We start from the raw sequence: 71,828 nt of genomic DNA, 5'->3' as shown, positions 1-71,828 counted from the left end.
AACAAGCATTGCCTCTTGACACACTGAATACTAAGACGTGGGACTGTGTGGAGCACAGAGTCTGAGGACAATCTGAATGGCTTGCTTCAGTTTGTGTGATGCAAACACAGACACGCACATAAATGCATAATTGCCAACGCATGTCTCCCCAGAGCTTTATGATATGCCAGTTTACCAGGACTTTGCTTTGTAAATTGTAACTGGTGCGATGTTCCGGACTAGGAGGCAAGAGCTTGATGGCCTTACATTGACCTGATGGTCATAGCTACCTCTGGGGTGGGGCCAAGCTGGGGAGTGATGGGAAAAGAGGACTATAACTGTGATTGTTTTATTTGTTCCCAGAAGAAAATCTAGTTGGCGCCTCCTTGCTTCCCTCTAGTGCCCTTCGAGGGCCCACTTTCCTGCCATCCGTTTCGCACACATGTAAGAATGGTTCTGGACTGTTTCCTCAATCCCATTACTGAAGTCATAGCCCCAATATAGCTGAGTGTGACTGTAGCTAGAGACAAATCTTCTCAAAGAAATGATTACGTTTTAATGAGTCAGAATAGGCTCTTACCCAAGGTGACTGCAGTCCTCAGAAGAAATATGGTCACGAGAGACAGAAGGAGTGTGAGTATAGACAGGTGTCCCTGGGAAGAAGCAGTGGAAATGCCACTGGAAGCCAAGGGAAGAAACTTCAGACTGAAACAAATCCCCAAGAAACTGAAAGCTTTTACTCTGAGATCAGGAACAGGATGCCCTGATCTGGATACCCAGTATTCGATTCAGTGAAATACTAGAGTCTTTGCCAAAGTAGACAAGAAAAGGAAATAGCATAGATTTAAATTGAAAAGGAAGTCGTAATATTATCTTTGGGAACGATAAGATGACAAATATAGAAACTCTAATGACCACACATAAACATACAAACACACATGCACACAAACACACACACATGAAAACACACATACATGTACACACACAAACACACAAACACACACACACACACACTTTACTGGATTGCAGGAATTTGGCAAATAGAAAGATACCAAGTATTTTACCCCAATATACTGATGAGGAATAATCTGGAAAGGAAATTTTGGGAAAATTGCTGTTGACAATATCATTAACATAGAAGACACTTGGGAATTAGCTTAAGAAATGAAAGACATACTCGATGAAAACTACAAAACACAGCAGAAGGGAATCCAAGCTGTAGCAACAAGCCTGTGTGTGTGGACTGAGTCTTACCTGTTGTCTGTACTACTCCAAATGGCCCACACATTCAGTGCAGTTCCTAGCAAAACACCAATAACATCTTTCATCTGTAGAAAAACTCTTTCCAAAGTATATACGAGATACCAAGGGATCTACAAATAGAGAACAGAGGGACAAATCTAAAGGATTCAAACTTACAGATTTGAAACTGACCACAATACTACAGCAATCAAAATATTGATGTTTGCACAAAGTCATACAAGCCATGGTGTAGAGCAGAGAGCCTAACGACCCTTGCATATTTGGCCAGAGTCTTTTTGACCAAGTGCCCAAGGCCACTTAGTGAGGGAAATAACTATCTTTTCAGCAAATAGTATTGGAAAAACAGGAAGTAGCCATGCAGAAGAGCGAAACCACATCCTTAACTAACCCTACACACAAGCATTTCCTTTAATGCTGCTGGGATGTAGTTCAAAGGAAAAGCACCAGCCTAGCACATGCAAGGTTCTAAGTCAACCCCAACCCAACTGCAAAAGAAAAAAAAAACTTACTCAAAATGAATCAAAGATTTAAATTTGATACCCCAAACTGCAAACTCTTAGAAGAAAGTATAGGACAAAACATTCTTGACATTTGATGGGGGAGGGTATGACACCCAGAGAACGGGCAACTTCATGAAAATGGAAGTGCTTTGTGAAGACAGTATCAACAGAGTAAGAGCCAATCTATGTAATGGGGGAAACATTCCAAGCTCACATCCATAAGAGATTGCTATCCAGAGGATGCAGAGACTACTTGAAACCCACAACAAACAACCTGGTTAAAAGCAGTGAGGATGCAGTTGGTGGCGCAGTGCTTGCTTAGTGGACACAAAACCCTGGATGCAATCCAAACACCACATAAAGCCAGATGCAGCAGTGTACGCCTGTGCTCCTTGCATTGGGGAGGTGAGGGCAAGAGGCTCCAGAGTTCAATTCCATCCTCACCTTCTTAGTGAGATCCTGTCTCAGTAAAACAAAGAAGGGAAGGAGAGAGGGAGGGAGGGAGGGAGGGAGGGAGGGAGGGAGGGAGGGAGGGAGGGAGGGAGGGAATGGTATGGGCTGCAGATTGCTGTCTTCTTCAACACTGGTCTAACTTCACTCCTCACATGCAGTACTAAGGTTTGGAGCCTTTAAGAGATGACTAAGGCTCTGCCTTCATAAATGGACTAATGCATTCTTGCAATTAGATTAATGAATAAGTAGGTTATCTGAGAGTGAACCCACTATAAAAAAGCCAGTTTGGTTAGGTCGTTTGCCATGTAATGTCCTGTGTTAACTCAGGAATGCTAGCCAGAAGGCCACTGACCTTGGATTAAAACTATGAACCCAAATAAGCCTCTTTTCTTTATAATATATTCACATATTATCCACACGTTATTGGCAAAAAACAAAAAACAAAACAAAATCGAAGGTAAACTGCCCAGTACATCCCATGGCTCAAGCAAGTGAGCCAAATACCACCATAATAAAAACTAATTCCTGCCCTTATAAACACCTACATGGAAATATTCAAATAAAACACTTAAAAGTTGGATCTTGCAAGTCAGGTGGTGGTGGTGCACATCTTTAATCCCAGCACCCAGGAGGCAGAGGCAGTAGAACCTCAGAGTTCTGAGTTCAAGGCTAGTCTGGTCTACAGAGTGAGTTCCAGGGTAGCTAAGGCTATGCAGAGAAACTGTATCTCAAAAATAAATAAATAATAAATAAATAAATAAATAAACATTAAAAAAGGTTGAATCCTGCAAATTAAACACTTTATGGCTAAGGAATGCAAAGCTGGTTTAACACTAGAGAATAAAGCATTGCGGTCTCATTTTTCTTTCTGGCTGAATAAATTCTCCTTTGCACACAAACCACAGCTTTTAAATTTGTTCATCTGTTTATGGACATTTAGTCTGGTCCCATGTTTTAACTGCATGAATATTTCAGCTACAATCATGGATGTACAAGTATCTTTAGATTTCTCCCAGTGTACTCCAGGAATGCTACAGTGCATACACATACACATATGTGAGGTTTGCAGTTTTTAAAAAATATATTCTAACGATTAACCACTAACTTATGCTGTTGGCAAAGATCTCCGTTCTGTAGGACCATCTCCTTTGCTGTGAAGGAAACATGGAAAAGACTGGCAATCATTGTGCTAAGTGAAATAAGCCAGACTGAGAAAGAGAAATACTTAATACTACATGCTTTATCACATAGGCAAACTTTAGGTTCTCTCTCTCTCTCTCTCCCTCCCTCTCTCTCTCTCTCTCTCTCTCTCTCTCTCTCTCTCTCTGTGTGTGTGTGTGTGTCTGTGTGTGTCTGTGTGTGTGTATGTGTGTGTGTCTGTGCGAGTGCTCGTGGGTCATGAAACTAGAAAAGGGACCATGAGAGAGGAAGAAGAGATCTTAAAGGGGAAGAGGAAAAAAAGTAGAGTTGGTAAACATAAAAATCAAGGGGAGAGCATGCTCAAGAGAAGGGCAGCAGCAAGAGAGCGTCATGGTGGCAAGAGACTACCAAGGGCAGAGTGAGCCTGAGACCAGCCTGGGCACACAGTGAATTCTCGATCTGTGGGGAACTGTGTATTTGGTAAGGATCCTATGTTGAGCTTGGCTCATGTGTAAGCAACATGAATTATCCTCATCCTCATCAGTTAATCATGTCATACTTCCCAGTATCATGAATAGAAATGTGCTCATAATGTGTTCATAATACTGAAGTCAACACATGTGGACCTGTGTGCAGGGAGAGCATTCTGAGTGCTCTGGGTCAGACACCACAGGCAGCACTCTGCTTTCTTGACATAGCTCTCAAACTGAAATAAGTATTTTTTAATGGTCTATTCAGTGATTCCCCCTCCCCCTTCTCACCTCTGATGCTTTAAGTTGGTGGTTTTGATGGTTAAAATGCACCCAAACACAGTTCAGAAATGCTGCCAGGCAGCCCTAGGTGTAAGAAAGCTGTACTGTGCATTATGGGGAAAGATATCTGTGTTTATGACTTCATCATGAGCTGTTTGCCGGGAGTTCAGTCTTAATGGCTCAGTAAGCATCATGGTTGGCTTTAATATCAACTCAACGCATATTAGAATAGCCTGAGGAGGAAGCCTCACCTAAACCATTATCCTGATCGCCTTGATGAGTGTGGGAAGACGCACCCTCACTGTGGGTGGCTCCTCTTGGCAGTAGTCCAGGTAGAAAGGGTTTCAGAAGAGACTCTCTCACCTTTAGCTGGCTGCAGAGTTGATTTACCTCACTGCTGTGGCTGCTGCTGTAGTGGCAGGGAAATGTTAGTGATCCCCCGCCCCCAAAACAGACAGGAGCAGATCTGATGCAACTCACAGCAGGGTCTTTATTCTACTGGAGCTAGCTTGCCCCCCCCCGCCCCAACTCACAGCCTTCACACAGGATGGTTTTGGTGGTGGGGGAGCCCCAATATCTATGGGGCAAGGCTTTATAGTAAGCAGCAAGCAGGGAGTGCATGTGCAAGCATCTAATTGGAAAGCTACTGTGGCATTTAACATAATTGTTTGGTGCTAGGAGTTATATTATAAACAATTTCTACTCTCCTCTGCATTGGTGGTGATGGGCTTGTAACCTGGGGGTGCAGGTTTGTTGGGGAAATAACCTGGAGACACTGGTCTTGTTGGGGATTAGCCTAGAGACTGGAGCTAGGCTCGGGTTTTGTTGGGGGACAACTTGGAAACTAATTCTAGGTCCCAGCCTGTTTACCTGGATTCAAACTTAGGTCAGGTTCTCTAAAATGGAGTCTGAACTTAAAAGATTTAGCATCTCAGTGCAGGAGAGATGACTCAGTGGTTAGGAACACTGACTGCTCTTCCAGGGGTCCTGAGTTCAATTCCCAGCAACCACATGGTGGCTCACAACCATCTGTAAAGTGATCAGATGCCCTCTTCTGGTGTGTCTGAATACAGGTACAATGTACTTATATACATAAAATGAATAAATAATTCTTTCTTTAAAGAAAGCTTTGGCACCTCACTGCCCCTGACTCCTTCACCAAGGGCAGAACCATCATTTCCAAATTTCCACGGTGGACTAGGGAGCAGGGGCTCTCTAAAAACCTAGGATGTTGACACCAGATTGGGGCTACTGGGGTACCTTGCCTTGTGGGCTGAGTGGCTGCTGGTTGTCTGTTGCCCTCTCTGTGAGAGGACTGCTCGGACCGATGAGGCACCAGGTTCAAGGGCAGAGTAACCACTAGGTTCTCAGAGTCTCTGGTGTGACTTGGCTATCTTTGCTACCTTAAAGCTAGTTTAATAAATTCTGAAATATGAATACATGTACACACACATGCACACACACACACACACACACACACACCTCCTTGGTCCTGTTCCTCTAGAGAACCCTGACTAAAACAATAAGATACATTAAACAAATAGTGTCTAAACAGAAATGTATTTAAATGTATACATTTATCAGGTGATAAATGTGTGGCCATTAGGTTCAAAGGAACCAAATCCTATATTTACCCTCAAAGCAGCAGTTCAGTAGTCAGTCACTTCATAGGACCTAACTCTGTAACAGGAACAAAATATTTATTATCTGCTTTCTATTATCTATCTGTCATCTATCTATCAATCATCTATCACCTATCAATCATCTCTATCTATCTATCTATCTATCTATCTATCTATCTATCTATCTATCCATCCATCCATCTAAATCAAACATCATCTCCAAATAGAAAGTATGTAATACATTTGAAGGCACACTTTATTTTTAAGAGATATAAGAATGGTCTGTAGAGCTGGAGTCAGTTCAGTAAAGCATGAGAATCTGAGCTTGATCCCCAGAACCCACATTTAACAATCCAGAAGCAGACACAACAACACGTGCGTATACTCCTGGTGTTGGAGAGGCAAACAGAGGCAGATCCCTGGGGCTTGCTGATCAACCAGCTTTGCCTACTTGTCAACTTTCAAGCCAGTGATTCTGTCTCAAAGGAAACATCAATGTAACTTGACAAACAATACCGGGGCTTGTCCCCTGGTTTCCACACACATTAGCACATTATGCGCACATGTGCACACCAAATATAGATGCACATTTGTACATACATCGACAAATACATGTGCACATACATATGCATATACAAAAGGGCAATAACAGCATGAAAAATTATCTAACATTATCAGTCATTGAGAAATACATGTTAAAATCTCAATAGGATACCAGTATGCACATATGAAAAAGGATAATGCTAGAAAATGTTCACAACCCCAAGTGCTGGTGAGGACGTGGAGGAACTGGAATGCTCCTACATTCTTGGTGGGAACCATTTTTATGGTTTCCTATGAATCCAAAGATTCACTAGCATGTGACCCAGCCATTCAACAGCTAGGCACTTATCCAAGAATAAAGAAAATATCCTTCTTCAGACAAGAGATTTTTACACAATTATTAACAGCTTTCTTCAGAGTAGTCACAATTATCTAACTCCTGTCTGTTGAGGGATGAACAGATCATTTAAGACATATATGTGTATACACACACACACACACACACACACACACACACACACACATACACAATGGAATACTGGGGAACATAACAGAAACAGAGAGGAAAGAACTGGTGTTGGATTGACAGCTCAGTGGCTGTTCTTCCAGAGGACCTGGATTTGATTCCAAGCACCCAGATGGTGGCTTGCAACGGTCTGTAACTCAAGTCTCAGGGAAGCCAATGCTCTCTTCTGACAGGCACCGGGCACACATTTGGTACACAGGCATGCATGGAGGTAAAACACCACATACATAAAATTAAAAAAAAGAAAAATGTGAACTGTGGAAATCTCCAACTGTAGCATCCCATGAAGCATGATGAGAAAATTTCTTGTAAAATTTCAAGCGTTTCCTGCTAAAATGAAGAGTCCTTGGGGGCAGTAGACCCTTTACACTACTGTCAAGGGAACCAGAGCAGCTAAGCCTGCCTGGGGCCCAGACTGAGAAGGAGACACAGAGCATCCTTTAGTCTGTGTCACTCTTCTGCCTGTGTGAATTGTTCTGGGACAAATCTCTGGCTCTCGGCAGGGGTGTTTGCTAGGTGAGATTCAGGCTCAGTAAACCTGTCTCTTCATCTGTGCACTGAAGACAGCAGTATATATAGTGGGATTATCACTGGGTGACACCAGAGAAGACAGATAGCATCCCTCACTCCCACCTTATGGATAACGCTGTGGAAACCTCCCATTAACACATGAGGTGACCACACCCAGCTAAGGTCAAGAAGTGCCTGAGCTGACCAATGGCTAGCTTTCTCTGCTAATCCATAGCTCCTCTCCCCACACCATGTAGTCAAGAGAGGCCAGGACCCTTTCCTTTTGTTACAGAAAAAGCTGGGTCAGAATGTGGAAGGCAACTGCCTTCCCCCACTGAGAGCTGGCATGCTCAGCCTGTAAGCACCAGGGCCCAGAACCTTCTGCTCATACAGAGAAGTTGGGTAAAGGGCAGGGCAGGTCGTATCTCAGCATCAGGCTGAGGCTGGCATGGCTGAGCATGCTGTCCCAGGGCACATTCCTGTCATTACTTCTCCCAGGTGCGGCACTGGCCGAGACTGGAGGCCCCAACCCTAATTTTAGATGTGAGAAGTCTGTGAAAATATGCTGCCTGTCCACCTGCGTGCTCCCCACACACCAGTTCTTCCCTGCTCTGGGCAGGGGAATGAGTCACAGGAATGGCCCTTGAGTCAATTCACTTCCTCCTATGTCCACCACAACTGATCCTTAGACTTGGTAAATTCCTGGGTCCTTCCAGCCCTATTCAGCTCTACCGGGAGCAGCAAGCCACTACCCTGAGTGGCCAGAGAGTTTTGGTTGGAGAAGCCTCCTCTCCAGAGGGCTGTGTTGGTTTTGTCAGGTGGAACTATAGTAAATGCTGTTATTTCCTGGGGCAGGAGACCATACTTATAATCCAAATTCATGGCAGGATATCAAAAACATGGGTAACAAGGCAGATAATTGGTCACATGTCCAGCTAGAAACTTCAGGAAAATCCCAGACTTTTCCCTTCATATGTCGATCAAATATCTAGGGAGCATCCTTGAACTCAGGTCTTACCTGAATCAAGTGCTCAAATCCTCCTGATACCCCATGAGGCAGAATTTATATTTCAACTCTGTAGCCAGGGAACTGAGCTGAGACGGAAACCACACTCTTGGGCCAGCTCAAGGACTCATGTCCTTGGCCACACCCTTCCACTGGCTCCCCAAAATCTAGCTGTATCTACTCTACCTCTTGTCAGGCCTGCCTGGCATCCCTACCCTAGCCCAGTGGGCAGCCTACAGGATCTCAGTAGAGCCAAGCTTTAATTTTTCCTGAAAGAATTCAGACCCCTAGATGCTCCAGCAAGACCAAGAGAGGAATGGAGTCTCCCTTACCTGAGACTTACGCACTATTGGGTCTGGATTCCTGTTTACTCTGTGTTCCTCATGAGCCTCTTGGAGCCCTTGGTATTATTGAAATCTATCATAAGTGTGACACATCTGGGGACCCAGCTTCCAGAAGATTGGGATTCCTTTTGTTAAGACACTAGGCATGACAGACCCCTGACCGTACCCGAAAAGCCACACGTTGAAGGCTTGGTCACCAGGTTCTTGTGTTTGTGGAGGTAGTAGAAACTTCAGGAGGTGGAGCCAAGTGGAAAGAAGGCATTGAGGCTGTGTCCATGGTAAGGCTATTCTGCTATGTGCTCTGGCCATCATGTACTGTGCCACCACATCCCCAAAGAAATAGGACAAAGGACCATCATGCACTGAAGCCCTGGACGTGGTGAGCCAAGACAACCCTTTTTCCATATGGAGTTGGCTTTCTTGGGTGTTTTGTTACAGTAACAGAAACAAGGCAGACCAACATGGCTGCCAATGAGATCAGGCGAAGAAGTTAAAGGCTTCTAGCATCCTTGGCATCCCCCAAGCAGGAGTAGGTCTTCTTGTTGGGCATTTGTGCACAAATCAGACCTATCTGGAGTCCTCCAGTGAGCCTGGGACTGTGTAGATATCCAGTTACCTACCTAAGACAGAGGAGAGAGGTCCCAGCTGGGAGCTCTGGTGTCCTCCTCCCACACCCAGCTCTGATCCACCATCACTGCATGTGGTGGACACAGAACAAAGGCCACTGCACATGGTAGACACAGAACAAAGGCCACTAGATTGTACACTTTAAATCTGTTTTTTCAAATTGTGTTATTTTAAATGTTCTGGGCAGATGCCCACGTGTGCAGGGACACTTAGCCAGGCCAGAGGCGCTTTGTCTCTTTGAAAGGCCTTCATTGTGACCCCACAGTGGCCCCAATTGATTCTGGGAACAACAGGCCCTTGTGTAGCCCCAAAGGCATGCTTGCTCCAGCCCACGGCTGGCAGTGCGAACCCTTTACTGTCTCTTTAAGGCCCATGTGTAGGGAGGCCTTCAGTGCTCCGTTGGGACTGCTGTGCAAAGCCATGCTGACTCCTGAGGGGTGCCCACACAGCCTTTACAAGGCTCAGCTCCTATGAAGTGGTCTCTGACAGAATGGTCTCATTGGACCTACTGTGTGCAAAATGAGGTGTTAGAGGTTGGCTTCCAGGGGAAAAGGGCTATATACGAAGAAGCCTCTTTCATATACCCTCCCTTCGTGGGGGAAGATCACCAGAAAGAGAAACAAAAGCAGAGACGTTACAGGCAGGAGCACCTATGTCCACCTATATCCTGGGTGGATTTGGCACATGTTGCCTTTTGCTGTGGGCTCAGCCCTGGTGTCCACCCTCCCCAGTACTGGTCATTCCTAGTCACAAGCCCCACACAGTTGTCTCTGGGGCTGCCAAGGGCGAGAGGGAAGGGCCAGTACTAACTCACGGCCTCATTGTCAGATCCAAGTCATGCCAGAGGGTTCCACACAGCTGCCCCAAATACCCAACTGTATCCCAGAAGCCCCTGCCAATTTGAAATGTGGCCACCACAGGGAATCTGCTCTGTCATTGCATGAGATGCAGGATGACAGACTGCATGAAGATAAGTTGGCTAGAGCTGCCCAGAGCCGGACACTGCTCACTCATGCATTCATAGTTATAGGTCCTTTTGGCACCTGCCAAGCACCGAGTGTTCCTGTGAGCTCACGCGGACCCACATTTGGTGGGTACCCCAGTGGGCACTCTGGCTCCATGTGTTCTGCCAGCTGGCTGCTTCTTAATCCTTCCTTAGGGCCACGGGAGGAGATTTTGTTTATTCTTTGTGATAATAGACTGTCTTTAAAACTTACTTGTATTTATTTGAGGGAGTGTGTGTGCGTGTCCAGGCACACAGAGGTGGGAAATGGTTCTCTCCTTACACTTTGCTGATGCAGGGTTTCTTGCAGTATCTGCTGCTGCACTGTGAACTGCAGTCTTGCTGGTTCTCAATCTTCTGTCTCCTCCTCCTCCTCCTCCTGCTCCTCCCATCTTTCCATAGGTGTGCTGAGGTTACAGATATGGTCACTGAGATGACAGATGTAACCTCTGCTTTGGCTTTTTATTTTTCAAATCCACCTCCCTTGTCTTGTTTTTGGTTATATATAAATTTTAAAGATAGGAGCTTGTGGTGGTGTGTTTATGCTCAGCCCAGGGAGTGGCACTATTAGTAGGTGTGGTCCTGTTGGAGTAGGTGTATCACTGTGTGTGGGGGCTTTAAGACCCTCATCCTAGCTGCCTGGAAGCCAGTATTCTGCTAGCAGCCTTCAGATGAAGATGTTGACTCTCAGCTTCTTCTGCACCATGCCTGCCTGGATGCTGCCATGCTCCTGCCTTGATGATAGTAAACTAAACCTCTGAACCTGTAAGCCAGCTCCAATGAAATGTTGTCCTTATAAGAGTTGCCTTTGTCATGGTGTCTGTTCACAGCAGTAAAACCCTAACTAAGACAGAACTTGATACCAGGGTATTGCTGTGATAGGCCTGACCATGCTTTTGTTTGGAAGAATGTGGATTTGGGGATTTGGAAAGCTATGGAATATTTTAAGTGGAGCTTCATGAGCCATCCTAATAGGAATATATGAGACTTTGTTGCTGTGAGTGTTTTGAACTGTGCAGAACTGGCCCAAGAGGCCCAGAGGAGGAAATTTTCAGTATGCAGTGTTAGAGACTGTTTTTATGGTATTTTGTTGAAGAATGTTGCTACTGTCTGAAGAGTCTACCTGAGGTTAAGGTAAAGAGATTTATATTAATTGCATTGACAAAGGAAGTCTCAAAAAAGCCCAGCAGAGACTTTGTTCTCTGGTTAAGTCTCATGAAGAGCATTTTGAACAAGCATAGCCAACTTAGAAAGGAAAAAATTAAAATATATGGTTCAAGTATTACAGGGGCACCAGGAAGTGAACTGAAACTAAATTCTATGTTCTAGGAGATAACAGATTAAGGAACTTTGGGACAAGATCCTACCTAGCTAAGTTTAGATCCAGACATGGTGGTACACACTTTTAATCCCAGGAGACAGGCATGCAGATCTCTGAATTCAAGATCAATCTACAGAGGTCAATCCAAGACAGCCAAGCTTAGACAGTGAAGGAATTGGAAATCAGAAAGCTAGTGACAATGTAATAGTACAAGGGTGCCATGTTCCAGCTCCTGCAAGCAGCAGAATTCAGCAGCTTCAGCCATGTGGCTCTGGCTTTAGAGTCAAGAATAGAAGGGACTACTGGAACAATTAATGCTGGTTAGGTAGAGCTAAGAAATTAGCAGTGATTAAGAAGAGACCAGCATCACTGAGGTATAATCTTCTGGGAAGTGTTTTCTAAGAGCACAAAGAAGCTGTGTTCCAGAGATTGCCAACGTTGTACCTTGTGCTGCAGCTGAACTTGGTAATGTGTAAGAGTCACCCAGGTGATACTTGCTTTGAAGGCATGAAGAGTAGCTGCAGCTTGGCACTGTGAGAGGCCGTGGAAGGGCACTGGTGAAGGTGCAGCTTCAGTTACAGTTGATGGCCCAGGACTGAAGGGGTCATGCAAAGGAGTTGAGGCTTGGCACCATGAAGAGAGCCTGTGAGAGGCTATTGGTGAAGCCTAGTTGCATTGGAAGACCTCAGTCTATTGGAGATGCCAGTACCATGAACAGCAGCAGCAGTGGAGTAGATCAATCTGAACTTAGAGTGCTACAGAGGACAGAGCTGGAGAAGTGCTGTCAGCCCTTTGGAGGAGCCCAGAAGATCATGTGTGAATCCCAGACACTGAAACAAGAAGCTGTAACATTGAAGTTGCCTTGAGAACCCAAGAGGTTAGAGATGCCAGAGCCATTGGCTATCTGCTGAGGAAAGCTGCTAACAGGGAGTGGAACCAGCCCAAGAAAAAGAAGTAGTCAACAGAGATGAAAAAGGAGTTGGAGAACTGAAGGCCTCTTTGAAATCAGACATGGAGAGTTTGGAGTTTGCCCAGCTGGTTTTCTGTCTTGCTTTGGGGATTACAGTTATGTGATTGGATGAATCTCAGAAGAGACCTTGAACTTTGGACTTTTAACATTGTTGAGACTGCTATAGACTATGGGGACCTTTGAAGTTGGATTAAATGTATTTTGCATTATGTTATGTTTAGGAATGGCCCCCATAGACTGAATAAGCCTAGGGGGGCCAGGGAGTAGAATGTGATGGTTTGTATATGCTTGGCCCAGGGAGTGGCACTATTAGAGGGTGTGATCCTGTTTGAGATGGTGTATCACTGTGGGTGTGGGCTTTAAGACTTCCATCCTAGCTGTCTGGAAGCCAGTATTCTGTTAGCAGCCCTCAGATGATGTAAAACTCTCAGCTCCTCTTGCACCATGCCTACCTGGATGCTGCCATGCTCTTGCTTTGATGACAACAGACTGAACTTCTGAACCTATAAGCCAGCCTCAATGAAATGTTGTCCTTATAAGAGTTGCCTTGGTCATGGTGTCTGCTCACAGCAGTAAAACCCTAAGAGAGGCCTTAAGTATCCCAGGCTGGCCTTGCGCTCCCTATGCAGCCAAGGATGACTATAAATGTCCACTGTTCTTGCCTCTGTCTCTGAGTGCTAGGCTTACAGGAGTGTGACTCGATATGCTGTTTATGTGGTACTGATGAAGAGGACAAACTTGGGGCTTCCAGGATGCTAAGCAAGCACTCTACCAGCTTCATTACATCCCTAGCCCCATGGTTTCGACTTTCTGTCCTTCAAGAATACCCAGTTCTTCATCTCCTTTTGCACAGTGTCCTTTGGACTGGGCCAGCTTTTAGCTCTGTGGGCTGCTAAGGGAACCTAGGAGACATCCAATCTGTGACTGGGATGCTGTAGCAACTCAGAGCCACCAGCTTTTCTTGAGAAGATGATTGAGCCCTGTGCCCATCTGTGTCCTCTGCTTTGGGACCTACTAGTCATCTGGCATTGTCCCTAATGCCCAGCTTCACCCCAACTATAGGCCTCTGCTCACAGCCATCTTGTCCATGAGGCCTCACTGTCATAAGAATAGGTCTTTGTGCCCTTGGAGAGGAGTCAAGCTCAGGGCCCAGGACCAGAGTGGCTGGTCCAAGATCTCTGTGCCACCACCATGTGAATCTTGGGGTTCTGACTTGTGGAATAATATAGAGGCCATCAGTCACCTGTGGCTATGAGGAAGGTGGCAGGAGACAATATTTACATATGAAAGGTATTTTCAGGGGTGCCTGGTGCCAGGCAAGAGCTCCAAAGATGGCCAGCAAGACAGTATTACAGGTGGGAATAGGGGTGTGAGTAGGACTTGGCCTAAGCCCAAAACACCAATGTATTTTTCCAGAATAGACTTTCTATTAGCCAAGACCCCGGGACAAATGTGGTGTGCCATGGAATCAAGAAGCTTTGTTGGCTAGCTAGCTATCCTCCATCACTGAGAAGCAAATGGAGCCACACACAGCTGCTTGGCTGCTGCCTGTTCTGTGTAGCTAACTTCTGTTCGGTTCTTCCCAGTAGTTTCTCCCCCCAGCTGTTCTTCCTAGCTGTTCCTCTTAGGTATGGTAGATTCCCAGAAGGGCAGACCCCAGTAGGTATGGCTACTATCAGCCAGCCCCTTGTACCTGCAAACCTTGGGCCCTGGGAGGAGTGAAGGATAGGAAAAGGGCAGGTGGTGGTGGGGGTCTGGGGGAGGTGAAAATATGCTCATCCCATTAGAGTTCCAACAAGGCACCATGATTTAAATGGGAAACGAAATCATAAACTTCAGAAGTAGGTAGCATGTGAAGGCAGGAACTCTTAACTGGTCAAGGTGCTGAGAATAAGTGACTGGTGCCTGCTTAGGCCCAAACGGGACATCTATGTCAACATCCTCACCCCACCTCATCCCGCCACCCCAAGGCTGGGGAAACAGAAGAGAAGGTGGGAATGCTGTAAGAGGCAGAGGGTATGGAGGAGTGCTGTGACAGGCTGTCTTCTGGACTCTACAGCTATGGTTAAGACTGACATAAGAGCCAGCCAATGAGATCTGTCAACATTCTTTCAGGCAGCACCAACCGGACTGGATGTGTTCAAATGGGGTGGGGCCCTGAAGGTGGGCAAGGGATGTGCTGTGAATGGAAGGGAGAAGGTGGGGATGGATAGGATCAAGATACATTGTATGGGTGTATGGGATTGTCAAAGAATAAATAAAAGACTCAAAAAAGAAAAGAAAAGAAAAGAAAAGAAAAGAAGAGAAGAGAAGAGAAGAGAAAAGAAAAGAAAAGAAAAGAAAAGAAAAGAAAAGAAAAGAAAAGAAAAGAAAAGAAAAGAAAAGAAAAGGAAAGGAAAGAAAAGAAAAGAAGAGAAAAGAAGAGAAGAGAAAAGAAACTGGGAAGTTTAACAGACTCAGGACAGAAAGGACAAGAGTTGTCCGAACCATCCTCCGGGTCTTTAATCTGAGTTTTTTAGTTATAGCAATTTGCAGCAACAGCAGCATCATCATCATCATTAACAACAACAACAACAAAAGAGTGAGTCAAAGATTGTATGAAAGTTTCTTTTAATGATTAAAAATCTGAAACATTGAGAAACCTTGGGAAATTCCTCTTAGTCACCCTTCCTTGGCTCTTTTCTTCCTTCCTTCATCTCTCTCTTCTTCTTGTCTAAAAGTGATGCTCACTCGTGTTGAGCTGCTGGTTAGTGTAATGTTAGGGTTCAGCTTTGTTGAAAGTATAAGACTACCCCAGTCAGCACTCAGTTACAGATTTTGTTAAACATTATAATAAACTTCATATAATCTCTTAGTTTATATTTTAAATTTTAAAAATAACTCCCCCTAATCTTTTGCTTGTGTTTTAGTATGAAATTTTGGCCATGTTAAGTGGGCAAATGGTGGATTCAGGTACCAGTATGGCCGGGATAACCAAAGTCCTTCTGGATGTGCCAGTGAGACCCAATTTGGGGCTGAGGATGGGATGTGGTGGAAGAGTGCTTACTCAGCATGCATCCCGAGAACCAGCATTCCATCCTGAGAACCAAGGTAGAAAAATCCCCAAATCTAATTTAGTTGTAGGTCTCAATCTCCTACTTTGTTGGAGAATAAAACATCAGCTAGTGAAAGCTGACTGAGGCTAGAATACTGAATCTCCTGGTGGCTGGCAGGACATCCCGGCATCTGAGACTCCATCTCTAGGATGTCACCCAGTTCTTTAAAGTGTGGGGACAAAGTGAGATCTCCTGGCAGAATGTCTGACTTTGCAGATTCTCCATGTCCTTCCTAATTATACTTTCTTCTTTCAGGTCAGACATCCCTCACCTGGAATGTGGCAGCCAGAGATAGCCATTGCCTCTCCCTTTGCTCTAGAGTCAGGTCCCTTTCTCCCACAAGGAGTGGTCTGAGAATATGCCCAGACACATCAAGAGACTGCAGACACCCGGACTAGAGCATTTTAGATCAGCCTTAAGAATAGAAAGAATGCCCACACCTAGTTTCCTCAGAGCTTGAGAAGATTCTAATTCAGCAGACTTTTGTGCCTTGAAAGAAAAAGGCGGGAGCTCCACGGGATGCGTCTACAAGGGAGACGCTATCCTGGTGGACACTGTTGTGAGAGTGGCATCCTCAGTGAGTCACTTTGGGAAAGACTGGCCCAGCACACACATCTGAACTGTCCCTTGAGAATCAGGTTACATCAAAGGACTCCGCAGGAAGAAAGTTGAACAGGAAGGTGCCCCTGGTCCCCAAGAATGAAAGACATCCCTCCAGTTCCCCACCTGAAGCATGAGACACAAAAGTATTTAATGAAGCATTTCAAAGGAGCTCATCTTCCACCGTGAACGTCCGGAGACCTCTGTTGGGTGAATTTCAGTGCCTGTGACACCCAGACTATTCACAAAGACTAAGACATGCCAGGGGATGAGTGCTCAAAAGAGCCCTTAAAAAATTCCAAGAGGCAAACTCTTAGGACCTACTTCAAGGGTCAAGGGGAAATCGTCATCAAGGTTCCCAGTTCCTACCAACTGTCCCAGTCGAGGGCAAAAAGGTTCCCTGCCAAGACAACTCCTTCCTCCCTTAGCTAGAAGTTAAATACAGCAAGCCCTAAACCTCGACAGAAGGTAAACATAACACCCAAGAGACGCGAATATGGCTTCCTTTTGTTTTTGTGTTTGTTTTGTTTTCTTTTTGGCTTGTTTTCTTTTCTCCACCATCCAGTCTGTGTTCTAGGAAGTTAATGGGGAAGATGGGCTGACCAGTTAATTGCATCTGTATCTCAGCTCCCGATCTGCTGTCCTATGAAGACTTCCATCTGATTAAGGAATACACAGCATGGACCACGTAGATCAGAGTGACCACGTAGGCAAACACCTGGAACCAGAGGGAAAGTCATTAGTGTGAGGTCACGGGTATGTGCGTGTGCGTGTGCGTGTGTGTGCGTGTGTGTGTGTACATGGGGCTCCGAGGGCTGTCAATAACACATGGCACTAAGAGGACAGATTCAGGGTGTGTGTGGACCACCCAGATTCCCAGGTAGTCTAACCTTACTGTCTTACTGCCATGGTTCTGGTTTGCAAACTACCTTCCATATCACACTAGTGTCCTCTGACCTGACTGGGGACATCAAAGTCCCCTCCAATAGAAGCATCACAACTGGGTGTCAGGGACTATGGAAAACTTTCCTTTGTACACCAGTAAGACCATGACCATTATTTCTCAGCTGTGGTCCTAGAAGCTAGGCTATGATATTATGAATGTCAGGGCTTATTGCTTCTGGTTAAGTTCCCTGTCCTGTCTGCACATGATTTGTGTGTATGTGTGTGTGTGTGTGTGTGTGTGTGTGAGTGAGTGTTTTGTATAGAGGCCAGAGGAGGGCATTCACATGTTTTCCTTTATAAGATTATTGCTTTTTGCCTTTGAGGCAGGGTCTGTCTGTTAACCTGGAGCTTACCGTTTACATCCCACTGACAGCTATTGAGTGCTAGTGGTTCCCCTGTCTCTGCCCACTGACTGCTAGGGTTTTACAGCCTTTGAAGGATGTCCAGCTTGTTATGGGATCTGAACTCCGGTCCTCATGCTTATACAATAAGCTCTCTTAACCACGGAGACATCTTTCTGTCGCTCAGGCTCTTCCTCTTAATCCTAGATTCTTCGTTTCCCAGGCACAGGTGAGGTAACCAGGCTTCCCGGGAAGCAGAGAGAAGGCAGAGAACAGGGGACACCTCGCTTCTACAAACAGGAAGTGGTGCACAGAGAAGCTGCTGAGGCGGTGCAGCCGCTCACCTGTGACTTGCTGTGCTCACCTGGGCCCTGTGTGCCTCTCCATCACCCTACTCCGGGTGCCTGACCTTCCTAAAGGCTTCCTACTCCCAAATCCAACATTTGCACCTGGCTTTGTGACCTTCCTTGGGCAAGGGGTCAAGAGTTTCCAGCTCAGGCACAATGTTCAGGGTGGCCACGCTTCGGTAAGTCTTGGAAATGCTCATAAAAGCACCCACAGTGCTCAAGCATGGGCGAATGCCCCACCCCCACTGGCCAGAGGCGATGTGTAACCTGAGTTAGTTAGTGACAAATTTCTGAGAACTGAGAAACTCCTAACTACCCAAGTCACCTGTGTCCCTCAGGTGGGACTTCCAGGCCCAAGGAGAACCCTTGGCAGAAGCCCCTCAGGAAGTGAAGATTTAATTTGCAAATGAGATTAAGGTATCCCCCCCCCCCACCACCACCATGGATATTTAGAGTCCAGGACATGTTGAGACATTTTGACCTTTTGAAATCCTTTCCTGTGAACTTCTGCCATGATTGCCCACCACAGAGAAAAATCACCTTTTGTCAACTTCTGACAACCCCAGAGGGTTCCACTCACTGCCACCAAAGATCAGGGTGAAAAAGCTGGGCTTCAGAAACATCCCAATTAGGACCATAGAGGGGAACATGAGGCAGGCTGGCTGGTGTAGAGGAGGCTCCAAGCCCAGGTCAATTCTCCATGGACCAATCCAGAGGAGACTGAATGGAGGAAGTAGCTCTATTTTGAACCTGGCTCAAACGTCACTTTATTGGTTCTAGCCCAGTGCACCTAACAACTGAGAACCTCTGGGTTTTGACTCTAGCACACCTGACTTTGGCTGGGCATGTGCATGTCTATCCAAGCCCAAAAAGAGAACATAAGGACAGAATCGGCTCTGGAGTGGATGAGTAGGTGCTATGAAAGGTCTACAATGGAGGACTATAGTATATATATATGTGTGTGTGTGTGTGTATGTATATATATGTGTGTATATATATGTGTGTGTATATAAGTGTGTATATATATATATAGTATACTGTATACAGCAATGTAATAAATAATCTCCATCCAACCACATGGATGACTTACAAACATAAGGGAGGGGGGGCACAGGCATAAAAGAGTAAACCTTGCATAATTCCACTTCAAGTGACAGACAAAACTGAATTGAGTCTCTCTCTCTTTCTCTCTCTCTCTCTCTCTGTGTGTGTGTGTGTGTAGTAGTAGTAGTAGTAGTAGTAGTAGTAGTAGTAGTAGTAGTAGTAGTAGTGGTAGTTCTGGGGATTGAATCCAAGGCCTTGAACATTCCAGACAAATGCTCTACCACTGACATACTCCTCAAGGCCTATACCCTAGTTCTTTTAAAAAAAAAATAGTTTATTGAAAGTAAAGGTGAAATATCTGTGTTTCTATAGGTGTGTGTGTGTGTGTGTGAGTGCAGTGTCCATGGAAGCCAGAAGAGGCTGCTGGATCCCCTGGACCTGGGGTTACGGGCAGCTGTGACCCACCGGATGCCTGTGCTGGAAGTGGAGCTCTGTGAGAGCAATACTCTTTCTCAACTGCTGAGCCCCGTGTTCTCCAGCCCCGTGAATCTTACAGCTTAATTCCAGGAGGATTCATCTTCTGAAAAATCATCAATACACCTGCTTGAACCTGTGCACTTGACTGTGTTGTAGGATTCTTTTTGATAAAAACTTGAGATGTAATAGAGCCAGATAGTGTTCAACCTGTTCAGTGGGTGGGGATTTTAATTCAATCTACCTAGATTGTCCCATCATATCCAATCTACATCACACTGTTGTTCTGAAGACTTTTAGGGGAATTGTTGTCAAATGCTTGGATTTCTGTGAACTCAGAAGGCTTCTGGGTTAGGAAAGAGGGAGGTCTGAGGTGCTCCTCCAAGGGCAGATGAAACTATCTTTATAGATGGTGGCAGAGAGGAGGAGGTCACCAGCCTCAGGGAGGAAGGCACAAGCTAGATGCTGCCTGGCTGTGCTGCTCTTTGGAAATTCCATGTTGGAAAGTGTTCCATGACATAGGGCAACTGAAGAGGGTAGTGACAAGATCCTCAAGGTGGCCAGGCTCATGCAAGTTGCTTAAGGGGACATGCAGCTTCTCTAGGGTGGCATAGTGTCCCATAAGGATGATGCTTGGAGAGAATTTCTCCCCAGACTTTGCCTCTAGATCCAGCAAGAAGTATGTTTCCTAACATCCATCTCTGTGGACTGCACCCAACCTCTGCTCCACACTCTGGGCAAATGACACAAGTGCAGGCATCTTGGGATCTTTCAGCTCTTTCTCCTTTGAGGTTGGCATGATGCACAGCTCAATTTCTAGAAACTGGAGAAGCACCATTTCTAACATTTGTTCCTTGTTTTTGATGTGCCACCCACAATTATAAATAAGTTTTATAGTAATGATTCTGAGTTAAGTACATCAATACATTGCTCTAAGGGTACTGACCTCTCAGAAAAACACCTTTCTGAAATAACAGCCTCTTACTCCTTGTCATTTGGATCTAGTCCATTAGAAAGAAAACCCATCCTGTCCCCAGTGTCCCTTGTCTTGACTGGATGTCTCTGTGGACAATATTCAAGGAGGGTATGAGACCCAAGTGCCCAAACTCACTGCTTGAAACTGATACCAAAAGTCTGCATCAGTGGTCCAGACCCTGGCTTTGACACTTGCCTATCCTGGAAACAAATCCAGGCTGCCTCTCCATTTGTGACATGAGTGTAACAATTCCACTGCTCTTTCAGAAAGAACACTTGTTGGGTCCTTAGTGGCCATCACTCCTCAGATGTCCTACCATGCACAGCCAGTCTAGCCCTGAACCTTGGACCACGCATCCCTGAGAAGACATTCAGGGAAGTTATGGCTCATCTCTTCCCTTTAGAGCGGCTTCGTTGCTTCACAAATGAGGGGAAGGTTTGACTTCACTGGGCTGGGTGACCTTCCACTTGGAGCCTCTGCAGCAGGCAGTGAGAGCCACTTGCTCTGTGAAGCGGATGCGCGGGCTGCAGGGAACTTACCACTGCGGCGATGTTTTCATGGTAATGCTTGTAGGTAAAGCCATCAAACATTGAGATGGTGGCCAGGGCTTCCAGAACTGAGGCACTGAGGTAAAATAGGGCAGCCACACAGTGGTAGGCTGCATCCTGTGGGTGAAAAGGGTTGTGTCAGAGATGAAAAGGAAGAGATACCCCAACCCAGACATGGAAACAAAGCCCTGGAATTACCTGCTCCCATCTTTGTCCCTGGCCTTTGAATCATACCTATAACCCCTAAGTCTACCAGCTTAACGGAGGTTTGATGGCTGTCGGCTGAGTTTCCTTTCCCTGGGCAGATCCCACAGTGAGCCCTTTAGTGGACGAGGATGCTGTTTTCTCTGAGGTATTACAGAGGGAGAGTTGTTCTTTCTTATTAACTTGACAGGATTAGAAACGTCTCTCAGAGACACCTCCGGGTGTGTCTTTGAGGTTGTTTCTACAGAGGCTTAACTGAGGACCGATGACTCACCCCGAATGTGAACGGCCTGGGGTCCCAGAGTGAACAAGGAAGAGAAAGCTAGCTGAACACAAACATTCATCCTTCTGCTTTCTGATTACTGACTGATGAGATTAGTGCCTCACCTCTTCTGCAGCTAGCCCTTCCCCACCATAACTATACCCACCAACCATAAGCCGCACGAACCCATCTGTAAACTGCTCTTTAGTCAGGAATTTTTCCATAGCAACAAGAAACATAACAAATAATGGATTACGGGAAGAAATAAAAACTGGTTCTGGATCCCAAGATCAACTGCTCATGCTTACAGTCCTGACTTGGATGCAGGCTTTTTGTCCAGGGACAGAGAAGCCCAGGCCATTTCATCCAGGGACAGAGAAGCCCGAGCCATTTCTGTTGCTTCCACTTTGTCGTGTTGGTCTTATTTATTTACTTTGGCTCTCGGTATATTTCAAAGCAAAAGGGAACTGCGTCGACAATGTTCTGTGTGGTTGTAATTTGGAAGTGATTTCAAAAGTGCAAATAGAAAGGCCACCGAGAAGTATCAGCCTAGCCAAGTGACCTGACCCTCCTTAGTTAATATAAGCAAGTCCCCCTTGTATTTTTTGAGGCCTGTCTCCAGGGCCTCAAAGCAGAACTTACTACAAAAGAAAGAACACAGGCCATTTTGGCGCCCAAGTCTTCTGGAGAGCGTGCTTAGACGGTTGTCACCACCAAAGCCAGGCAGAAGACATGGTCTGGTCACTAGGGAGTCATTAGCTTAGGTCTAGCCTTCAGGACTCTGCTCCCCAAGACAATAGCCCTCCTGGATGGTGGGAGCACCTGAGAGCTGTCAGGTGTATGTGGGTTGGGGTACTGGTTCTGCTCGAAAAGGCTATAGCAGATAAGAAAGCCGAGCACCCATGAGATTCTGCAGTTAGTACACCAATCCTGCCTCTCTGCTCTGACCTCCTTAATTCGGGAAGCCCTTACTGCTATGAAGAAACTGAACTAAGGCCAGGCCAACTCCGCTTTGGATTGTGCTGAAAAATGTTTCCAGGGAAGCCACAATTCAGGCTTGGGAAAGTAGTCTTCTAGTGATGGGGTTCCAGCACTGCCCCCCTCCCCATATACAAATTCCCTGGGCCAGCACTCACCAGTGTGATCCAGGAAGTCTCACCGCCATGAGTACCAATTATGTACAAGATCATCAGGGTAGTGGTGGCCACAAAGCAGAACACAGACACAAACATCACCCAGCCCTGGGCCAGGGGCAAGGGTACCAGGGAGGAGGCAATCAGGATCCACACCAGGCCTCCAAAGACCTGCAGGGAGGAGACAGGGGGGGGTGGATATTGGAACAGGGCAAAGCCCAGGTCACCAAGGGGCTCAAACCCCAGCTCTGAGCCATAGCAGGAGCTCAGGGACTCTGGGGTTGCAGATACACAGAAAGCAGATACACAAAGAGGGTGGGCAGGAGCCTCAGCCAAACATCTCTTTTATCCTCCAAAGCCACAGGCTAGAACTCCAGGCTCACCCTCTGCCATTGCCTTTGTCTTACTTTGTCTCATTTCATAAGTATGATCTTCACTTGTTTTATCTGATAAACATTGTATCACACCTGGACATTGTATTAAAAGCCTCATAAACATTCACTCCGGCAACTCCAGCAACAGTGTTATGGGCGAGGGATGGACAGGTTTGTCAAATGGTATAAGGGAGGCATGTGAGACCACTGCAAGAACTTACAATATTTAGTATTAGCATTCGGATGCCTACCCTTTCTTCTGAGTGTCTGTTCTTCTCAGTTGCCCTGTTATTAAAATATTCCTTATATTATAAAGTTGTAAGCAGCCAGCTGGGGGTGACAATACATGCCAGTGCTAGAGAGGTAGAGGTAGGAGGAGGGCAAGTTCAGGGTTAAACAGTGAGTTCTAGGCCAGCCTAAGCTACATAGTGAGATCCTGTATCAAAATATCAAGGGCTGACCATGTTGATGGTGGTAGAAGTCAATTGCCTAGCCACTGAAAGACCCTGGGTTCAAGCCCCAGCAACAGAAAAACATTGTAGCAATTAGATTTTTTTTTAAGGTTATTGATGGGTAAACTTACTCGCTACACTATCTTGTTAGCATTTTTTCCCCTCAGACTCAGAGTCTTAGATGCTCAAGTGTAGGAAGTTCTCTGACTGTTGGTGTTGAAATTTTAGTGGAGGGGGTCACAGGTTGGTCTTGTGTTTGAGAGGAGCACACCTCAGGGATAGCCAAAAGAGATTCCCCAGGGCTGAAGAGTTCCCATTCTCAGAGGGAAACAAAAGAGCCCCCAGAAGGCAGCGGGATGGCCCAGCCACACGAGCCCCCTCGGGATGGTCTCCACTTCTCTCTGACCCTCTTCTGCTCAAGCCTCGTCTCTGTGTCCCATGCAGATAAGGCCCTGGCTGGGTCCTGTGGAGATGGCTCTGCAGAAGAAAGTCTGGAGAGCCGTGTGACCGAGCAGGCCACATCCTCCTGACCATCTGGGGCCAAGGGAAGGCAGAACTGCCAGCCTTGTGTTGAGGGTAGAATGGGACCTGCTTTTAGGATGCACTGGAGTACGGTATGGAGGAAAGTGATGGCCAGTCAAGTCTGTCCATCTGGTCCTTTAGTGTGGGATATTTCTCTCTTATGTGCCCTTGGTCTGGTCACATTATCCAGGGCCAACTTAAGTCAAGCTATTTATCTGCATGCATCAAGGGAATCCTTATGTCTCTGAAGCCCTTGGTCTCACAACATAAGAACATCTGGCAAGAGGTAAAAGAGGTAAAAGGCGCTTTCTCTGATGAAGTGAAGTCTGCCTTGGTCACAGAAGCTGTTTCCCTGGGCAGGGGATGCCAGAAGAATCCATCCACCCCATTTCCCAGCCAGCCATCTTCCATATAAGCATCCTCACAACCATGCTGGTTGAATGGCTGGACTAAACTAGAGTGACTTGTGAACAAAACCATCACAGGAGCAGCTTAGGTGGCCCATATGTGTGAGAACATTACTCTGAAGAAGCTATATGGCATTCTGTGGGCCCGAAGGGCTTATGGGTAACTGATAAGCTTGACCTTGAAAGACACTGAGTGCCACCGAAGAAGTCTCGTTCAGTCCAATCCACTCTCCCAACCCTTGCCAAAGGGCTGAGTGGATCAAGACATTCAGAACTCTCTCAGAGCACAGCCAGCGAAGGTGGACTGGGTGATGACTGTGTTTTCTGTTTACTGTGGCTATATCATTGCTTTTAGGACAAAGTGTAAAATGTGTATGTTAAGCTAGTGCGCATGGGCCCCTGCAAATGTCACACTTCGAAACGGCTTTCAGCTCCTGGTCTGCAGAAGTATGGCTTGTATTTTATGTCTCTTATCTCGCCCCTTTCAACTCTGTTCTCCGCTATGAGAACACACACAGGAATTGTGAGCGGAAGTCAAGGGTGGGGCAGCAAACAAGCCAGAGTGAAATAGCACAGGGTTTGCCACAGTCTTCCTAGATGCCAGCATGGAAAAGGTTCTGAATTTCTGGCCGATGCCTGGCTGATTCAGGCTGCTTGAGTCAGTGCTTTCTTAACTCGGCTGGAGACTACGCTGGCTTCCTCTCCACCACCAACCCCCTTTCACACACACACACACACATACACACACACACACGCACCCACACACGCACACAGAGAGACAGAGAGAGACACACAGAGAGAGACAGAGAGGAGAAAGAGATTCCTAGAGTCCAGTCAGAACCCTTGTACACAATTGTCCAGAGAACAAAGCCTATCTTGTACTTAGGTCCAGCCTCCAGCCCCTGACAGTCCTCAGGACCTGCCTCTGAGTGTGCCACATAGCAAACTGGCACTTTTAAAAATTAGGTGTCCCCTCCACCCGTTAACCAGTATAAACAGCAACAGGTTTCACAGTGAGGTACAGTTCTCTCTGTCTGCCTTCCTTCCTTTCTGTTCAGTTTTTGAGACAGGGTCTCTCACTCTAGCCCAGGCTAGCCTGGAACCATGTAACTTCAGTTGGTCTCTAACTCATGTCAATCATCCTGTCTCCACCCACACCCTGGAAGGTGGGATTCCGGACCTGAGCTATCATGCCCTACTCTCTTTATAACATTGTTAGTGAGATGCAACTCACATATGGTACAACTCGTGTGCTGATGATGTACACTTCAATGGCGTTAAATAGATTCGTACCTACAAACTAACCATCACCATAGTCACCTTTTGATAACTTCCATAAACTCAAAACTCAACAATCAGTAGCCACTTCTCATTATATTTAGCATAATGACTCCAAAGTGAATACTTCTCTTCCAGGGGGATCCCTGGGAAACAACTGTATCATCACCATCCCCACCAGTCCTGTGTGAAGTGTCAGAAAGCCACAGAGCCACTGGCTCCTAGGATGAGTTGGCTGTGGTGATGGTGTGCACCTGGGAATGTATCAGACATCACAAGGATTTACCTAACACCTAGGGACATTCTTCCATCGTTTCCTGTATGCATTACACCTCAGACTGGGACTGATAACTGAAGATATCATTGCCAGCTCTGACTTTTGCCCTCCTGTCTGACAACAGGTCTTCCCTATGCCCGCTACTACCTGGCTTAATAGGTGGGGAGCAGAGAGGGAACGCAGGATGGAGCAGACATGGGTGGGGGTGGGGAGGAATCTGTGCAGGTATCTATGTATCGTCGGAGGGAACATGGGGTAAGTGGCTGTAGTGGCTATTCTTGGTTGTCAACTTGACTATATTTGGAATGAACTACAATCCAGAATTGGAAGGCTCACCAGTGACCCTTATCTGGAGGCTTGGAGATCCTTATCTGGATCTTGGTATGGAGATCTTGAGACATAGTGGCTATGGATTCCAGAAGATTAAATCTCTGAGTTTAAGGAGATTTAATCTGGGCTACACCTTTCATCTGGGATTAAAGGTGTGGTGGAACACACCTTTAATCTGGGCTACACCTTCTGCTGGAGACAATATAAGGACACTGGAAGAAGGGAGTCTAGCTCTTGCTCCTTCGCCTGCTTGCCGTGTGAGACTGAGTAACTGCTAGATCCTTGAACTTCCATTCACAGCTGCGACTGAACCATTGTTGGGAATTGGGCTGCCGACTGTAAGTCATCAATAAATTCTTTTACTATATAGAGACTATCCATAAGTTCTGTGACTCTAGAGAACCCTGACTAATACAGAATTTGGTACCAGGAGTGGTTCTAGAGTAACAGAAGTACAAGGATGAATCTTTTAAAATACTGGAATTGGCTTGTTGAGCCACCAGCACTTTCAACTACTGAAACCTCTCCAGATTCTCTCCCTCCTGGGAGCTCAGAGAATTTTGAAGACCCATGGTTGAAACTATATTTCAAACTTAAAGAAGCTAATGCCCTTGATTTTCTTAATGAATTAGGTGATTCAGTGCACAAAGCTTTCTACAAGATGGGGAAAAAATCAGAAAATGATTTTACTGGCTGGCTGCTCTTAGTTTCTGGGGAAAAAATGATGAATGAAAGGAAGGAGTTGTGTGATAAAATCGAAAGGCTTCAGACACAAGTAAACGATCTAAAAGTTGCTAAGTGTGTCCTTGAAGAGAATCTTCTCTCTTGCAGCAATAGAGCTCAAGTTGCAGAAAATCAAACTGAAACCCTCATTATAAGGTTGGCTGAACTACAGCGAAAATTTAAGTCTCAGCCTCAGAATGTGTCGACAGTTAAAGTAAGGGCACTAATTGGCAAAGAATGGGATCCTATAACTTGGGACGGGGATGTGTGGGAAGACCATGTTGAAGCTGAGAATTTTGAATCTTCAGATTCTCAAGGGTTTGCCCCACCTGAGGAAGTAGTACCCTCAGCCCCACCCCTTGAAATAATGCCTTCCCCACATGAGGAAATTAATTTTGCAGAGTCTGATAAACCAGCAATGACTTTCACTACTGATGTTTCTCAAGGCCCACCAATAGTTTCTTCTAGACCTGTAACCAGACTCAAAGCAAAACAGGCTCCTAGAGGGGAGGTAGAAAGTGTAGTCCATGAGGAAATTCGCTACACTACTAAGGAGCTTAATGAGTTTGCTAATTCATTCAAACAGCAACCTGGTGAATATGTGTGGGAATGGATTTTAAGGGTGTGGGATAAGGGTGGAAGGAACATAAAACTAGAGCAGGCTGAGTTTATTGACATGGGCCCTCTGAGTAGAGATTCTAGGTTTAATACGGAAGCTCGCATGGTTAAAAAAGGTGTCAAAAGTTTGTTTGAATGGTTGGCTGAGGTGTTTATCAAAAGATGGCCTACTGGAAATGACTTGGAGATGCCTGATATTCCATGGCTTAGTGTTGATGAAGGGATTTTAAGACTTAGGGAAATTGCATTGCTAGAGTGGATATATTGTGTAAAGCCTAATTGTCCACAATGGGAAGGTCCAGAAGATATGCCCTTCACCAGCTCTATAAGACGCAAATTGGTGAGAGGGGCACCAGCACATTTGAAGGGTTTTGTTCTTTCCCTTTTCCTTGTGCCAGATCTTAGCATTGGAGATGCTTCTGCTCAATTAGATGAATTAAATTCACTGGGTTTAGTTGGATTCCGAGGTAACAAGGGCCAGGTGGCAGCATTGAATCGCCGGAGACAAGGTGATCCTAGTTATTATAATGGACAGCGTAGGCAAAAGAATGTTTATAATGACAGACCCAGTAACGGTCAGCACAGGAAAGGTGAAATTTATAATGGCATGACTCGCTTGGACCTTTGGTACTGGCTAGTCAATCATGGTGTTTCCAGGAATGAAATACATAAGAAGCCTACTGCATATTTGTTTGATTTGTATAAGCAAAAAAATTCTCAAACAAATGAAAGAAAGGCTACATTAGATCGTGGTAAACAGCAATCTCGGCCAGTGAATCAATTTCCAGACTTGAGCCAGTTTGCAGATCCGGAACCCCTTGAATGAAGGGGTGGCCAGGTTCCCCTGAGGAAGGATCCTGATAAGACACCCAAAGGTTTTGCTGTTACCCTTTCTCCAGTTCTTCCCCAGAGGGACCTACGGCCTTTTACAAGGGTAACTGTACACTGGGGAAAAGGAAATAATCAGACTTTTCGGGGTCTGCTGGATACTGGTTCTGAGTTGACACTGATCCCAGGAGATCCCAAGAAACATTGTGGCCCTCCAGTTAAAGTAGGGGCCTATGGAGGGCAGGTGATTAATGGAGTTTTGACTGATGTCCGACTCACAGTAGGTCCAGTAGGTCCCCGGACACATCCTGTGGTGATTTCCCCAGTTCCAGAATGTATAATTGGGATAGATATACTCAGAAACTGGCAGAATTCTCATATTGGTTCCCTGAACTGTAGAGTGAGGGCTATTATGGTTGGAAAGGCAAAATGGAAGCCTTTAGAGTTGCCTCTGCCAAAGAAAATAGTGAATCAAAAACAGTATCGTATTCCTGGAGGCATTGCAGAAATTACTGCCACTATCAAGGACTTGAAAGATGCAGGGGTGGTGGTTCCCACCACATCTCCATTTAACTCTCCTATCTGGCCAGTGCAGAAAACAGATGGATCATGGAGAATGACAGTTGATTATCGAAAACTAAATCAGGTAGTAACTCCAATTGCAGCTGCTGTACCAGATGTAGTTTCGTTACTTGAGCAAATTAACACATCTCCTGGCACCTGGTATGCGGCTATTGATCTGGCAAATGCCTTCTTCTCAGTACCTGTCCATAAGGACCACCAGAAGCAATTTGCTTTCAGTTGGCAAGGCCAACAGTATACCTTCACAGTTTTGCCTCAAGGATATATTAACTCTCCTGCCCTGTGTCATAATTTAGTTAGAAGGGATCTTGATCGTTTGGATATTCCACAAAATATCACATTGGTGCACTATATTGATGACATTATGCTGATTGGACCAAGTGAGCGGGAAGTAGCAACCACTTTGAACTCATTGGTAACACATATGCGTATCAGAGGATGGGAAATAAATCCAACCAAAATTCAAGGACCATCTACCTCAGTGAAATTCTTAGGAGTCCAGTGGTGTGGGGCATGCAGAGATATTCCTTCTAAGGTGAAAGATAAGTTATTGCACCTGGCCCCTCCTACAACCAAGAAAGAAGCACAACGTTTAGTGGGTCTATTTGGATTCTGGAGACAACACATCCCTCACTTGGGTGTGTTACTTAGGCCTATTTACCAAGTGACTCGGAAAGCTGCTAGCTTTGTGTGGGGCTTGGAACAGGAGAAGGCCCTTCAACAGGTCCAGGCTGCTGTGCAGGCTGCTCTACCACTTGGACCATATGACCCAGGAGACCCGATGGTACTTGAGGTGTCTGTGGCTGATAGAGATGCTGTTTGGAGCCTCTGGCAGGCCCCTGTAGGTGAATCACAGAAAAGACCTTTGGGATTTTGGAGCAAAGCTCTACCATCATCTGCAGACAACTATTCTCCCTTTGAAAAACAGCTCTTGGCCTGCTATTGGGCCTTAGTGGAAACTGAACGTTTGACAATAGGACACCAAGTTACTATGCGACCTGAATTACCCATTATGAGCTGGGTACTATCAGACCCTGCAAGTCATAAAGTGGGACGCGCACAGCAGCAGTCAATTATCAAATGGAAGTGGTATATACGTGATCGGGCCAGAGCAGGTCCTGAAGGCACAAGCAAGTTACATGAAGAAGTTGCTCAAATGCCTATGGTTTCTACTCCTGTTACAATGCCATCTGCTGCCAAGCATGTGCCTATAGCCTCATGGGGTGTTCCCTATGATCAACTGACCGAAGAGGAAAAGACTAGGGCCTGGTTTACTGATGGCTCTGCACGTTATGCAGGCACCACCCAGAAGTGGACAGCTGCAGCATTACAACCCCTTTCTGGGACAACTCTGAAAGACACAGGTGAAGGGAAATCTTCACAGTGGGCAGAACTTCGGGCAGTACACATGGTATTACAGTTTGTTTGCAAGAAGAAATGGCCAGATGTACGATTATTCACTGACTCATGGGCTGTAGCCAATGGATTGGCTGGATGGTCAGGGACTTGGAAAGATCACAATTGGAAAATTGGTGAAAAAGACATCTGGGGAAGAAGTATGTGGATAGATCTCTCCAAATGGGCAAAGGATGTGAAGATATTTGTGTCCCATGTAAATGCTCACCAAAAGGTGACTTCAGCCGAGGAGGAGTTCAATAATCAAGTGGATAAGATGACCCGTTCTGTGGACAGTCAGCCCCTCTCCCCAGCCATCCCTGTCATTGCTCAATGGGCACATGAACAAAGTGGCCATGGTGGTCGAGATGGAGGTTATGCTTGGGCTCAGCAACACGGGCTTCCACTCACCAAGGCTGACCTGGCTACAGCTGCTGCTGATTGCCAGATCTGCCAACAGCAGAAACCAACACTGAGCCCCAGATATGGCACCATTCCTCGAGGTGACCAGCCAGCAACCTGGTGGCAGGTTGACTACATTGGACCACTTCCTTCATGGAAAGGACAGCGTTTTGTTCTTACTGGAGTAGATACTTATTCTGGTTATGGATTTGCCTTTCCTGCACGTAATGCCTCTGCTAAAACCACCATTCATGGACTGACAGAATGCCTTATCTATCGTCATGGTATTCCACACAGTATTGCTTCTGACCAAGGAACTCATTTCACAGCCAGAGAAGTACGACAGTGGGCCCACGATCATGGAATTCACTGGTCTTACCACATTCCCCATCATCCTGAAGCAGCTGGCCTGATAGAAAGATGGAATGGCCTTTTGAAGACGCAGTTACAGCGCCAATTAGGTGGTAACAGCTTGGAAGGCTGGGGTAGAGTTCTTCAGAAGGCAGTATATGCTTTGAATCAGCGCTCCATATATGGTACAGTTTCACCCATAGCCAGGATTCATGGGTCCAGGAATCAAGGGGTGGAAAAGGGAATAGTTCCACTTACTATCACTCCTAGTGACCCTCTAGGAAAATTTTTGCTTCCTGTCCCCATAACTCTAGGTTCTGCTGGCCTAGAAGTTTTGGCTCCAGAGAGGGGAGTGCTCCTACCAGGAGCTACAACAAACATTCCATTGAACTGGAAGCTCAGACTTCCCCCTGGTCATTTTGGGCTTCTAATGCCCTTAAACCAACAGGCTAAAAAAGGAATAACCGTGTTAGGAGGAGTGATAGATCCAGATTACCATGGGGAAATTGGATTACCTCTTCACAATGGAGGTAAGCAAGATTATGTCTGGAGTGTAGGAGATCCCTTAGGGCGTCTCCTAGTACTACCATGTCCTGTGATTAAAGTCAATGGGAAACTACAACAGCCTAATCCAAGCAGGATGATAAAGGACGCAGACCCATCAGGAATGAAGGTATGGGTCAATCCTCCAGGAAAAGAGCCAAGACCTGCTGAGGTGCTGGCCGAAGGTGAAGGAAATACAGAATGGGTAGTAGAGGAAGGTAGTTATAAATACCAATTAAGGCCACGTAACCAGTTGCAGAAACGAGGATTATAAAGTAATATGAATGCCCCATTGTAAATTTACAAATGCGTTTGCGATTGTACGAGGGATAGTTATATCATGTTAGGCGTATTCACAACCTTGTTATTGTTTCATGTGAACATGAGATATTATTTGTGTCAAGTTGACAAGGGGTGGATTGTAGTGGCTATTCTTGGTTGTCAACTTGACTATATTTGGAATGAACTACAATCCAGAATTGGAAGGCTCACCAGTGACCCTTATCTGGAGGCTTGGAGATCCTTATCTGGATCTTGGTATGGAGATCTTGAGACATAGTGGCTATGGATTCCAGAAGATTAAATCTCTGAGTTTAAGGAGATTTAATCTGGGCTACACCTTTCATCTGGGATTAAAGGTGTGGTGGAACACACCTTTAATCTGGGCTACACCTTCTGCTGGAGACAATATAAGGACACTGGAAGAAGGGAGTCTAGCTCTTGCTCCTTCGCCTGCTTGCCGTGTGAGACTGAGTAACTGCTAGATCCTTGAACTTCCATTCACAGCTGCGACTGAACCATTGTTGGGAATTGGGCTGCCGACTGTAAGTCATCAATAAATTCTTTTACTATATAGAGACTATCCATAAGTTCTGTGACTCTAGAGAACCCTGACTAATACAGTGGCTAAGAAGCCTCACAGCCCCACTCAGAAGGCAGGAGGATGAGGGGAACAGAGCTGGGGAGAGAGTGTTATTCCCAGATGGCATTTAGAAAAACATGGCTTCACCGGGGACTTTCCCCATTTGGGGAGCGGCCCTTTGCTCCTGTCAGTTCCAGCACAGAAGCTCCCTGTTGACAGCTGCAGCAGCTGTGGGGAAGGAAGGCTTCCACATCTGCGGATTTAACCAAATGCAGATTGTAAAAGTGTTTGGAAAAGCTAGGCATGGTGGTGGATACCTGAAACCCCAGGAAGCTGTGCAACACTTATGAATTAGAGGCTGAACTACAGACTTGAGACCCTGTTTCAAAAATTACAATGAAATATTTTGGGGGAAAAAAACCCTGCATCTAAACTGGATGTAGTTTAGACTACTTTTTTTTTTTCTGACCTAAATGACGGCTAATAGCTGGCCCTGAGTGGATGAAGTGGCTGGCTTGGAACATGGGGCCTTAGAGGAAGAGGTGGATTTAGCTGGTTAAGGTGGACATGGGGCCAAGGCATGCTTCTCCAGTAGGAGGATAGAGACTGTACCCTGAAGAGGATGCTGGAGCAGGTTTCAGGGCTCCAGAGGGTAAGGCATGATGTAAGAGCAGCAGGTAGCAAAAGCTGGGTTAGAGGAAGGGTGAGCCATGGAGAGCCGATATTTAGCATGAATCACGGAGGCCAAAGCCTGTTTGCACCCCACTCCACCTTCAGGTTGTCCAGAGGGCAAACAGAGAGAGCACCCACGCCCGAGAGATAAGGCACTTCTGGGCAGTGAGCTGTCCTTTCAGGCCTGGCTTCAGGACCCCACTGGCCAAATATTTGTCAAGTGCATGGGGATAGGTGAGGGTTCAAAACCATTTCCTTCTGTAATGAGAACTCTAGGTGTCGTTCAGCTCCCAGGCTCCAAACACACAGACATAGTTGTGAAAAAGCAAACATTCTACAACCAAGTGGGGATGGGACCCTGGGTCTGTTCATCTTAAAGCATGGCTTCCCCGCCCCCACTTCTATTCCATCCTACCAAAGACAGCAGAGTAGCTGCCAAAAGTGACCTCAAAGCTCTCCAAGTTGCTGTTCTGGGAGCTACATGGATTGACTAGGTCCTCTGGGCCCCAGTGCTCCAAGCTAGAAAGTAGGGGTAGAACCTGGATTGATGCTCTAGGGTCCTAATCCCTGACTAGGCATCAAATTATCTAGAACACCTTTAAAAACCAAACAACAACATTCAGGCCCAGGCCCAGGGTCAGAATAAACTGGAAAGAGGCAGACTGTGGGACAAGAAACAGAGGACCCAGGCTCCTTGCCAAAGGCTGGGAGCATGTTTTCATAACATGGGGCTCCAGGTGATATTCTGCATGTTCCTGACAAAGCAAAAAGACAGCAGATGCTGTCTCCACTCCTGCAGGGTTTCCAGCAGAGCCGAAGAGAACTCCACTGTTGGTCCTGTCCGGCCATGTGATGCAAAAATATCACGAGAAACTGTTTTTCTGTCTTCAAGCTTCCATCCCTGCCTTGCTTTGTGCATGAGTTCAGCTTGCTGCTGGTTGTCCTCTAACACCAAGACACAGCCTCACTGACTGAGTGGCGGGCTGTGCCTGGGGCAGGAATGATTGATGGGCTGGAAACTGCCTGGCGTGGGGTTCCGGGAAGAGCTGTCGGGATATTTCAAATGCAATAAAAATGTTTCCAAAGGTTTAAAAATGGTTCTTATCCATAACTTACTCGATTGAATGATCTTTGTGAAAAAATAGTTTCCTCGGGTCATAGGTAGTTCCTGGGGGAGCTTTCATAGGAGCCCCAGGAAGATTCCCACTGTTTTATCTTTCTTTATTACTATTTATGTGTGACTGCACATTTGACAGTCAGAGGGAAACTTTTGAGAGTTGGTTCTCTTCTTCCACCATGGGTTCTGAAGGTTGAACCGAAGTGGTTAGGCTTAAATGGTAAGCACGCTAGCCTTTGGGCCAACTCTCTGGCCTCCTGCTCAGTCTTATGAGTAACCTATGGGAAGCAGACCAGAGTGGGCAAGGGTACAGACTAGACTTTAGGCTAGAGTTCCGAGCTTGAATCATAGATAGCTTTGCCATACTGTCTGAGCCACCCAGTCCCCCTGGGTAAGTTACTTAGCTTTTCTGTTGTTGCTTTTGTGTATGAAATGGTGACAATGATACTTATGAAGAGAGTTGACATCAGTGAAGATCTGTTGTGAGTAAAGCAGACTCACCTGTGACCACACAAAAATTCAAATGGCCTGTGATTTCAGTATGCGTAATTGCTCGCTTGCTAACTTGCAGGGAGCTGGAGTTAACTAATTAATCAACTATGGTTATTTTGTTTTGTTTTGAGACAAGGTCTTAATATGTAGACCAGACAGGATGTCTGCTGGGTTATAGTCTAGGATTACTGGAGCTAGGAGTCGCATCATGAACTGGGGATGTAGTGTAGCTGATAGACGGTTTGCCTACATGTGCGAAGCCTTGGGTTCCATCCCTAGCACCTCCTGAATGGGCTATGCCTGGTGGCACACACGGATAATCCCAGCCCTGCAGGAGTGGAGGCAGGGGACTTGGGAGTCCAAGATCATCCTCAGCTACATAGTAGTTTTAGGCTGGCCTGTGAGACATCAGCTCTTGTCTCAAAATAAATTAAAAAAAAAATGACTATGCAAGCATCAGGAAAGAAAATACCATAGTGTGCCCCAAATTGAAAGTTCTGAAAGTTAGTATAAAATGTGCCTGCCTAAGGGAATATCATGGCCACGTAATATAATGGGGCCATCTTTCTTACAATGAGCTCACTTGTCAAAGAAGAACGGAATTCTCCAGGACATTCCTGAGATTCATCTGGAGTTTCTGTTACTCGTGGTGCTGAAAGAGCGCTTCATCCCAGCACGTCCACTGCAGGCATTGGGTGGCTGAGGTCAACACCAAGGATTTGTTCCAATTCTCTGGCTGTTTCCTGAGAGCACTGCTATGTTCTGTCAGAGTCCCCACAGCAGAAAGTCTGCCAGGGAAACATGCCAAGACAGAAGCCAAAGAGAATACCACCCACATACAACCCCCTTGAGTCAGGTATCAGGGCTCCCAACAGCTCCATTATAGGTAAATGTGACCAGGAGCTTGTGTATTGACTTCTTGGGAAGTAGAGGAAATGGCCACAGAACACAGACTGTCCATCAAACACTAGTCTGCCCCTCATCCCCTGGGAGGAATAGAGAAGATGGCCTCATCAGCTGAGAGGTGCCAGTTGGCACACCCAGGCTTTTGGGAGGGTTGCCAGGTCCATACCATGAATGCTGTCCTGAGGCCACCAGGAACGGCAGTCCCAACCCTCTGTTGGCCACGTGCAGGCTGAAGCTTTCAGTAGCCAAGAGTTATGTCAACATTGAGTGTACTGGTGAGTTTTATGTCAACTTAACACAAGCTAAAGTCATCGGACAGGAGGAAACCCCAATTGAGAAAATACCTCCAAAGGATCTGGCTGTAGACAGGGAAGCCTATAGTTTTTACATTATTGATTGATGGGGGAGAGTCCAGCCTACTGTACATGGGGACATCCCTGGGCTGGTGGTCCTGGGTGCTATAAGCCATGAGGAGCAAGCCAGTAGCAGTACTTCCCAATGGTCTCTACGTCAGCTCCTGCCTCAGGCTCCTGTCCTGTTGAATTCCTGCCTTGGCTTCCCTCAGTGAACAGTGACTTGGGATGTGTAAGACAAATAAATCCTTTCTTCCACAAGTTGCTTTTGATCATGGTGTTTCATCACAGCAATAGCAACCCTAAGAGACTAGAATTTTACTTGTGGTAGTGACTTGAATAGTGTCAAAATGGCTGTATAGCTTAAAGAATCATTCTGTAAGCCAGAAAACAGGGGAAATTCTTGTTCTTTGTGTGCATGCATGTGTATATATATGAATGTGCATGTATATAAGTGTAACTGTCCCTAATATATGTTTACATGAGTTTGTGTGTGTGTGTGTGTGTGCATGTGTGAATGTGTTTGTATGCATGCATACACACACCTGGGCACACACTTGCATACGCATGTGTTCTTATGTGGAGAGGCAGATTAAAGATGAGTTACTGCCAAGGAGGGAGACAGCACCACAGCTCTTGGGTAGTCAACAGGACACAGAGGATGAGATCTTGGAAAAATGATATGGAGAGAGGGGGAGGGATCAGGACAACACCCTTGACCACTAAACACCACAGCCTTCCCAGTGTTCCTTGGCTTTGCCTTCAAAAATCAGTTTGGATGGGGCCTGAGGTCTCCTTTCTTATTCTGAGAGGTGAGGCTGACAGTAGAAACAAACTCAGGGAAGTTCACCAAAATGTCAGCTCCATCTCCTGGGTTGGGAGAAACTTCACTCCTAATGAGTCAGAAGGCAGGCAGCCTTCCTTCACTCTCCTAGTTGCTCACTCATGCACAGAACAGGCACCAAGAGTGACCATGTCAATACTGTGACAGGCACACCCAGGGAGCCTGGCCTTATTCAAAGAAACACACCAGGACATGGGGTGCAGCAGTGTGCTTGCCTAGCATGAAAAAGGTTCTGATCCGGATCCCCAGCACTGAACACCCACCCCCCCACACACGCACGCGCACACAAGCACATGAGTGTACACACGGACACTCACGCACAACATCTCAGCCTCCATCTTGCAGTCCTGTCTCCTGTGAGAGCAGTTCTGGGTCTTCCAGTGCAGACTCAGGCAGCTAGTCAAAGCATGATGTAACCAGAAAGAAGTTTCAAAGGCTTCGCTCAGGACAGGCAGAGGCCAGTAATCCGTACTGCAGCCCTATACTGACCCGTCCCCTGTGGGCAGGGTACAGAGGAGGGCATCAGAGGATTCCATGTCTGGGAATCCTGGCTTATTGGACGGCTGACTTCTGGGTCTGTGCATTGGATGTGTTAGGAGAAAGGCCTACCTCAGTTTACCTATGTCAGTGACTTTTTTTTTAAAATAATCCCTTCACCACCAGGTCTCTTTACTCCAGGGGAGTTTATGGCTCCATCATCCCTCCTGAGGAAGACAGGCAGTGACAGAGTCCTCCTTCATCTGAAGGGAAGAGCAGGGCTTAGGGACCCTTAGCTCTGTTTGGCTGAGTTCAGGATCTCAGTTGATATTTTCAGGGTGGGTGGAGAGTGGGTAAAGCCCTTTTCTGGTCTGCAGTCCCTTCTCCCTCTGGTACTAGGGAAGTCCTCTGTCCCATTCCACCTGAAATATGGCTGATTTAAGTCACAGCTTCCTCTCAGGCAGGGGTAAGCTGCTGGTCCCTGAATGAATGAAGGCTCTCTCTCTGACTGACAGAAGTGCCGGTGAATTCCACACACATAGTCTCATTTGGATGGAAAATTTTGTATCACACCTACACTCCCTGGCTGTGCCCAACAAGATAAACAGAATCAGAGTTTCTGTAAAAATATACCAGACAAGCCACCTGTAAAAGACAGAATCCGTGGAAACACTAGACCAGAAAGGAGTGGCTTTAATGCAAGACAACAAAAGGTATTGACAGGCATCATCAAGTCGGTTAGTAACTCAGTGAGCACACAAACACATGTGTATCCAAAAGCACCCATCAGAGTCCCAGCATGCTTTCTGGAGACCTGAGGGCATTCTTGGGACTTGGTGGCCACTGCCAGTTTCCCCTTTCATCTGCCTTTAAAGTCAGGGTCCTCTTGTGATCTGTAAATGCTAGTCAAGTGAGAGCGGCCACGCCTGCTTCTATTAGCATTGCTGAGAACAAATCCTACTTTCAAAAAGTCTTGTAGCATGCCCAGTCTTCAGGCACGGTCTCAAGACAAGGCCCAGAGACCTGCAGAACATGAGCTAAGCACCAGGGAAGGGTGCTATTAGGGCAGGCTTCTGGGTGATGGAGAGAAGTAAGGCTGAAGGGCCACTCCTGAAAGAGGAGCATTTTCACACACCCCTACCCCATTGAGCTATGTGGCTGGTTTTAGATGGCCTGAAACCTAAGAATTGGGTAGGTTCCTTCTCTTCCTGTCAGGCTTCCTAGTCTTACTATGCCTGACTTGTCACCACACTTCCGCAGGGCAGGACAGACGATCAGGAATGTGACAGCACAGTTCTGTGTGCCCCTCCCTGTATCTGTGCCCTTCCCGACAGTCTGGATAGGTGTCACGCACTCCGGAAAGGTTAATTCCATTCCCACTGGGAATCAGTTCCTGTGCCTGTAGGGTGACACAGCAATCTGTGTCATGCTTAGAATCTCCAGAGACGCTGTCTCCACCCATCCTGGCAAAAGGCTGGCTGAGTGGTGCCAAGAGAAGTTAGAGCAGCACCCAGCCTTCAGGACAAAAGGCAGGACAGGGTTACCACCACACCCACTTTTCCTTAGCTGCCCATCAAGCTGGTGGTGGGAGTTGCAACTCAGTTATTGAATCCTGATGGGAAAAAAACGAGCCACTGGGAAGGCCCCACAGAAAGCATCTGTGGGGGACACAGTGACTTGGGGATACAAATCAGTGTCCTTCACAGTCCCACCTGTCCTCAAGCTTCGTCCTACCCTGCCAGGGCTTGAACCAGACAGAGAAAATGGTGAAGGTTGGCTAAACCTCTCCATGACTATCCTCTGTGGGCACAGGATAACCAGTTGATCCCAGAGCAGTGGCTGAATTACTAGCCAATTAATAACAATTATATCTAATAGCTATTGAGTTAAACTATATCATACAATCTTAAGAGTTATGTGTATATATTTTGCATTGCATAATGGCATTGTGGTCAATGACAGGCACACGCACATGAATAACTCTATAAGATTTTACCACCTGGTGATGTCATGGCATCTTCGTTTGTGAAAGTAGACTCTGTGGCCTTCACACCGCATCAAAATTTCCTAATGAAACTGTGATGGTTAGCGTTGTCAACTTGACACAACCTAGAATCACCTGGGAATAAAGTGTCAAGAGAACTGGGTCGGCCTGTTGGCATGTCTGTGGGGTTTATTAACTAAGTTAACTGATGTGAGAAGACCTAGCCCACTGTGGGCAGCACCATACCCTAGGCAAGGTGTCCTGAAATTGAGCCCGAGCCCAAGCAGGCAAACAAGTGAGTATGTGTGTATTCATTTCTCTCTGCTCTTACTGTGGATATAATGGGACAAGCTAATTTGGAGTTCCTGCTTTGACTTTCCCACAGTAATGACATGTAACTGGGATTGTAAACTGGGATTATAAACTCTTTTCCTCCCTAAATTGCTTTTTGTGCGGGTATTTTATCATAGCAACAGAAGTGAATGTGACATTTACCCATGAAGTCTCACTAAGTCTACCGTGAAATCAACCCTGTAGCTGGGATTGGATTTAGACATGGCCATGGGACTATTAGTACCAAGAGAGAGGATAATAGTTCCTTGGTCCTCGTTGGCTCTCAACTGGGTTAGGCTCTTGGCTGGAAGGGAATTACAGAGGAGATGGTTTGGGAGGCAACTCCTGTCTGCACCTCCTGCCATGAGACAATGAATGGCAATGAACTCTGTTCCTCTCCAGGAAGAGAATAACAAGGTTTGTGTTTCATTCCCAAGGAACAAAGGAAGGAGCAACACCCAGGGACAGCATGCTCTCTTCTGTGGTCCACCCTGGTGGAGGATGTCAACTTTGGCCCTTCTCTGAGGTGCCCACTCTCTAAAACCTGTTCCTTTGGCCTTCAGGGGCCTCCTTGGAAGTTGAGCCAAGAGTTCCAAAGGGATCTGTCCTGCTTCCAGCCCTCCTCTTGGCTGTGCACCATAGGCTCTGTCCTCTGCCCAAGTATATTGACCTGTCACAACTTCTAACGAGGCTTTCCTGCCATTCTGCAGGGCTGGGGACCTTGATGTGTTCCTGTGATCCACATTGGGGTTGTTTTGCCCAGATAAGGGCAGAAAACTACCGATGTGTGAAGCAGTAATCGCACAGAGCCTGTGGCTGTGAGGCTGGAGTGAATCAGTAACCCTGGGAAAGGCCACTGCTGATGCTTAGCAAGACGCTAGTGAGAAACTAAGCCTTCCCACCAGCGTACAGAAGGACACAAGCATTGTGGGCCCAACTGGGACCAGTCTGTTCCTTATTCTTGGGATTAATCTAAACCCATGGGATGGGGTCAGCCACACTCTCCCATGGTGCTTTGCTTCGAGGATAAGGGTGCCTTTACCACTGGCTTCATATTCAGTGACTGGAGAAGAGACAGTTACTGGAGTATTCTACTAGCACCTTCCTCTAGGACTTCAGGTCTCAAGTCATGCCAGATCTAGAGACAGACAATGTGAGTTCTCAGGGGGAAGACTGAGCAGGGCTGTACTGAGAGGTCTTAACCAGTCTCCTGCCAGAAAGTATTTAATTCATCAAGAGTCAACTTCTGGCTTCCTCTAACTCAGGACTGGCTGCCTCTTGGTCCAGTGTCTACCCCAGCAGTCCTTTCTCTCAATGATGGGTTTTGGTGTCAAAGCATAGTGCAGTCATTCTTGGGTGGGCAGCTGCAGGGTCTCTCTACCTGTCCAGCAGACACATGCAGGGACGCCCAGCTGAGAGCTGACCTTTCTCTCTCCTTCCAGCATTTCAGTTTGTGTGCCCTCCTTCCCTGCACTGGCTGGAGGCTCTCAGGTAGGGAAGGTGCCTCTGTGACCCTGCTGGGCTCTGAGTTACCAACTCCTGATCAAAGCAGGCCACTGGCCCTTGAAAAACTGGAAAAGTCACTTCTCAAAGCCAAGAACTCCTCTCCCCAGATCTCTATAATTCTGCCTTTAGAGGAGAGGAGGAGAGTAGAATGCTGGGGCCAAATTTGGCTGCATGCCCCTCTGGAAAGTTCAGAGAGAACCCTGCAACACAGGGCACACAACACCACATAGCTTGGGAGAGTCTTAGCACCTCTTTCTGTCCCTACTCTCTAGGAAAATTTCCCCTCAAACAGAGAGTGCCCATGCCATGGCGCTGTGAGAACTTCAGGACACCTGGGAACCTCACTCTTGCCTCTAAGATACCCATTCTTCTATCCACTCTCCAAAAAGGTTTTAAAAGGTGGCCTGGATTACATATGGTCACACCCACTGAGTCAGTGGTCAGTCTAGGGCTTATCGTTATTGGATGCAGTGATTAAGAACCCATGGAGAATATTTTTATGTAGTGGTGGTGTTGCAACCAGCAGCTCCGAAGTGACTGTGAGATGTCCCTGCATTCCCCAATGGGTGAGAGAGAGCTGCCAAGTGGGCTGGATTACTGCTCCAGAGCACTTTTGGTGTATGAAGACAGTTGTCCCAACCCAGGCAAGTGGCTCCCTCTCTTTCTCGGTTTCTACCTGGACCTGCAAATGCAGGGTCTGGGATTCTACAACTCTTAGGCTCTGATGGGTTGACTGCTGGATGCACTCAGAAAACTGCTCCATCATTTCAGGACCCAATCAAGGCTCTGGTTCGTCCTCAGCCAGGTGGAAAAACTAGGACTTGTCTCGTCATTTTCAGACAATAAAAAGTTCCACTTAATTCTGAAACTCACAAAAGCTATCATTTTAATAATTAACAGATCAGCTCAATGTAGGAGTCAATACTGCAAACCAATTCTGGATGATCCCTCATCCTGCCTCCACCCCTAAATATGTACCTAACAAGTACCTGCTGTCACCAGGGACTGACCCTGCCTCTTTCCCCATACGTCTGAGGTGTGCAGGGTTGTAGTAACAGCCACTTTTGGAATTCCTAGTACCTCTTTTTAAAAAGACAGTCTATGACTATGTAGCCCAGGCTGGCTTCAAGAATCATGACTCCTAACTGAGATTGTAGGTATGAACCATCACACCAGGCTCCTAGCACACTCTTCTCCAGGAAGTTTTGTCATGACCTTCTAGCCACTCTTGATGACAACCCACCTCTTGGGGAGGGCAGGGGGTCGATGACTGTATTTCTGGCATGTCTGTTAGGTTCCACCAAGGGGGTTATTTCCTTTCCTAGATGACTCCCTCAGCTGAGCATCACTTCACGGGTCCATTGCCCATTTGTATCTTCCTTGAAGAAAGGTTCTGCTCAAGCCATTTGTCTACATTATAATTGTATTTTAGGCATTGAGTTATAATATTCTAGTTTAAGAAGACACCCCTGAGCTGGTCAGTGCCTCTTCTGGGCTTCTAACTTTCCAGCTTTCTATCAAAGCACATACTGTTTCATATGCACGGTCTATGCTGAGGAACACTTACCAGACCGAGTCTGCCTTCTCCCTGCTTCCCAGGCAGAAAGCCAGCCCTAATCTCTCCAGGAAGAAAGAGTCAAAGATGGCAAGTGAGCCATGGAAGGTCTCTGGAGAAAGTGACAGATGTGGGAGGTGGGCAGACAGAAGAGCAATGGCTGAGGTAGAAGGGACACATTTTTTTTAAAACACAAAGGGACAGATTCTGGTCAAGAGGGAACCCTAGAGACCCCCGCTACCACACACAGGACTGGAGAGCACACCGGTGTGGGGCATTTTCACTAAACAAATAGTGCTGAGATTTTTCCATACCAAGAGACTCTCTTCACGGGGATGGTGGGGTCCTCCTGCCCTCTTTATGGATTTGATTGTCCTGCCTGTTCCTATCCTCAGAACTAGCCTTTCTGTCATACTGAATAACTAAAAAGTGGGAGAATGACTAAAAAAGCAGCTGTGGACCTGCCATCACCAGAGCTCCCCTGCCGGGGTGTGTGTGTGTGTGTGTGTGTGTGTGTGTCTACAATCAAAGTTTTCTCAAAGAAGCATGAAGCCCAACTGCCACTTTATCTCATGACTTGGTATGGTGTTCTCCAAGGAGCCAACAGCAGTTTCTCGAGACTAAGATTTTTTTTTTCTCCCTTAAAAACCTCTGTGTCCCACCACACCTCAGGTGCAATCTTGCTCTCTTTTTTTGATCAGGCCTCTGTAAGTTCCTCTTTGTAAAATTTTGAGGAGCCACCCATGACTTAGTCCCAGGTCCTGGATACCATCTGCTCATTTCTAGAAACCCAATAATGGGCAGACATAGGTTAAGAGATATCAAAAACAAGAATGCTCCTCCCCAGCCCCTGGTACCCAGTAGGTGTTTTCTCATATGGGCCAGATGCCTGTGTCAACTACATTAAGTTGGCCCCATTCCAAGGTTTGCTCGGCAGTCCTGAGCATAGAAGGAACTCTATGAGATTGGAAGGCTTGCTAAAGACCTGGATGACCTTGGCAAGTCCAATCCTGTTCTGGGCATTGGCTGTTCCTATTTGTAAGCTAGCTGTGTGCAGGGTTTCTTATGTTAATTCCATAGCCTGGTCCGTGATTGTGCCTGGGGTGTGAAGTCACTTTAGAAATACCCACGTTTGGGTTCAACTCAATACTCATCTCAATTTCAGTGACATCCCCTTGATGATGGATCCTACTGTTCTTGGCGTCCACAGCCTCCTTTGCTGGCCATCCAATTAGAAGCCGGGTTCCAGTTGTTAAAATCACCTACACTTTTTTCTCCAAGTCATTACTCCACACAAAGACCTCTGCGTGGTGGGAGCACAGGAAATGTTGTCTCCACACCCACAGAATTAAACAAACACCGTCCTGTCCAGGTAAGTGCTAAAGGACCCTAGGGACTAGAAACTGAAGTAGCCTCTGAAGCCTTGCTGGAGTTCACAATAGGAAAGTTTCTCGAAGCTACTGGGTCGGTTCTACAGTGTAAGGCTAGTAGAACCCAGCCCAGGCGCAGAGTCAGCCCAAGGTCAGCCAAGGCAGGCAACATAATTCACCTGTATTCCCTGACTCCTCCCTCCCCTCACACAGGGCTTGGGGACCGCAGCCCAGCAAAGGACAGCCACTGTTTTCCAAAATTGGCACAGAGGCATTTCCTTCCCAGAAACTTCAAAGGGCTGAAAAGGCTGGCTACTCTTGATCTCCAAATCTCTGTCGCCCTCATGGACCGGTTCTTTAGCTGGGTTTCTTTACTCAGAAGGACTCTCGGTGGTACCTTGTAAGGAAGCTGCGCTCGGATAGGAGCGAAGCTCTAGGAAGAGGTTTTTCTGCACCTGCCTGGGAAATCGGTCCGCTAATTTAGAAAGGAACAGACCACGGAGAGATGGGGGAAACTTTCCCGGTTTTAGTTCCCTCCGGTGACTGGGTACAGAGCTGCAGAGCTCCCCCCAGCAACTCAACCCTCCCGGTCCCTTTCCCAGAGAAGGGCGCGCTATCACTCACAAACTCACAAACGAAGAGCAAGTCAGGGAAGGTGGTGAAGACCGAGAAGCCACTGGGCAGGGTGCTGCCACCCGAAGCCGCTGCCGGAGCCATGCCTGCGAGCTGGCGTCGGCCTTGGGACTGGACACGCTCGCCTCCGGCTCCGCACTGACCACTCGCTCCCTCCGCAGAGCCCAGTGGCCGCTGCGCCCTCCCGCGCGGGTTAAAAGCTGAAGGGTCAGGGTCAGAGGAGGGCGGAGCTCCGGCCACCCGCCCCGCCCGGGTCTACTGCCCTAGGGGAAACGGCTTGAATCGCCTCTGGCGCCGCCCTGAAACCCAAGGGAGTGCTCTCTGAAGATCTGCAGGACTGGGTTGGGAATCTGTACTCTACTGACCTAGCCCTGGTTGCCACCTGCCTGAGGGCAGTGGATGGAGCGTCTCGCGCGCTGCACTTCCCTGTGTTGCGCGCCACGCAGGTGATCACTATTCATCAATAACTTATCGGAGACCTCCCCACTTTGACATCCATTCCCTTTAACTCTAGTCGTGTCTCCAGTCTTCCGCTGGGTGCGTTAATGTGCAGCCTTCACATCCAAGCTCCCGGAGGCACATTTCGGATTTCGATCTCACCTGCAGGCTGGGGGTTCTAGGGGCAACTGCGAGGCTCGTCAGGGGAACTATATGCCAGCAGGAGGGAAGGAGGTGACTCTAAGGAGAACTAATCTGAGAGGCTGTCTGGCGGCAGCGGCAGCGGTGGTGATGGGACAAGTTGCATTCCTGGGGCAGATATTGCCAGGGGAGATTCCCTCAGTTCTGGAGATGGGGCAGTTCTCCCCCTTCCTGTGTCCTTTGACTCTATGGACTGCTGAGTCGTTTCTGGGGATTTACTCTTCTTGTACCACAACTTTACGTTTTATTTTTGCCTTTATTTTTAAATGAGTATCACACTCCAGTAACTGCCATTTAAATCACATAAATCCTTTTTTTTTCTTTTTTCTTTTTCTTTTCTTTTCTTTTTTTTTTTAATTACATACGGTAAGGCTAAACTCTGTTCTAGCTGAAAGGGAAATGGCCTTTCTCAACCTCCAGCTCAGATTCTGAACTTGACCTCCACCTACCCCAGTTGCCACTACTGTTCAGGGTCTTGTGTGTATAGGGTCCCTCCCACTTTCCCTCTGCACAGCCTTATTCCATTTCCTACAAGAAGTACATTTCTGGGCATATTTTTCAAAAGCAAGACCATGAATTTGCTGATGAGAGCAACTGCTTATGAGGAAGGACCAGAGGTTTGAAGTGGGAAGATGCTCTGTTCTTGTGAGCCTCTCCACACTGTCAGCTTTGGATACCTGTGAGTGCCTTCGCCAAACATCCAGCTCCCCAGGTCAAGGCCTCTAGATAAGATGAGCTGTGAGATCCTGAGGGCCCCTTCCCCTATTCCCTCACCCTGGGCAGCTTACAACTTGGTAGCCCTGCTGGATCCTGAGAGTGTCTCTTCCTTCTAAGGAGATATTTAGTGGTGGCCGACCCAAGCAAACTGGCCACAGAAAGCCACCACCAGCCGGATATAAGATGACCAACTAGCAAATCCAGTTGAAGTTGATTAGCAATTTCTAAGGGCGTGCATACTAACTATAAAAGCCCACAAAGGTGCTGTTGACTCTACAATGTCTTTGCCTGGCTTTGAGCATCCTTGGTTTTGCTTATTTCAAACCTTTGTTGCTAAGGCCTTCACATTTGGGCTAATGACTAAGGGGAAAAGTACTGGTGCACTCAGGAAGGCTTGGCAGTTCCAATTCCCACAGGATAAAGTGGGGGAGGCTCTAAGTCCAGAGGGAGGGTTAGCTGGTCATCTTGGCCAACGTCAAGGAAATCTGCCTCCCCTCCCCATCTTGGTGACCCTCCTATCTCCTGGAACCCTTTGCTCAATGCTCACCTTCCTGACCATAGTCTACCCAAATCTATCTGTCATCTTCTTCCTCAGTGCAGACTTCCCCAAGTGTTAGCCAAGGATTGAGAGTAAGGACCAGGGGGACTCAGCTTTGTCTGCACCTAGCAACAAAGGAAGCGCGAGAATGACTCCATCTGGATATAGAGCGCCCTGGATGTATAGATGGGTCTGGTTTCACTTTCAGCTGAGCATACCCAGGCTGCACTGGGCCACTTGATAATGATTCAGACGGCTCATAGTTATAAAAATCTAGGGTCATAGTTAGGGTTCTAGAAAGATATAGACAAGCTGGGTGTGGTGGCACACACCTTTAAACCCAGCACTTGGGAGGCAGAGGCAGGCGGATTTCTGAGTTCGAGGCCAGCCTGGTCTACAAAGTGAGTTCCAGGACAGCCAAGGATACACAGAGAAACCCTGTCTCAAAAGCCAAAGAAACAATAAATAAATAAATAACAACAACATCAAAAAAGAAAAATATAGACGACGACGAGCTCTAGTCAATAATCCACTACAGTGCCCTCAAGTCTTCCTAGAAGCACATGAGTGCCTAGGGTCTAAGGTGGGTCTGGGCCTTTTGTTAAACTGTATGGTAGCCTATGGTATCTTTCTCCAAGGTAGGAACTGAGTCAGGAAAAAGTCACCTCCTCTCTCTCTCTCTCTCTCTCTCTCTCTCTCTCATGCAAAGGGCAGGAGAGAGGGACATGTTCAGAAAAGTATTTGTGGAGTAGGAACTGCCAACAAGCAATAGCAGGTACAATTTGGTTTGGGGGTTTCAAGTAAGGTAACTACCAGTTTACTGATGGACTCAGAAGGGAAACGCCCTTCTGCGTCCACAGAGTAGTGCTCAGCATCCAACCAGACTGATGCTGTCCTGTAAAGCTTTAGGAACTTGTGATCAATGTTCCCAAAAGATCACCCCCAGTCTCCCAAATTCAGTCTTAGTGGTCATCTCAGACATGGCCCTGGGCACTTGTTCCCTGAGGCACCCCACCCACTAGTGGGGCTTTGGACCTTTCAATTTCCATCTTAGGAGCTCAAGGAAGTTGGGGGGGGGCATCATGCTCACACGGATAGAGAAGCTTTTTGCAGGTCTGAAATTAGAGAGCTACCTTGGGTGAGCCCTTAACCCAAGGGACTTTATTTATAAGTTGCCCACAGCTACAGGTTTCACTGCATGGTGTGACGGTTGAAGGCCCCTGCTGGGTGGATGGCTTAATGGCTGTCCCAGCATCCTTGGCCTTGGAGATGAGGAGAGCTGGCAGGCATTATCATCCAGCATGACAGCAGACACTCGACTTGGATGATATTTCTTAATATCCAGAGCTGTCTTATCTACCATTACCCTACCACCCAGACTCACAGTGTGTGATAACGGGCCCAGGCTACATGGTGGGTAACTAGGCATCTTGGATCCAGAAGGCTCTGCCCTTACTGCTTCTGGGGACGCTGCAGAGTAGACGTTATGGCTGGTTCTCAGAAGGCTATCTTTTGATGGACTCAGGGGGTGCTGTGTGCTCAGCTGCCTCCAAGGACAAAGGGCTCCACCCAATTTTTTTTCTTTGCCTAGCTTCTTCTATGCCCATGTTTTCTAGTACCAGAAAGACATGGTCCTCCACCACTGAGGAAGCTAAGGCTCCCTACGGCGGGGGGTTGGCATTGTCTGGATGAGTCAGAATCTGCATGGAGGGTGGAGGACATTTGAGTAAAGTCCCTGTTCCCCTGGGGAGTAGCATCCAAAAGGTATTTGACATGAACATTGACAGATACCTGGCTACCACCTTCTTCAGGGTGGGTCTGCACAAAGCACTTCCTGGTCACTGTAGAACAAACCATGAAGGGTGGTGTCTGAGTTGGCTCAGGCTTTTCACCTCCTGTTACTGTCATCTGGGGCGTGGCGCCGGGGGTGGGGGGTAAAGCTTCAACACACAAATAATTCAGATCACTGCACATGGTACAGGTGACACACCACCAGTCCTTCTACACAGCAAGGCTGAGTTGAGGACTGCCTGTGCAGTGGGGGTTCTGTTTCTAAATATCTGTAGTGGAATCTCCGGGCCTGTCCTGCAGGTATGGCAACACACTGAATACAGACTCTTCTCTCAAAACCTCCTTAGCCCCATCCATCAGTGCTGCCCAATGGGGAGCCCATGGAGCAAGGTAGATCTCTGTCTTTTTAAGCTTGCTGTGTGATGCAGGAGATAGCTATCAGTCAGACATGCCACCTAGTAGTATTGAGTGTGGGGTGTGGAGTGCAGAGAGTCCCACAAGTATCCATTAGCAGAGCCTATCCAGGCCTAGGTTTGGACAACTCTTGGGAGGCAGTGCCCTTCAGTTGGCAGGCTCACCAAGTAGGAGAAAGACTTCCTTCTCCACATGGGAGCCAAATGCCACAGGCCTCTGGCCATCTCTTGGGGATGGAACAGTGCTACCACCTTACACTACAGGGCTCAAAGCTCATAAAAGGAAACACTGAGATCGGAGGGAACAGGCACAATATAGCCAGCCATGGGAATCTGGGGCACCACGGAACACAAGTCCTGGAAAACTGATGCAGGCGGGGAGAGTAGGAAGCCTGTGAGGACTTACGGAATCAGATGAGCCCTGAGGAAAGAGAGAGGACAAGGGAGTGGTGGCTAGCGAGCCGGAGGCAGAAAGCCTTCAATCCTCGTTAGCAGTGAGAGGCTCTAGGGCAGAGCAGGACAGAGCCAGGGTTGGGGGAAGAGGCAGGACACATGCACACGTTGTCTCCATCTGTTCAACTCCTCAAAAAGAAACTTCACTTCCTCCCTGTTCAGACGGGGCCTATTCCCTCTGCCCTAGGCAGGGTCTCTCAGGTGCAACTCTTCCGGGCAGCCAAAGTTTGTCAGCACCTCAGGAAACTGCAGTGCTGGGTCCCTTTCATTGAAGGAACATTTGCAATAGCCCTCAGGTCACCTGGGTTGCACCGGGTGAGACACTTGCTGGGTAAATGCTGAAATTTAGCAGGTGCTCCGAGAATGACCTAGGCTTTGGATTTTTCTGAAACTCACCCTTCGACCTGAGGCTGCCTCTGTTGGTCACCCTGCCCAGAGGTTGGCAGAGGGCATACACACACACACACATGCACACGCGCATGGGCTAACTCCTTCGTGAAGAACTGAAAAGGAAGAAGAAACCTCTGTACATCGTGCCACTGACTGCAGCAGTGGATGCTCTCTGTGAATTTATTTTTTTTTTATCATTCCTGTTTTCCTTTGGAAGAAAAAAAATAGATCTATACTTAGAGAAATAGGGAAGAAAAGAATGTTTGACTAACACTCCCTGATTCTTCCCATTTGGAGCAACTATTTTCATTTCTACAGATTGTTTCCTAGAACTCACATAGAGGTGAAAGTGACATGTCCATTTAATCAGCCTCAAGTAAACTCCTCAAGCTCCACATTCAAGCTGTGGGAGCCCACGTAGCCAGGCGGGAAAGGCAGGTGGCTGTGGGGACTGCCGTGGCTCTGGGGACTGCAGCGGTGATGATGATATGGTGGTTGAATGGATGTGGTCCCCATAGGCTCATAGGGACTGGCACTATTGAGAGGTGTGGCCTTGGAGGAAGTGCGTCACTGTGGGTGGGCTTTGAGGTCTCAGATGCTCAAGCCAGACCCAGTGTGGCATTCTCTTCCTGCTGCCTGCCGATCCAGATATAAAACTCTCAGTTCCTTCTCCAGAACCATGTCTGCCTGTGTGCCGCCATGCTTCCTGCCAATGACAAGAATGGACTAAACCTCTGAACTGTAATTCAGCCCCAATTAAACTGTAAGAGTTGCCGTGGTCATGATGTCTCTCCACAGCAAGAAAAAACCTTAACTAAAACTGATGATGAAGCCATCCCTCATACCTCTCATCAGAGTATTTGTGTGTAGTTGATCTTGAAGTCCTTTCCAAGGCCAGTGTGGGCTCCTCTGAGGGAGCAGAGTGTTGTCAAGTGTCAGTGCTTCTTCAGTCCCGGGAATGGCTGTCCAGTGCTGATGTACTTGGAGTAGAACTAAAGATACTGGGAGGTTGGCAGGCACATACCTATAAACTAGGTATAATAGCACACACCTTTAATCCGGGCACTTAGGAGGCAGAGGCTCCTAAGATCAGGAGTTCAAGGTCATCCTACGTTATTCTCAGGCATACTGAGTTTGGGGACAGCCTGGGCTATCAGAGACTCTTTCTTAAAGGAAAGAAGAAATGAGAGAGGAAGGAAGGAAGGAAGGAAGGAAGGAAGGAAGGAAGGAAGGAAGGAAGGAAGAAAGGAAGGAGGAAGGAAGGAAAAAATAAAAAATAAACGAAGGAAGGGGGTGGAGAAAAGAGATGGTATCAGCTTAGAGATCCCTGAGTTTGTCCCTAGAGATCAGAAACATCAAGAGATTAGAAATCACGGTGAAACCTCAGACAAGCTAAGCTGACAAATTACTGCAGAGATGCATGGGATGTGTATGCTCAGCTGGAGACCTGGTCCAGGGTTTAAGCAAACGGGCACTTACTCAAAACTAAGGAACCCAAACAGAAGGGCAAAGGGGAAGGAAAGTAGGAATGAAAAAATCCGCATGCAGATGGGCTTTGGGGAAGCCCAGTGATGCTCAGGCGTCACAGCTGGGCACTGCTGGGTTCTTGAACCTGCTAGTCTGACACGAAACTGTTGCATGCCTCCGTCCTTCGTAGGGCCTGAGGAAGAGGAAGAAATCTTTCCTCCCCTGCCCTGGGGTGTTGGGCTATGATTCAGAGCCCTCCCTGGATGATGGAGAAGTCTCCCAGAGAGGGGTGCTGCTCCTCATGGGTGTGTAAAAAACAAACCCAGCCCAAGAGGGTGACAGTAGCACTTCAACTGACCAGCCCAACCTGTCTGAGGAGTTTGCCTGAGGGAAGACCTGGTCATGGTATTACAAGAGTGACTCAGATCCACCCCTACCTCTGTATCAACATTCCAGAACCCACCACCTGCCCAAATCACTTCCTCTCCCAAACTCAAGAAGAAAGTCCAGGATTCTGGCCTTACCAGGTTCCCTGGGACATATTGGCTCCCCTTTCTCCTGCCCACCATTCCTACCCAATCAGTTGCTCCTTATATGCAACCGGAGTCCAATTTAATCAGTATAGAGTAGTCACCAGATACAGGAAGCACATGTCCAATGGGAGCTCCATGCTGAATTCGGAAGAGACACAATGGGTATTCATCATCTATGAGACAGTACAGTAGGGTATAGGAAAGCTTTTTTTCTTTTTCAAGTGAAGTAAATCTTCAAAATTTTTGAAAATTATTTTTTGAGAACTTTATGATCATGTTTACCCACAACTCCTCTACCTAGTTCTTCTCAGATCCATCTCCCACTCCCTAAACGTAAGAAAACAATTTTTCTCCTATACTTACTTAACTTTATTTTATGCCCCTAATATATATGCGTGTTTAAGCATCTTGTCAAGTCCAGGTGTTTACTCAAAATCTACATCCAGGACAGCTCCGGAGGAGCAACTCACAGATGCTCAATCTGCTCTCACAGACACAGCCGCTTCTACTGGACCTGCTCCTTCCTACTCACGGATGGTTCCACAGACCCTGACAGCAAGGAAACAGCCGGCTCTCCTAAGGCTGGACCGACATCCCATCCCCATCTTCTTAGGTTCCCCAGACACCCCAAAGTCAGCAGAAAGCAGCTAAAGATCATGAAGGCCCCGTTCCTGCTTCACCATAGCCCTGTCTAGTTTTTCCTCTTTTTAAATTAAACCAAAATGGAGGAATGTTAGCATTCCTTCTAGGCTCCGCCCAACACTTATAATAATAATGATAATAATCATGATAATAGCCAGGTAGGTCTGGCTTGCTATAAAACGGGCTGTTTGGCCCTCCTCGATCTCTCTGTCCTCTCTGTCTCTGTCTCTCTGTGTCTCTCTGTGTCTGTCCATCCTCTCTCTCTCTCTCTCTCTCTCTCTCTCTCTCTCTCTCTCTCTCTCTCTCTCTCTCTCTCTCTCTGCCTGCTGCAGGACTGGATGGATGTGAGCAGCACACCTTTCTTTCTCCCATTCTCACAGAGCCCCCATCTCTATGGTACAGGAGGCATGGTTGACAGAGATGGCTGTAAACCTGAGATGGGGTGAGGGTGGGGATGGGGGCAGGCACTCCTTGGTCTCAGAGGCTCAGCTGGCAAGCACACCTTGCTCTTTGGTTTTTTGTGGACTCCTTTAGGCCATGCATGGCTATAATCCTCTTGCCTTAACAAGTAAGAATTGAGCATTTAGGCAGCAAGCAGGGAGTCCCGCTGTTTTCCCATGGCCACTGCCCTTGTCGTCTTTCACGTTGAGTCCAAAACAGATACTCATTTATTAAGAGTCACTTGGGCTCCCTCAGGTGACAGAATGCACCCAAGACTCCTGTGGTCATTAATTCACTGCTTATACAAATTACTAAATGTCTCTATTTTAGTGTCTTTTGTCTATAATAATGATAGTAATACGTCTCCCATAGGCCATTAGTGGGTTAACAAGATAAAATGTGTTGAGTACCCTTTGTGCCTGGCACAGTAAACCCCAAGATGTGGGGAGATGGCTTGGAGGGTAAAGCGCTTGAAATGAAGTGCCTATCTCCAGCATCCATGTAAAAGTGGCAGCGTACGGTGTAACCCTAGTGCTTTGGAGCAGGGTGCAGAGGCAGCTGCATCCTGAGGGTGTCCTTACAGGCCAGGCCGGCTGAGCCTGTAAGCTCCAGGGCTAGAGAGAGACACTGTCTCAAAGAGTGAGTTGGAGAACAACAGAAAACTACACTGGGAGGAGGGTGACTTTTTAGGCCTCTGTCACTGCATGCATGGGCATACACTTGTACACATGCATGCACACATATATACCATACCTATATGCCATGTGTATACATATATACACATATAAAAAAACCCAAAATGTGGGCAACTACCTTAGCATTAACAGCGTTCATGCACCTTGGGACTCTTAGTCAGGGTTTCTATTCCTGCACAAACATCATAACCAAGATGCAAGCTGGGGAGGAAAGGGTTTACTCAGCTTACACTTCCACACTGCTGTTCATCACCAAAGGAAGTCAGGGCTGGAACTCAAGCAAATCAGGAGGCAGGAGCTGATGCAGAGGCCATGGAGGGATGTTCCTTACTGGCTTGCTTCCCCTGGCTTGCTCAGCTTGCTTTCTTATAGAACCTAGGACAACCAGCCCAGGGATGGCACCACCCACAATAGTCTAGGCCATCCCCCACCCCCAGATCATTAACTGAGAAAATGCCTTACAGCTGGATCTCAAGGAGGCATTTCCTCAAGGGAGGCTCCTTTCTCTGTGCTAACTCCAGCTTATGTCAGGTTGGCACACAAAACCAGCCAGCACAGAGTCATATGTCATCATGTGTTTGTGCACTTTGACCTCGTGCATGGACAAAGCCCCTGTTACAGGACATCCTGGCTGTCACTCACACACCAGCTTTTCTGCTCAATCTAGGAGGTTCCTCCAGGCCTGAAGCCATTTCTGTTCTTTCTCCTTTGACTACTGGAAGCTCTTGTTCTGGTCTCTGCAGGGACAGTCACACCTTGACTGGGGACAGAAAGAAAGGCCACAGTAGGCTGCCAGCTCTCATGCATAATCACAATGACAAGAAGACCAGGTACCACTTCTCTACCATCCAGGATGACAATATCTTCTTCTGGTGGGACTCCTGGAATGAGCCAGGGTTCTGCCCCCAATAGCCACAGAAGCGCTAACTTAGAAGCATCCCAGAATGCCAGGCTCAGAAAGTGCCTTGTGAGTGGCCCTGAGCTGCCACACCCCCCAACTGTCTAATGAGCATAATTGATCAGTTCTGCTCACTTTGGATATTCCCACGCTGGTGACTCAGAAATCATTGGCCAAACTAGGAGCTGACAAACAGGTTATATATAGTGGAAGCTGGAGTCTTTTCCCCGGACTGTCACAGTGGTCTGGGCCCAGTTAGGAGCTAAGAGTAGTCCCCAGTGGCACCCTGCAAGTCAGCGGTCACAGTCACACCATCCCACCTACAGTCCCTATTGTCTTATTGAGCTTAAAGTATCTTTTGATGGAGGACACAACAAAGCCATTGGACAGACAAGAGGCAGAACCCTTTGTTACTTTAAGCTTGGAATGAAAGCAGCTGCCAGGCACACCAGGCTCAAAATGCCAGCAAGCTGGATCTGTCAAGGCAGCTAATGGCTCATGCCTATAATACCAGATACTCAGCACATGAGGTGGAAGAACCAAGGGTTCAAGGCCTTCAGGGTCAACTTAGCAAGACCATGTCTCAAAAAGGAGCGTAGAGGTAGGGCATTTGCCAGCATTCACGAGGTCCTGGGTTCAATCCCCAGAGCTATAAAGAAGAGGGAGGAGGACTCCCTGTACCCCCAGGCACCACACCCTCCCTGTACCCCCAGGCACCACACCCTCCCTGCATCCCCAGGCACCACACCCTCCCTGTACCCCCAGGCACCACACCCTCCCTGCATCCCCATGTATCACATTCTCCCTGCATCCCCAGGCATCACACCCTCCCTGTATCCCAGGCATCACACCCTCCCTGTACCCCCAGGCAGCACACCCTCCCTGCATCCCAGGCATCACACCCTCCCTGTACCCCCAGGCATCACACCCTCCCTGCATCCCCAGGCACCACACCCTCCCTGTACCCCCAGGCACCACACCCTCCCTGCATCCCCATGTATCACATTCTCCCTGCATCCCCAGGCATCACACCCTCCCTGTATCCCAGGCATCACACCCTCCCTGTACCCCCAGGCAGCACACCCTCCCTGCATCCCAGGCATCACACCCTCCCTGTACCCCCAGGCAGCACACCCTCCCTGCATCCCAGGCATCACACCCTCCCTGTACCCCCAGGCATCACACCCTCCCTGCATCCCCAGGCATCACACCCTCCCTGTACCCCAGGCATCACACAGGCTGGCCTCAAACTCACAGAGATCCACCTGCCTCTGCCTCCTGAGTGCTGGGATTCAAGGTGTGTGCCACCACCCACCTCTGCCTGCTCTTCTTTTAGAACACTTTGAGGCCTCAGTATTGCCTGAAATAAGGAAAAACTGTGTCCCCTAGTGGCAGTTTGAAATATAACACTTCCATTCAATCTGGAAGGAAAATTACCTGAAATTCCTTATGTTCAACTTCTTTCTTTCGTAGAGACAATAAAGACCCAGCATGAACTGCACCCCAGCCTCTGGCTCTGATGCAGTCTCTCAGGAACTTGGGGGAATTCTCTTAAAGTCTTCTCTCCCCAACCTGCACCTTCTGTAGGGGAATTCTGAGACTCCCTTTATTGCCTGGACTTCCGTCTTTATGCTCCTCCCATACCTTGGGAACAAGTTCTGGAAGTGCTTTCTACCCGAAACCCCACATGGGACTTTCCAGACCCCCAGAAGGTGTTTATGTTCTTAGGGCTTAGGAATGAACATGAGATGGAAGAATTCAGGTCTGAGACAAAATTCTCAGATGACACTGAGTTTCAACATATGAAGGTCTCTGACCTCTTGTGGGCTGACATAAGCATCTTTTGGGGACAAACTGTTCCCTAGGCCTAGAGACAGAGAATGAAGAGAACATCTCAGCTCTCTGCTTGGCTTGGACTGGGAAGAGATAATCCTGTAGGTAGATGACCCAGGGTTGTGTGACTGTCTGCTTGGGAGGAGGAATATGAGATAGCAGGGGTGGTATCATGTTGTCTGCTTTTTGAGCAGGAAGCCAGTCAAACTCTACTGCCTTCCTTGAAAGGCTCAAACCTAGTCCCTGCTTCTGGGACTGACAACTCTATTAGCTAAGAAAACCTTTACGTTACGACTAATGCCCCACGCCAGCTCCTCTCCTTGTTAGAAACTCATTGTTAGATGTCCCTCTGTCAACTGACAAGCAGGCTTCTCCAACAGCAAGCTCTTCTGAAGAGAATGAAGAGATAGCTTCTCAGATATGAGCCCTTTTGTTGTTTTGTTTTGTTTTTGTTTTCAAGACAGGGCCTCACTATTGTAGCCCTGGCTTGCCTGAAACTCACTATATAGACCAGGTTAGCCTTAAATTCCCAGTTCCTCCTGCATCTGACTCTCAAGGGCTGGGATTAAAAGAGTATACAGCACATCAACTAAAAGAGATGTTCTCTTAAAGCTGGCTACCTTCTGACTTCTCCCCCAAGGATATAAAATGAGCCCTGCCCTCCTGCCTCCCAACTGTCTGGAGGTCCTGGCCATACCTAACTCAGGTCAGCCTTACCAGAACAGCCCCTAGAGAACTCTGATCGTCTTTGGTTTGCTGTTGGGGGTTACTTCATGTCAAAAGTAAAGTGTGCTCTTCCGGTCAGAAAAGCACCAGGGCAGCTGGGGCGCAGGGTCCGCTGACACTTGCCAGCTACCCACAACACCCACCACAGGATCTTAAGACTTCTGGTGAGTGGAGCACAGCTTCTGCTCCAATCCAATTGCGCGGGACCTGAGACTGCATTAGTTAGGGAAGCAGAAACCGGCCTGAGTAGGACCACAGGCCTCATCCGGCCGGATCAGCGCCAGGGTAGCTGGAGCACAGGGTCGCCTGACACCCGCCAGCTACCCACGACCCCCGCCGCAGGATTTTGGGACTGCTGGTGAGTGGAACACAGCTTCTGTTCCAGTCCGATCACGCGGGACCTGAGACTGCTCTGGTTGGGGAGAGAGAAATCCGGCCTACACAGGGCCACAACCCTCTTCCTGTCAGAAAAGCACCAGGGCAGCTGGGGCGCAGGGTCTGCTGACACTCGCCAGCTACCCACAACACCCGCCACAGGATCTTAAGACTTCTGGTGAGTGGAGCACAGCTTCTGCTCCAATCCAATTGCGCGGGACCTGAGACTGCATTAGTTAGGGAAGCAGAAACCGGCCTGAGTAGGACCACAGGCCTCATCCAGCTGGATCAGCGCCGGGGTAGTGGGAGCGCAGGGTTGCCTGACACCCGCCAGCTACCCACGACCCCCGCCGCAGGATTTTGGGAATGCTGGTGAGTGGAACACAGCTTCTGCTCCAATCCAATTGCGCGGGACCTGAGACTGCATTAGTTAGGGAAGCAGAAACCGGCCTGAGTAGGGCCACAGGCCTCATCCGGCCAGATCAGCGCCGGGGTAGTGGGAGCGCAGGGTTGCCTGACACCCGCCAGCTACCCACGACCCCCGCTGCAGGATTTTGGGACTGCTGGTGAGCGGAACACAGCTTCTGTTCCAGTCCAATCACGCGGGACCTGAGACTGCTCTGGTTGGGGAGAGAGAAATCCGGCCTACATAGGGCCACAACCCTCTTCCGGTCAGAAAAGCACCGGGGCAGCTGGGGCGCAGGGTCGGCTGACACTCACCAGCTACCCACAACACCCACCACAGGATCTTAAGACTTCTGGAGAGTGGAACACAGCTTCTGCTCCAATCCAATTGCGCGGGACCTGAGACTGCATTAGTTAGGGAAGCAGAAAACGGCCTGTGTAGGACCACAGGCCTCTTCCGGCTGGACCAGCACCGGGGTACCGTCAGCTACCCACGACCCCCACCGCAGGATTTAGAGACTGCTGGTGAGTGGAACACAGCTTCTGCTCCAATCTTTAAACAGTGACAACGATAACAACTAACCCCAGAGATTACCAGATGGCGAAAGGTAAACGTAATAATCTTACTAACAGAAACCAAGACCACTCACCATCATCAGAACCCAGCACCCCCACTTCGCCCAGTCCAGGGCACCCCAACACACCGGAAAAGCTAGACACGTATTTAAAAGCATATCTCCTGATGATGATAGAGAACTTCAAGAAGGACTTTAATAACACACTTAAAGAAATGCAGGAGAACACTGCTAAACAGGCAGAAGACAATAAAGAGAAAGCACAAAAATCCCTTAAAGAATTGCAGGAGAACACTGCTAAAGAGTTACAAATCCTTAAAGAAAAACACGATAACATAATCAAACAGGTAGAAGTCCTTACAGAAAAACAGGAAAACACATCCAAACAGATGATGGAAATGAACAAAACCATACTAGACCTAAAAAGGGAAGTAGACACAATAAAGAAAACCCAAAATGAGGCAACACTGGAGATAGAAACCCTAGGAAAGAAATCTGGAACCATAGATACGAGCATCAGCAACAGAATACAAGAGATGGAAGAGAGAATCTCAGGTGCAGAAGATTCCATAGAGAACATCGGCACAACAATCAAGGAAAATGTAAAACGCAAAAAGATCCTAACTCAAAACATCCAAGAAATACAGGACGCAATGAGAAGACCAAACCTACGGATAATAGGAGTGGATGAGAATGAAGATTTTCAACTCAAAGGACCAGCAAACATCTTCAACAAAATTATAGAAGAAAACTTCCCAAATCTAAAGAAAGAGATGCCCATGAACATACAAGAAGCCTACAGAACTCCAAATAGACTGGACCAGAAAAGAAATACCTCCCGACACATAATAATCAGAGCAACAAATGCTCTAAATAAAGATAGAATACTAAAAGCAGTAAGAGAAAAAGGCCAAGTAACATATAAAGGCAAGCCTATCAGAATTACACCAGATTTTTCACCAGAGACTATGAAAGCCAGAAGATCCTGGACGGATGTTATACAGACACTAAAAGAACACAAATTCCAGCCCAGGCTACTATACCCAGCCAAACTCTCAATTAACATAGATGGAGAAACCAAAGTATTCCACGACAAAACCAAATTCACACATTATCTCTCCACGAATCCAGCCCTTCAAAGGATAATAACAGAAAAAAACCAATACAAGGACAGGAACCACGCCCTAGAAACAACAAGAAGGTAATCCCTCAACAAACCTAAAAGAAGACAGCCACAAGAACAAAATGCCAACTTTAACAACAAAAATAACAGGAAACAACAATTACTTTTCCTTAATATCTCTTAATATCAATGGACTCAACTCCCCGATAAAAAGACATAGACTAACAAACTGGCTACACAAACAAGACCCAACATTTTGCTGCTTACAGGAAACTCATCTCAGAGAAAAGGATAGACACTACCTCAGAATGAAAGGCTGGAAAACAATTTTCCAAGCAAATGGCATGAAGAAACAAGCTGGAGTAGCCATTCTAATATCTGATAAGATTGACTTCCAACCCAAAGTCATTAAAAAAGACAGGGAGGGACACTTCATACTCATCAAAGGTAAAATCCTCCAAGAGGAACTATCAATCCTGAATATCTATGCTCCAAATACAAAGGCAGCCACATTCATTAAAGAAACTTTAGTAAATCTCAAAGCACACATTGCACCTCATACAATAATAGTGGGAGACTTCAACACACCACTTTCACCAATGGACAGATCATGGAAACAGAAACTAAACAGGGACACAGTGAAACTAAGAGAAATTATGAATCAAATGGATCTGGCAGATATCTACAGAACATTCTATCCTAAAACAAAAGGATATACCTTCTTCTCAGCACCTCATGGTACCTTCTCCAAAATTGACCACATAATTGGTCACAAAGCAGGCCTCAACAGATATAAAAATATTGAAATTGTCCCATGCATCCTATCAGATCACCATGGCCTAAGGCTGATCTTCAATAACAAAATAAATAATAGAAAGCCAACCTTCACGTGGAAACTGAACAACACTCTTCTCAATGATACCTTGGTCAAGGAAGGAATAAAGAAAGAAATTAAGGACTTTTTAGATTTCAATGAAAATGAAGCCACAACATACCCAAACTTATGGGACGCAATGAAAGCATTTCTAAGAGGAAAACTCATAGCTCTGAGTGCCTCCAAAAGGAAACTAGAGAGAGCACACATTAGCAGCTTGACAACACACCTAAAAGCACTAGAACAAAAGGAAGCAAATTCACCCAAGAGGAGTAGACGGCAGGAAATAATCAAACTCAGGGGTGAAATCAACCAAGTGGAAACAAGAAAAATTATTCAAAGAATCAACCAATCAAGGAGCTGGTTCTTTGAGAAAATCAACAAGATAGATAAACCCTTAGCCAGACTCACTAGAGGGCACAGGGAAAGCATCCTAATTAACAAAATCAGAAATGAAAAAGGAGACATAACAACAGATCCTGAAGACATCCAAAACACCATCAGATCCTTCTACCAAAGGCTATACTCAACAAAACTGGAGAACCTGGATGAAATGGAGAAGTTCCTAGACAGATACCAGGTACCAAAGTTGAATCAAGATCAGGTTAATGATCTAAACAGCCCTATATCCCCCAAAGAAATAGAAGCAGTCATTAATAGTCTCCCAACTAAAAAAAGCCCAGGACCAGATGGGTTTAGTGCAGAGTTCTATCAGACCTTCAAAGAAGATCTAATCCCAGTTCTTCACAAACTATTCCACAAAATAGAAACAGAAGGTACTCTACCCAACTCATTCTATGAAGCCACAATTACTCTGATACCTAAACCACAAAAAGACCCAACAAAGATAGAAAACTTCAGACCAATATCCCTTATGAATATTGATGCAAAAATCCTCAATAAAGTTCTTGCTAACCGAATCCAAGAACACATCAAAACAATCATCCATCCTGACCAAGTAGGTTTCATCCCAGGGATGCAGGGATGGTTCAATATACGGAAATCCATCAACGTAATCCAGTATATAAACAAACTCAAAGACAAAAACCACATGGTCATCTCGTTAGATGCGGAAAAAGCATTTGACAAGATCCAACACCCATTCATGATAAAAGTCTTGGAAAGATCAGGAATTCAAGGCCCATACCTAAACATGATAAAAGCAATCTACAGCAAACCAGTAGCCAACATCAAAGTAAATGGTGAGAAGCTTGAAGCAATCCCTCTAAAATCAGGGACTAGACAAGGCTGTCCACTTTCTCCATACCTATTCAACATTGTACTTGAAGTCCTAGCCAGAGCAATTCGACAACAAAAGGAGATCAAAGGGATACAAATTGGAAAAGATGAAGTCAAAATATCACTTTTTGCAGATGATATGATAGTATATATAAGTGACCCTAAAAATTCCACCAGAGAACTCCTAAGCCTGATAAACAGCTTCGGTGAAGTAGCTGGATATAAAATTAACTCAAACAAATCAATGGCCTTTCTCTACACAAAGAATAAACAGGCTGAGAAAGAAATTATGGAAACAACACCCTTCTCAATAGTCACAAATAATATAAAATATCTTGGCGTGACTCTAACTAAGGAAGTGAAAGATCTGTATAATAAAAACTTCAAGTCTCTGAAGAAAGAAATTATAGAAGATCTCAGAAGATGGAAAGATCTCCCATGCTCATGGATTGGCAGGATCAACATTGTAAAAATGGCTATCTTGCCAAAAGCAATCTACAGATTCAATGCAATCCCCATCAAAATTCCAAATCAATTCTTCAACGAATTAGAAAGTGCAATCTGCAAATTCATCTGGAATAACAAAAAACCTAGGATAGCAAAAACTCTTCTCAAGGTAAAAGAACCTCTGGTGGAATCACCATGCCGGACCTAAAGCTCTACTACAGAGCAATTGTGATAAAAACTGCATGGTACTGGTATAGTGACAGACAAATAGACCAATGGAATAGAATTGAAGACCCAGAAATGAACCCACACACCTATGGTCACTTGATCTTCGACAAGGGAGCTAAAAACATCCAGTGGAAGAAAGACAGCATTTTCAACAAATGGTGCTGGCACAACTGGTTGTTAACATGTAGAAGAATGCGAATCGATCCATTCCTATCTCCTTGTACTAAGGTCAAGTCTAAGTGGATCAAGGAACTTCACATAAAACCAGAGACCCTGAAACTTATAGAGGAGAAAGTGGGGAAAAGCCTTGAAGATATGGGCACAGGGGAAAAATTCCTGAATAGAACAGTAATGGCTTGTGCTGTAAGATCGAGAATTGACAAGTGGGACCTCATGAAACTACAAAGCTTCTGCAAGGCTAAAGACACCATCAATAAGACAAAAAAACCACCAACAGATTGGGAAAGGATCTTCACCTATCCTAAATCAGATAAGGGACTAATATCCAATATATATAAAGAACTCAAGAAGGTGGACTCCAGAAAGTCAAATAACCCCATTAAAAAATGGGGCTCAGAACTGAACAAAGAATTCTCACCTGAGGAATACCGAATGGCAGAGAAGCACCTGAAAAAATGTTCAACATCCTTAATCATCAGGGAAATGCAAATCAAAACAACCCTGAGATTCCACCTCACACCAGTCAGAATGGCTAAGATCAAAAATTCAGGTGACAGCAGATGCTGGCGAGGATGTGGAGAAAGAGGAACACTCCTCCATTGTTGGTGGGATTGCAAGCTTGTACAACCACTCTGGAAATCAGTCTGGCGGTTCCTCAGAAAATTGGACATAGTACTACCGGAGGATCCAGCAATACCTCTCCTGGGCATATATCCAGAAGATGTCCCAACTGGTAAAAAGGACACATGCTCCACTATGTTCATAGCAGCCCTATTTATAATAGCCAGAAGCTGGAAAGAACCCAGATGTCCCTCAACAGAGGAATGGATACAGAAATTATGGTACATTTACACAATGGAGTACTACTCAGCTATTAAAAAGAATGAATTTATGAAATTCCTAGCCAAATGGATGGACCTGGAGGGCATCATCTTGAGTGAAGTAACACAATCACAAAAGAACTCACACAATATATATTCATTGATAAGTGGATATTAGCCCAAAACTTAGGATACCCAAGATATAAGATACAATTTGATAAACGCATGAAACTCAAGAAGAATGAAGACCAAAGTGTGGACACTGTGCACCTTCTTAGAATTGGGAACAAAACACCCAGGGAAGGAGTTACAGAGACAAAGTTCGTAGCTGTGATGAAAGGATGGACCATTTAGAGACTGCTGTATCCAGGGATCCGTCCCATAATCAGCTTCTAAACGCTGACACCATTGCATACACTAGCAAGATTTTGCTGAAAGGACCCAAATATAGCTGTCTCTTGTGAGACGATGCCGGGGCCTAGCAAACACAGGAGTGGATGTTCACAGTCAGCTATTGGATGTATCACAGGGCTCCCAATGGAGAAGCTAGAGAAAGTACCCAAGGAGCTAAAGGGATCTGCAACCCTATTGTTGGAACAACATGATGTACTAACCAGAACCCTGGAGCTCTTGTCTCTAGCTGCATATGTATCGAAAGATGGCCTAGTCGGCCATCAATGGAAAGAGAGGCCCATTGGACTTGCAAACTTTATATGCCCCAATATAGGGGAATGCCAGGGCCAAAAGAATGGGAATGGGTGGGTAGGGAAGTGGGGGGCGCTATGGGGGACTTTTGGGATAGTATTGGAAATGTAATTGAGGAAAATATGTAATAAAAATATATAAAAAAAAAGAAAGTAAAAAACAGTATATAATGCATGCACACAAACACACATACATGTGTATGTGGGATACTCCCATTTGTGTAAGAGAAGTCATGTGTGCCTTTGTGCACACAAAGCTGTGCACCTCAGTTTTTAAAACATGAGTCTCTCTGGGTGATAAACCACAGGGGAGTTCATTTTCTTCCTTTGGTTTATCTGTACTTTCTGTTATAAAAAATAAGTAAGAAATATAAGTTAATAAAGAAATACTCTTTGGTTAGACAAACCAAAAAAAAAAAAAAAAAAGTAAAGTGTAAGGTAGGACAGGCCATTGTCCTCTAAAAGACACCATTGTTAATGGAGTTTAGGGTCAAAGCCTGGGCTTCTGGAAGTTTCTTGCCTACCTGTCCCCAGTATGCCAATCACAGAGATAAGAAATAGTTAAAAAGTAGAAAAAAGAGATTATTCAATGTACATCACTGGGAAAGCAAATGCAGAGGTCCAGTGTCCCCCAATCTGTCTTCAGGGTCCAGACATGAGGTATAGTTTTAAACAGAGAGCAAGAGTTGTACAAAAGCAAGCTGTTGGTGGCTGGGGAAATGGCTCAGTGGTTAGGATCTCTTGCTGTTCTTAGAGATGGGTAGTGGTGGGGATTTGGGTCCAAGCACCAATGTTAACCCTTGTGACTCCAGCTTCAAAGGATCCATTGCCCTCTTGTATATGGAATAGGGCAGAAGCAGTGGCCATGAGAAAACAGTGGGATGCCCTGCTTGGTGCCTAAATGCTCAATTCTTACTTGTTAAGGCAAGAGGGTTATAGCCATGCATGGCCTAAAGGAGTCCAAAAAACCAAAGAGCAAGGTGTGCTTGCCAGCTGAGCCTCTGAGACCAAAGAGTGCCTGCCCCATCCCCACCCTCACCCCATCTCAGGTTTACAGTCATCTCTGTCAACCATGCCTCCTGTACCATAGAGATGGGGACTCTGTGAGAATGGGAGAAAGAAAGGTGTGCTGCTCACATCCATCCAGTCCTGCAGCAGGCAGGATCTCAGACAGGATGCAGGGACAAACAACCAAGGTCAGCAGGCTGCAAGTGGGGATGCTTTCCTCTCACTATCATGAGAGGGAGAGGGAGGGGGAGGGGGAGGGGGAGGGGGAGGGGGAGGGGGAGGGGGAGGGGGAGGGGGAGGGGGAGGGGGAGGGGGAGGGGGAGGGGGAGGGGGAGGGGGAGGGGGAGGGGGAGGGAGAGGGAGAGAGAATTGGAGAGATGGCTCATGGATAAAGAGCATGTACTGTTCTTGCAGAGGTCTTGAGTTCGAGTCCCAGCACCTCCAGTCAAGTTGCTCACAGTCTCTTTAAACTGTAGCCCCAAGGGATGGGACACTCTCTTCTGGTCTACTTGTCTGCCTGCACCCGTGGGTTTTCTTATTTATTTTTTAATCAGAGTCTTCTTTGTAGACGAAGTTGGCTCTGAAGTCTTGATCCTCCTGCCTCAGTCTCCCAAATGTTGGGATTACCCCAGGCTCAGCTCACACAGGTGGATTAAGCTTTATGTTGAGATACACAACGAAATTCCTCTTTCCACTCTCCAAAGATGTTCTCCTGGGACCAGTGAGGAAAAAGTGCTTACAGCCAAGCCTAAGGACCCAAACTTGATTCCCAGGGCCCACATGCTTATGTGTGTGTGTGTGTGTGTGTGTGTGTGTGTGTGTGTGTGTGCGTGCGCACATACCACATCAACTAAGAGGTAAAAATCTTAAACAAAATAAAGATTTCTTTGGTAGACAGAAAGAGATCCATAGCTGCTCTACTTTTAAAAAGGCAAAATTTCTCAAGATCTATCTACAGAAAAACAAAATCTCTACCAAATTCCCCATGGTTATGTGTGATGTAATCATATATTTTAGGTTGAAGCAAAAGTCACATGGAAATGCAAAGGATCCAAAATAGCTAAGATAATCCTTGGGGTTTTTTGAAGTGGAGTTGGAGTTTATTAAGAAAGAGCTTTCATGTAGATTAAAGCATGGACATTGGAGGACATTTAGGAAAGGGGGGCATGTGTTTCCCATATGTTCAAATGTTCTTAAAGACTGGCAGAAGCTGTCAGAGCTCCTGAAGTTGGAGTTACAGACAGATATGGAACTTCTAGGAACTAAACTTTGGTCTTTGGTGCTCTTAACCACTGAGCCACCTCTCCAGCCCCCTGCCCCTATCCATCCCTTTGAGATATAGTCTCATGGTATTCCAGGATAGACTCGGATTTTCTGGACCCAAGGATAGCCTTGAACTTCTGATCCTCCTGCATCCATTTTCCAAGTACTAGGAATACTGGCATATGCCACCAAACCCAGCTGGGCTCTTTCACTGTCTCTCAGTGGCATGGTTTCCATGTGCCTTATTATGGGATGTATCACTAAGAACCTTATTGTTTGCACTCAATTCTTTTTGCCAGGCCTGCTGCTTGGTGCCAGTCTGGGGACAGAGGAAATCCTGACGGGTTGTTTCCATCTGTCCGGAGGACTGTCTCTACAACTCTGCCACACTTCTTGAAAAAAGAAGAAAGGAGGAGGAGGAGGAGGAGGAAGAGGAGGAAGAGGGAAGAGGAGGAGGAGGAGGAGGAGGAGGAGAAGAAGAAGAAGAAGAAGAAGAAGAAGAAGAAGAAGAAGAAGAAGAAGAAGAAGAAGAAGAAGAGGAGGAGGAGGAGGAGGAGGAGGAAGAGGAGGAAGAGGAGGAAGAGGAGAAGAAGAAGAAGAAGAGGAGGAGGAGGAGGAAGAGGAGGAAGAAGAGGAAGAAGAGGAGGAGAACCTTATTGTTTTTAGTGCTTGTACTGAGTTGTTTTCTTCCTTTTATTTATGGGGTGCTCATTGCTAATGTGCAGCCAACAATAACTTTTAATGGGCTTTTTGATTAATATCTGGTTTCCATTGCCAACTTAGTTATCATCTTCCAATATCCTGCACTGCCTTTGAATCTTGCCTTTAGCAAGCTTGCTTTCTGCCTTAAACATGTCAGAAGTCTGACGTTAAAGACACAGTAAGTCCCTATGCCTTGTGTGCCCTATGTAAAGTGATCTTTACATTCTTTCAAATGTTCCAACACTGCTAGAGACTTACATCCCAGCCTAAGTTCATAATCCAAATGGTGCAGTTTCGTGGCTGTGCTCGAAAGCCCTAGGTCACTCCCCCATCACTTTCTTATTAGTCGCTGTGATGGTTTGTTATATGCTTAGCCCAGGAAGTGTCACTAGTAGAGGGTGTGGCCTTGTTGGAGTAGGTGCATCACTGTGGGTGTGGGCTTTAAGACCCTCATCCTACCTGCCTGGAAGCCAGTCTTCTCCTAGCAGCCTTCACATGAAGATATAGAACTCTCAGTTCCTCCTGCACCATTCCTGCCTGGATTCTGCCATGCTCCCACCTTGATAATAATGGACTGAACCTCTGAACCTGTAAGCCAGCCTCAATTAAATGTTGTCCTTATAAGAGTTGCCTTGGTCGTGGTGTCTGGTCACAGCAGTAAAACCCTAAGACAGTCGCTTTTCCTGTTGCTGGGACAGAACATCTGACATAAGAGGCTGAAGGGAAAAGGAGTTTGTTTTGGTTTGAAATGTAAGAGTTTCTCCCAGTGTGGTGGGGAAGGTGAGGGGGCAGGAGAGTGAAGTGGCTGGTCGCATGGTCCTCAGTCAGAAAGCAGAGAGAGGAGGTGAGTGCTGGGGCTCAGCTTGGTGTTTGTTTGTTTTTCCAGTCCTGGACCCCAATCCATGGAACACTACTGCTCACGTGCAAGGTGGGTCTTCCCATCTCAGTCAAAAGCCCCTTGAAAAGCCCTCATAGACAGGTATTCACAGAGGTTTTCTTTCCCGGTGATTCTAAACCCTGGTTAGTTTCAGTCACTATTAGCCATCAAAACTGCCTCCGGAGCCTGGGGACTTAGTTAAGTTGCTGTCCCAGTCTGCTGTTTTTGTATGAAAAACACCAGGATTACAAGCTGCAAAGGGGATGAAGCTGTTTCTTTCATCCTGCACTTTCAGGTACCAGTCCTTCCCTGAGGGAAGACGGGGCAGGAAGTCAGAGACCCCAAACCATGAAAGACTGCTCTTTTTTTGTTTTGTTTTGTTTTGGTTTGGTTTTGGTTTTTCGAGACAGGGTTTCTCTGTGTAGCCCTGGCTGTCCTGGAACTCACTTTGTAGACCAGGCTGGCCTTGAACTCAGAAATCCGCCTGCCTCTGCCTCCCGAGTGCTGGGATTAAAGGCGTGTGCCACCACGCCTGGCCCTCAGTTTATAACTCTTAAAGACATCAAAGTCACAGGAGAAGTACTCAAGCCCCCAAAAGGCTCTGGCCACTTCTCAGTGTTCACTGCTCCTCCCATGATGGGTAATGCAGGCAGAAGACATGGCCCTGTGCATGACCTGTGATATCACTGTGCCTGACAATGGCCCCTCCTCAAATTCAGGGACTTAATTTCAGCCATGGGTAGGACCAGGTAACATAGCTGGAAGCACTAACACGTCTGTGTGAGGTACTGCAGAGCTGGGTGGGGAGCGGAGGCAGGCCTCTGGAAGTTTCTGAAAGCCTGGGCACAATAAAGGATCAATAGAAGGAATTGTTAGTTTTTAACAATATGTACACGTCTGTGGTTCTTGCCCTGTAACCCCAGGACTTCACCCATGCTCACTGCTCAGCTTTCCCTAGAGCTCCCCCTTGCACTCCCAGCATGCACTTCTGTCCTGTTCAGGAACAAGAGTCCAGATTTCATATCCTTTGAATGCAAAGTAGTAGATGAGTGGCCTAGGAGGGACTTCCGTCTGAAGTCACAGGCTTCCATGTGTAGTTGGCCATTTCCCTATGGAGGGGCCTTAGCCGCCACCAGTCCACAGTGACAAGGGACACAGCAGAAGGGATCTCTGTGTGACACCCATCTCCTTTCCATCAATCTTGATCCAACCTGCAACCTTTGCCAAAGCCAAGTTCACCTTTTGTCTGTGACCTCGCTTTCCTCATGTGCACAGGCAAAGCTTCAAGGGAGAGGATCACTTCTGGATAAGCTCCAGAGTCAGAGGCAGCACTGACTGGCAGGATTCCCCAGAGTTCTGAGGTGGAGGTGGGGAGCACGCAACTCTTGAGCTCTGATTAGGTAGTGCCTGGGTTGGACTGTGCTTTCCCGAATCATGGTGGAGCCTGCTCGCCGCCTAGTGGAAGTATCTAGTAACTGCATGCCGCCTGGTGGAAGTATCTAGTAACTGCATGCCGCCTGGTGGAAGTATCTAGTAACTGCATGCCGCCTGGTGGAAGTATCTAGTAACTGCATGCCGCCTGGTGGGAGTATCTAGTAACTGCATGCCGCCTGGTGGGAGTATCTAGTAACTGCATGCCGCCTGGTGGGAGTATCTAGTAACTGCATGCCGCCTGGTGGGAGTATCTAGTAACTGCATGCCGCCTGGTGGGAGTATCTAGTAACTGCATGCCGCCTGGTGGGAGTATCTAGTAACTGCATGCCGCCTGGTGGGAGTATCTAGTAACTGCATGCCGCCTGGTGGGAGTATCTAGTAACTGCATGCCGCCTGGTGGGAGTATCTAGTAACTGCATGCTGCCTGGTGGGAGTATCTAGTAACTGCATGCCGCCTGGTGGAAGTATCTAGTAGCTGACCCAAGCTCTAAAAACCAGCTCGTGCTTCACTGGGGTTACTGTTTTATGTCGACCTTCATGGAGTCTTAGTTCTGAAGCCTGAGCATGGCTGAAGAATTAAGAACTAAGCCACATCCCCTAGTGGGTTCCTGCTGCTTCAATAAAAGTAAGTCACAATGATAATAACATAGGCTCTCCTTTCTTTCTTGAGGAAGGGCCTCCCGTAGCCCACATTGACCTTGAACTTTGTATGTCATTGAGAGAATGACCTTAAATTCCAGATCTTCCTTCTCCACCGTCCATGTGCTGAGATTACAGGCACGCACCAACCACACCTGTCTCTTCCACGGGCCTTCAAACCTTACCTGACAGTGACAGTGTGGGGACACCCCACTTTTCAGTTTGCACACAGCAAAACACTACAGAGGGGAGATTCGTGGTGGCTGGGCATTGAAGACAATAGTGGCTGTGTTTGCAGTGACCGAGGGTTTATTCTGTCTTACAGGTGTTAGGGACACCGTTTGTCATGGTGGTTCAGCACGGCTTGGCTAAGATCCCACTCATGGAAAGCAGCAAACATTCAGTAGAAATCATGCTTAAGTCGTTACAAATCTTTTCTTTGAGATGCATACTAACATATGACACAATGTGAGCAGTGGTCAGCCATGTTACTGTTGGGGTAAACAGCCAGCACCCTACAGTGCACAGTACTAAATAAGTTCCAGAAGATGCTCATTGGCTTACTGTAAAGTCGGATTTATGTTAGAGGATTCTGTGGACTGTACGGTGTTCCAGGCTGGTGTAAGTGCTCTGAACACATTAAGCTAAGTTTAGCTGGGATGTTAGGTTTAGGAAAGTACATTTGACATGTTCAGCATTCTTAGCCACCATGGGCTTATTAGGGGATAGCCCCATCATATGTTGAGGGACCTCTGAACTCCCTTCTCCCTAAGAGTGAGGCAGTGACTCAGGAATGGAGTCCCATGTCCTTTCTGCTGACGCCTCAGTGTTTCACTCTACTCCCAGATCATGACATTCTTCCACTTCAAGCTACCCTAATCCAATGTTCCAAGTCCTGGGACACCAACTGGGTATGTTGCAATTAGGATACTATTCACCTGGACTTAACATCAGCTCCCACAGACTGAGGTTCAGTGCCCAGTTCTGTAGGGTGCTGGGAATTGAATCCAGGGCTTCCCACATGCTAAGCAAGCATCCTAACAACTCAGCTACACCCCTGATTCTCTTACTCTCCTCTTTGTCCAGGCCATGAGGCAAGGATCTTGCCACGGTGTGCATCCTCACCACAGTCCCCCAAAGCAGCAGGGCCAACTGGCTCTGAATGGAAGCTTCCAACTCTGCGAGCAGAATAAACCTTCACTCTTTATAAAGTGGTTATCTCAGGTGCTTTGTCCTAGTAACAGAAAGGTAACTAGTTCACCTCATTCTTGTTGGATTTAGTGTGGCTTCCACTCTTGTCTGAGGAAACTGTGAGTTATCTTGATTTCCACGAGTATATAGAGATTGGTCTAGCTTTCAAGGGGTTTGAGTGTGTGTGTGTCTGTGTTAAGCCTCGTGTTAGAATGTTAGCATGGAAGTAGGTTATCTGAAGTCTGACGCTGAGCTAAAACATCCTTAAAACTTGCTCACATTTTATGCTGTATTTCTACACTGACAAATCTTCCATTCACAATCACAGAAAACTTCATATTTCATAATAAGTATGGAAGCCACCATGCTGGGTAGTTTGTTGTTTGTTTTTGTCAACTTGACACAAATGGGAAAGGAACACTCAATTGAGAAAACACTTCTCTCAGATTGTCCCGTAGGCAAGACTGTGGGCACTTTCTTGATTAATGACTGAGAGAGGAGGAACAAGCTCACTGTGGGCAGTGCCATACCTGGGGAGATCATCCTTGGTTGTATATGGAGGCAAGCTGAGCCAGGTGATGGTGGAGCACATCTTTAATCCCAGTGCTCAGGAAGCAGAGGCAGGTGGTTCTCTGAGTTCAAGACCAGCCTGGTCTACAGAGTGAGTTCCGGGACATCCAGGGCTACACAGAGAAACCCTGCCTTGAAAAAAAAAAAGACGTAAATAAATAAATAAATAAATAAATAAATAAGGTGGGGAGAGAGAGAGAGAGAGAACTGAGAGAGGCACGAGGAGCAAGATACTATTAGTAAGCAGTGCTTCTCTATTGCCTCTGCTTCATTTCCTTGCCTG

General features: G+C 46.8%; 1 protein-coding gene and 1 non-coding gene across 2 annotated transcripts; one reads left to right on the top strand and one right to left on the bottom strand.

Annotated features, from left to right (window-relative positions):
* Positions 1–15,152: 15,152 nt before the first annotated feature.
* On the bottom strand, positions 15,153–44,920 carry Mal (mal, T cell differentiation protein (MAL blood group)). The gene is made up of 4 exons (XM_021156103.2): positions 44,706–44,920; positions 22,532–22,699; positions 20,921–21,046; positions 15,153–16,972 (listed from the first exon to the last, which is right to left on the bottom strand). The coding sequence occupies exons 1-4, from the start codon at positions 44,796–44,798 to the stop codon at positions 16,898–16,900; spliced, it is 462 nt and encodes a 153-aa protein (XP_021011762.1). The 5' UTR covers positions 44,799–44,920; the 3' UTR covers positions 15,153–16,897.
* Positions 44,921–66,410: 21,490 nt separating this feature from the next.
* LOC115030474 (small nucleolar RNA SNORA55) lies at positions 66,411–66,524 on the top strand. Its single transcript, XR_003836070.1, has one exon. It is a non-coding gene; the product is annotated as a small nucleolar RNA SNORA55 (small nucleolar RNA).
* The last annotated feature ends 5,304 nt before the right edge of the window (positions 66,525–71,828 follow it).

This window comes from Mus caroli, unplaced genomic scaffold (assembly GCF_978045245.1).
Source record: "Mus caroli unplaced genomic scaffold, Mus_caroli_1 scaffold_2, whole genome shotgun sequence".
Taxonomy (NCBI): Eukaryota; Metazoa; Chordata; class Mammalia; order Rodentia; family Muridae; genus Mus; species Mus caroli.
Note: the sequence above shows the minus strand (reverse complement) of the source record. Positions and strands in the feature narration are given on the sequence as shown.

What these genes read in the sequence shown, in the direction of transcription:
- Mal (XM_021156103.2), bottom strand. Translation starts at nt 44,798, where the DNA reads ATGGCTCCGGCAGCGGCTTCGGGTGGCAGCACCCTGCCCAGTGGCTTC. An exon ending in TGCTCTTCGTTTGTGAGTTT is followed by an intron (nt 22,700 to 44,705) that starts GTGAGTGATAGC and finishes TCCTCCCTGCAG; the next exon opens with GTCTTTGGAGGCCTGGTGTG. An exon ending in AGACTTCCTGGATCACACTG is followed by an intron (nt 21,047 to 22,531) that starts GTGAGTGCTGGC and finishes TTTCACCCACAG; the next exon opens with GATGCAGCCTACCACTGTGT.